This window comes from Leptosomus discolor, chromosome 4 (genome assembly GCF_034619465.1).
Source record: "Leptosomus discolor isolate bLepDis1 chromosome 4, bLepDis1.hap2, whole genome shotgun sequence".
In the NCBI taxonomy this organism is placed as follows: Eukaryota; Metazoa; Chordata; class Aves; order Leptosomiformes; family Leptosomidae; genus Leptosomus; species Leptosomus discolor.
This window is the reverse complement of record NC_141394.1, coordinates 72,343,526-72,415,614: the sequence shown is the minus strand read 5'-3', so window position 1 is coordinate 72,415,614 and position 72,089 is coordinate 72,343,526. Positions and strand designations below refer to the sequence as shown.

The 72,089-nt window shown below is 40.8% G+C and overlaps 1 protein-coding gene across 1 annotated transcript; it reads left to right on the top strand.

The window, feature by feature from the left end:
• Positions 1-40,708: 40,708 nt before the first annotated feature.
• ADRA2C (adrenoceptor alpha 2C) lies at positions 40,709-42,055 on the top strand. Its single transcript, XM_009960460.2, has one exon. It carries the CDS (start codon positions 40,718-40,720, stop codon positions 42,053-42,055), a length of 1,338 nt encoding a protein of 445 aa, XP_009958762.2. The 5' UTR covers positions 40,709-40,717.
• Positions 42,056-72,089: the final 30,034 nt, after the last annotated feature.

Here is a 72,089-nt window from a genome sequence, read left to right as displayed (position 1 = left end):
AGGTCCAGTGGGGTGCCTTTGCTAGTTGGCTCACTCACCAGCTGTGTTGTGAACCTCCAGGAACTCCAGGAACCTCCTAGACTGTTTCCTCTCCTTATTGCATTTTCCGCAGACACCTGGTATGTTGAAGTCCCCCAAGAGAACAACGGCTAGTGATTGTGAGACTTCTCCCAGCTGCTTATAGGATATTTATCTGTCTCTTCGTCATGGTTGTGTGGTCTGTAACAGACTCCCACCATGATATCTGCCTTGTTGACCTTCCTTCTGATTCTTACCCATAAACACTCAACCCTATCATCACCATCATCAAGCTCTAGAGTCGAAACATCCCTAACATAGTGGGCGACCCCACCGCCTCTCCTTCCTTGCCTATCCCTTCTGAAGAGTTTATAGCCACCCATTGTAACTCTCCAGTTGTGCAAGTCATCCCACCATGTTTCCATGATGGCAACTATATCATAGTTTTCCCGCTGCATAACAGCTTCAAGGTCCTCCTGGTTTTTGCCCATGCTGTGTACATTGGTGTAGATGCACTTCAGTTGGTCTGTTGACCCTGCCACCTTTTGAGGGGAAAAAAACCCTAATTCCAACACAACCATTTTCAGGTGCTTCTGTGGTTTGTAGCACATCAATAACCCTTGTGTCTCTGCTGCCTCATGGATCTCATCTTCTGCCTCCACCGAGACAGCGGACCAAAGGACCTTGCTAGCACACTATCCCTCAAGCACTGGCATGCCACCACCAGGCTTATCTGTAGCAAGCCTGGCTTTATCCCTTTCCCCCTTCAAATCTAGTTTAAACCTCTTGAACTTGATGTGACCATTGGACTTGATGATCTTAGAGGTCATTTCCAAAGTTATGATTCTATGATTCTGTGATGTACTACTTAAAACTCTTAAACATCATGCACTACTACATTTCAGAAGTTACCACCTGGAAGGAAAAAAAATATACTGGTCAAAGACTGGATAAACATCCTGGGTCCACAGGTAGGCAATAGTCTGTGGTCAGCTGCCAGGGTGCAGAGATAGGCTTTGATTTCAGTGGCTCACCAGTATGACTTTTGATATGCAGCATCAGAAAAACATGGCTTACAGACAAACTACCCTCATTGTTCCAGCTCCCTGGAGAAACATGCACAGAAAGCATATAATTCCCCTAGATGACCTCCTTAATGCAGGCTGGGAAATAGCTCTGGAAACACAGCACACTTTGAACGGGCTAATGCATTATTCCTTTTAGGGATGATCTCATCACCTAGCTGAAAAAAAAATGTGGCCTCAATGTTTCTGGAAATTGAAGCTGTCAGTGAAGAACAGTTGTTTGCTATGGGGATTAAAATATTACTATCCTGAGGAATGTTTACAGAAAAAGATACAAGTAGAATTCTATACATGAGCAGGACCAAGAAAGCATTGAAAATTCAAGGGAAGGCCTGGAGTGAAATGTGTTGGCCAACTTCAGTTACAAACACAGAAACGGAAACTGGTTGTTAAGCAAAATCCTGTAACACGCTAAAAATGGCATCACAATGCCCAAGAAAGCTGGTGACAGCTTCATTTGAAGTTTGGAGTAAAACCAGCAGTGGAAAGCAAATGTATTTCATCATATACATTAGCTGACACTGATGTCTGTTACTCATGGTCAGAAATAAGTGCATATGACAGATTTCTGCTTGTATACAGTTAATACGATTCAGAGTACACTTTTCACCCATATGATGCCTGAAATTGAGAACTGATGAAAATATGTTTCATTCATGATCAAACGTGCTTGCAACGTGACAGTTGAAGCAGAGTCCAGGCGAACATTTATTTCTAAAAGTGTTTAAAAAGCAAAATGAAGAAGACCAGTTAGTGCACACAAAAGATTTTATTTACCCAGCATCTGCAAGCGTAACTCAAATTTTATGTTATTCTTCAGGCAGGTGAGAGATGAGATTTTTCATTATGTCAGGCAGACAAGAGCAGTGACTCAGGTCCTCCAGACTCCTGGTGATCTTCAAATCTAAGAAAAGATGAAGGACTAGTGGAGTTTTTGCTTCCCATGGTGTTTTGAAAGACAGGATTTATCATTCATTTTGTCCATGCCTTTAAAGCAACAAGAGCCGTGCTGTACTCTAGAAAATGGTTCAAAGTGGTAAATCCTAAAGAGCAGAATATTCCTCTTACAGTTTGATACTTGATGGCTAAGGCTCAGAAAAGGGCAGGATTTTAGATTCGTGACATATGCCTACTGTAGACGTATGGTGGGTTGGCTGTGGTTAATTTTGGTAAGAATTAAACCTAAGAATCCAACAGAGGAGTGACAGAAGCTACTTCAGTGTCAAGTTCATCATCTCAAGACACAGTGCTGACAACTCTATCCTTGATAGGATTTAATCAGTCTGCTCCCATTGAATCCCTGTAACAGCACTATGCACACATATGGCATATGTTTCATCTCCTATGACTGTCTCCTAAAAAGTAAAAAGGTCATTTAAATGAAGAGGGGGTGAGGGATCATTATTCTTCTAGCAGAATGACAGATCTCACATCTCCCAATTTTTCTCATGGCAGGAGCTGCTTTCTGAGTGAGTGCTTCTGGGTGTCCCAAACAAGGGTACAGAAGTCAAAAGATGGAGCTTCTGAACCATTAAAACTGTTAACACAGGGCTATTCAATTTCATTCCACCATACCAAGAACCAGGGGTTTATTAAGAGGGTTATTTCGCACTCAGCATCCCTGCGTGTTTGTGTATACCATAGCAGTGACTGATAGCATTCTTCACATCAAGAGGATTGCTCTCAGGATCAGCTGCTTAACCTCTTTCAGGAAGGTTAGCTGATGTACCATCTCCAGCTGCTACACAGGCTAATCTCTGCCATAATCCCTGTCTCCACCACAGCCAGCCACTACTCTTTTGTGGTGTACAGCTAGTAATGCTCATACGCCTGAGCTCAGACCTTCTGTGCTTGCTGTGCATATCAAACAGAAGATGCTGGTCCCAACTGGCTAAGTAATTTTCTATGAAATTTAAGCAAGCTTTTCCCAGCCAAGTCAACAAAACTACTTGCCTGAATATCTGATCATCATCTGGAGCACCTCTACTTTCACCTGCTTAACAAATAACTGCTGGTGGTTGTAATGAGGAAATGAAGAAATGGAACTTGCCCATATCCCTATATGTAAAATAAAAGTGTACTATGACTTTACTCCTTCTGTGTTGATGCAGTAGAATTACTCAACTGTAAGGCTACAGAAAAGCTTCCAACAACTCTGGAGTGCCTGACTGGATGTTTTATGAACAAGATAAGAATCCAGTAGGTTCAATGGTTATAAAGTAGCATCTTTGATTTAGATATTCCACGTTCACTCTTATCAGCATTTTAAGGTTCCTTGGCATTTGTCTGTTGGGTTCTTTTTTAATAAGCAGAGGCTTCCTCACTTAATTTTTATATCTAGAAATAGAAATTTTTCATTAATTGCACCTGGAATGTAAAAATGTTAAAAAGAAAACACTGACAAGCAGCTCCTTCAGCACCTTTGCAGAGTCTTTCTCCATCCAGCTTTAGGAATTTGGGACAAAAAACTTGAGAGGAAATAAAATCCTATAAAGTTGATTAGGAGCAATTCCTTTTCAAAGTGAAAAAGGTGTGTAATGACAATTTAAGAGGAGCAGTGGTGGTTTCCAAGGAAACTTGACATGCACCTCTATAAACATCAATGAATCCACTTTGGTTTTGGTTTTTTTTTCCTTCTTTTTCTTTTTCCTCCCTGTTGTTGTTGACATAGTTTTTATTTCTTATTAGACTAATCCAAAGCAGGAATTCCAAACAATTTAACTCTTTTTCAAATAGAAAGTGCATTGACACAAACATGTACTGGGAGATGTTAGGCGTGTATAAAGCATGTAAGTCTTGTGATATACATTTGACTTGACTCTGAATAGAAGCATGTTGGGTGATCAGAAGGGAGTGGGTACCAAAGGCAGCAGAAGCAAACATGACTGTGACAAACACAATATAACTAAGCAGTGTTTATGCCAGGGTGCAACACATGCCGAGTAGGGAGGGTTTCTTTATGTCCATGTGCTTTGGGTTCCTCCCAGAGCAAACCAGGGAACACAGCATGATATTATCATGACCTTATCATGACAGGCAGTCAGGAAACATCTGCAACGCATATCCAGGGATAAGGACAGGACAGCAAAGTGGACCTCCTCCCTTGAACAGATACACCTGCAGAGTCTGTAACTAAGAGGAGACGGAAGGAATCTGAAAGTATAGACATCTGTATCAAATTAATTATCTTTCCAGTTTTTCCTGTCATCTGAACATCTGGTTGCAGTGATTTGTGTGACCTGTCTCACAGAGTTGACTATTGTAAGTTGCTTGTAAACAGCTGGAGCAGATAAGAATGTTTGTGTAGGCACAGCGGTCAGTGCTTGGAAGAGATAACTGCTGAGTGGTGGGTTTTGGCCCCTCTTATGTTTTTGTGTGTGTCTCTCTGGGTTGTGGAATGGGGCAGTGAGCCCCGACTTAGCAGAAGGAGCTTGCTGAGGCATGTTGATATTGTCAGAATGTAACCTCCAAATCCTCAGTCAACTCTGTGCTGAAGTTTCCACTCCCCAAAGAAAGGAGGATAGGAAAAAAGAGCAACGTACCAAACGAGAATCTGAGAAGCACAGTGAGACATTTTCCTTCAAGACGTCATTCTACACCCCATATGTTGTAGCCAGAGAGGGATCAGTAACTGTGAATGGATGGGTCATGTTTTATTTCTTCTTGAAGTCAGAAGGGACCTACAGCATGTGAAAACTGAAGAAAACAGGGACAAGCACAGTCAGTAGAGATGATCAGACAAACGACTAAGATGTTGGAAGTGTCATTAGCTTCGCAGAAAACAGACTGATCAGGAAAACAGGAGACAGACAAGGGGTAGCTTTGCATACTGTAACACTGAGAGACATGAGGGTGAGATGGCATCCACAAGGAGAGGAACAACATGAACATGGCTGTGCTGGGACTACCAAAGTGCAGAGGACACGAGGAATTCTCCATAGCACCCAGGCATTACCAGGTACTCAGGGAAACTACAGAAGTTATCTCAACAGAACAATATGGTTGAAAGCAGACAAATACGCAACGGTTGACTGCTGTTTAATGCAACCTTTAGGCACTCTAAGATTGCCTCATGGATGCACAGACTGCAGATGATTTACAAGGAACCTGGAGGGATGCTGAGTATGCAAGAACCATATCCAAGGGTCAGCTTTTGCTGTTCTCTGCGAGAAGCACTGTGTAAGGCTGTGGAAGTGAACTGCTGGGGAAAAAAATTGAGTTAAAGGATTTTTGTGGAAGACTAGTCTCTCTTTAGAAGCAAGTGAACATTTTGGGTAAACTGCGGCTCACTGCTTAAGACGGCAGACAGGGAGGATAACTAGGAAGGTATTCAATTAATAAAAGAGGAGGGGATAAATAAGAACTAATTTAGCATAAAATCAAGATGTCAAGAACAAAATTAATCAAGGCACCCAGGGATAAGTAATGTGCTAATTTCCTATACACCAATGCTAGTGACCTGTGTAATAACAGGAATTGGAATGTACTTATGAGCATAAATTCAGCCTTGCAGGGAAGAATGAAGCCTGGTGAGATCTGCATGATTGGAATGCTAAAGGCTGCTATTACTTGTTTAGTAAGGGATGAGTGGAATAAGAGGGAGGTAAAGTGTTATTCTATGTCGAAAATTATATTGTCTGTTTCGATCACTACCAGCTTGGAACCAAACATTTAATGAATCTTTACAAGCTAATACCCTAACAGATAGGACGTAGTGCCATTGACCAAAGACTTGAGGACAAGCTGATGGACTGTATAAATATTTACCTATAAAGTGCAAGCTAAAAGGTCTGTTATCATGGGAAACTTCTAGTCTGAGTGATATGCACTGACAGTCTCATTCTGCCAAATATCCTCAGATGTCTAAATTCTGCAGAAGATAATCCTTAATTCAAAAATGTTGTCTCTGTCACAAGGGGATTCTATATTTGATGCCTTCTTGACAGCTAGAGAGGAATTGATCCCAGAGTTCAAAAGCCCTGAACATTGTACTGTGGAGTTTGGCTTAGGGTATGGAGTCAGGACGATCACATTTCCTCCGCAGTCCATTGGGCTGACACAACTTACTTCTCCGTGTAGCTGGGCTGCAGTAACGCAGCTGCATGCAGTACTCGGTGTGTGAGTGGGTGTGGAGGTGGGAGGACAGTGCTTTCATAGACTTTCAACTCCCAGCTCCTCTTTCAAGGGAGATGCCACTGAGTCATGATATTTTGCTTGTCACGGAGTTCATAACTCAACAAAGCTGTGATCTACTGTCTCTCACCAAGGTCAGGCGCTGCTGATCAGCAAACTGGGGGTATCTTTTGTTCTTTGAAGCAAGGTTCCCAGAGCCCCACTGAGTTTCTCAGGTGAGAAAGTGTGGGAGCACACTGGATTCTTTGTGCATTGAGGAAGATTTTCTCAGCTCTCATAGGCACAGAGGAGGAGACTGCCTTCTGATCCAGAGCCCAGCTTCACTGAAAGACGTTAACAATGAGCTCTCACCTTACTCTATGAGCAAGAAATCATGTAGGTTACTGAACCAAGCAAAATCAAGGAGTCAAAACAAAGGGAGGTGAGACTGTAGAGTTGATACTCATTAGTAATAGTTCAAAGCAAAGAAGAGAAATCATCCAATATTCAGAAAAAAAGGTACTTATGTGACAAGTCATAAAAATGTTAATAGAGGTAAAAAGAACTTAAAAGAGGAGGAAAATAGCAGCACAGCAGGATCAAGGATCCTCCCATTTCAAAGAGCAATTTATTGATGACCAGTTGGTCAATACAGACTTATTGTGTATCCAGCAGTGGGGTGTGAGCACATTAATGGTCAGGCTAATAATGGCTAGCTCCAGCCCATTACAATGTGTATGAACAATAAATGAAATGATGGCTTTGTACTTACAAGCTGCGTACCTGATCTTGCTTTTGAGCCTCTGCAGCTGGTAAATGATGCCAGAACAAAGGTAACTTCAGTGTTACACACTTGTTCACCAGTATTTGCCTCTTTTCAAAGCAATAGCACCTGAGCCAGCTTGTTTTGGACCTTGCCAGAATATTTGACAGCAAACGCTGCGCTGTGCCCTAAAAAAAGACAACATTCAATATTAAAATGTGAACATACTACTCCAAATCACTACATAATCAGCCTTATACTACTAACCTGTTCAGAGTAAGCTCAGATAACCCGGTGTGATGCTGCATTGCTCTATGTAGGTATAACTTCAAGTGATTGTGATCATGTGTGCTCTGCACCTGTGAGCGCTGTGCCTTACAAGAGCAGTTGCACAGTGTCACAGAGCTGAGGACAGCTTTGGCCATTATTAATTGGAGGTAAAAAACCTAAACAGAAAAGCATGAATAAAGTTAAAAAAATCAGAACCCTGCCGCTGAAAATGAAATCACCCCAGCTAAAAAGTCAGACCTAGGCAGTAAAATGAGGTAATGGTAATAATAGCAATATTAATTAATGTATCATATGCATTACATGGAAAGAAAGAAGAAATGGATATTGAAGAATATAAATTAGGACATAAAACTTCAGGAACTAGTAAAGACACAAGGAAAACTATGAGGTCAGCAAAACTCCGGATAAAAAGGAGATTGCGTAAGTAAATTCGGCACAAAAAAATTTGTAAAGAGGGGAGAGGTTTTTTGAAATAGCAGATGATGTCTATAGAATTGTCTACAATACAGCAGAAAAGACAAGCTTCTTTACATGTTTCTCTTTGGGCTTTGAAGAACAGTTAATATGCTGTGATGGCAGCACATCTTCTAGTGATGGTGATGACAATAATGACGTATTTTCTATTCTGACAGTGACTCAAAGAAATGTTAAAAAGCAGATATTGAAGATAGATATTTTTAATCAGCAGGTCTGAATATCTTGCATCAGAGAGTTTTAAAATGCTGTTTGAGTAGCTCTCTGGATCCTTAACACTGATTTTCAATAAAACTTGGAACAGTAAGCTAGTTTCAGAAAACTGAAAGGAAGCCAATGTTGTAAAAAAATTTGAAAAAGGTAAAGTAGGCAATCTGGTGGGCTTATTGGGCTTTTCAGCTCCAAAGAATGGCCAAAGCAAGGATGGGTAATAAGATTATTTCTCATTGCCAAGGATTCGTTGACAATAGGTCGTGCTACTTAACTTGATATATTCTCTCAATGAGGACACAAAATTGGTTGAAAAAGTAACAGTCCTGATGCAAGCACTGAGCCTTCTACTATTTCAAACCGTATTTTCATTAGAAATTAAAATCTTACAAAACAAACAACATGAACATTAATTGGGTACTTTTCAAATCTGAAGTGGAAACTTAATGTGTGGATCTCTAAATACAATTGGTCAATGAGCATGATAGTATTTAACATTTTTATTAGCAACCCACTGAAAGGATTGACAGATGATAGAAAAGTGGGAGGGTCGTAAGCCATGAAGATGACATGCCTCACAGCAAGTCTGGTGTTAACACCCCAGGAAGTGGAACACTGGCCATGTTCACTGTAGCTGAAGAGGCCCTGGGGGTCATGGCAGATAGAGACGTGAAGGTGAGTTCAATCTATTACTGTTCTATGCTGTTTCCAAATATTTCCTCTCATTGGCAAAGAACTGAAGTGTTAACAACTAAGGGTAAATTTTAAGCTGAGAATCGCACTAGTGGGACACCATGGATGTGAAAACAAGAAAGTTCTTTTGAGAAGGATTTTTTAAACAGCAGACAGTACAGAGAAGTCACATGGGAAGGATGAAAAGATTGAAAATCATTCTTTATACTGATACAAAGAGCTCCGCTGGCTTAGATTTATGCAGAGATTAAGGGGATGACTTCATGTAGGTTTGTAAGTACTGACATGAGAACAGAAATCTCATAATAGAGTGTCCTTCAGTACAGCAGACTGAGACATAAGATGTGTTGTCTGGAAGCTAAGGTTAGACAAATCAGACCAGACAAAAAAGACGCATTAAAGCCGTTGGACCTATCTGTTGCTGAGGTATGTTCTTGATCCTCAGAAATGTTTAAATCAACACCTCACTCTACTGACTAGTTAAACATTAAATTCATGAACCATGATTTCCCCAGGAATTTCTAATGCTAATTCAATGCTCTGGACTCAGACTTCTATTTTCATAGGAGTAAAAGAAGTGAAAGATAGATGCTGGCAGGTGTTTAGGTGGATTCCTGAATTTGATGCTATTCCTTCAGGGAATTTCATTTTGGTTTTACCTGGTGTCATTTCAAAATATGTTTTTATGCACAGCTTGTTTCTAGTGAGGGAACACATGGCTGGAAGCCCATGACAGCAGAGGAGTGTCCTCAAGAGGGCAATGAGTGGCCTTTGGAAAACAGAAAGCTGAACCAAAGCCTAACTTCTTTGCACATGCATTGCAAAATTCAGGTTTTTCTAAATGTCTCTGTTGCCACCTTTTGTAAATGGTTATGCTGTAACTGTACCTCCCGGGTTTCCCATGTTCCTGTTGTGGCACTTATACACAAAAGAAGAGAGAAGGGCTGAGGGGGCTGAGCCCACCCTGAGCACACATATCTGGAGAGCTCCAATGCTGCTCCTCCTGAAGCTGAGCCATCAGGCAGCAAGTATGTACACTCAAATGGTGAACAAGCAAGAAGTGATCTGACACTGGTCCAGTGGAAAGTGCACCAGATGGGAGGCAGGGAGAGCTACACTTTTGATCTCTGGTCCTGAGTCCTGTGTTTTTCTTCTTCCACAAAGAAATCCATTCAGGAAGACTCTACACTTCTTTTCTTCCCCATTTATTAACTTTCTTAAGGATTTGGTGAAACAGTCTAGATTAGGCTACAACATAATCCAATTAGGATGCAGCCTAACCCAGTTAGAAGTCATCACGGTTAAAGAGGGAAGAAGACAAGAGGAGAGGCTGACACAACTGCCTCATGGGAAAAAAGAGTAATAAAAAAAAAATTCTAAAAAAAAAATACATCCTCAGTCAGTGTTAAGTTTTCTACCCAGGCAGAATCCTTCCAAATTCTTCCTGGAAAGTGAAAGCGAATGGAAAGTTAAAAACATGAAGATGTGTTTCCCTGATGCATGAGTAGCTTACATTAGTGTTAATAGAAATTACCCACATGCCTCATAGATTGAACAGGCTCAATATTTAAATTGACTCTGCAGGAGCTGCTAGGTACAAAGCAAGCTGCACATGAGGCTCCTGGAATACATAATACCATAGGCTAGTAAGAGCTTCCTTTATTTTCCCAGAACCCCCATGAAGCTAAGCATGTTCCTTGGAAGATGAATCTAGATAATATTGCTTATATACACAGGAGGCAAAGCTCATTTTTTTTTTAAGGATGGAGACCTTATGTAAAGCCTACTGAAGCTGAAAAACAGAAGATAAAGAAAAAAGTGTTATTTCATCTGTGAGATACCTTTTTCAGTTATGTCAGTTACTATACCAAAAAGTAGAGTAATTTTCTTTCTCTTCTAGTTCTTTGTTGTGTGGATTTTAATAGCTAGAATATAATGGAGACTTATTCAAAAGCAAGACAGCCTTTGGAGGGAGATTTCTATGTTATTATAGAGAAAAAAACCTCATGCAACAGATTTCTAGATTGGTAAAATCCGCATACATGTTTCTGTCTTAAAAACTTGTGTTTCTTCAAATTCATGTATTCTGATTGTAGAATGAAATCAGTTGCTTCCCAACAGAACTTTGTCATTTCACTCTGTTTTGGAACAGCTGTATGGAAAAAAAAATGTAAATAAGTGAAACGACATTTTAATTTTGTTGAGGTATTTAACCAATAAATGTGCGTTTCTTGATTATTGCTGAATGAATACATTCTAATTGTAATACTCCACAAAATACTAATATCATCAATGTGCTAAAGAAATAAACTCTATAGACAGACCTGCCAGCTGTGTGCTAAATACAGTCTTTTGCATGCATTTTTAGTTAGTTTTTTAAGTATTAATGAATGCAAATGCACAAATAACATTTATTTAAGTTATAGAGTGACTAAATTAGACATTTAAAACATGCTTTAATTATTTCTCTTGATCGTTAGCCCATACAAGCACTTTCACAGACTCACAAGGAAGCTATATGAGCAATTTCTGAATAAAGAGTGTGCAGCATGCTTAAATTTTAAAAATCACTATTGTAATTTCTATTATTACAACTGAATAATTGGGTCAAAATTCTGCTCACATAATCTTATTGGATTCAGGCCACAAGCTACTGTAAATACAAAGCACTTGTAATCTAACTCTCTTAATTTTCTTTGTTGAAACACTAATGGTTTATAAGATGTATCTTCATTAAAGTTGTGCTCATTTTTAAGTTTTCTCTTGTGAATGTGAAATGTAGTCTCACAGACAAATGGCACCAAAAGGCTAGGTATTTAATACTTTCCCACATCAATCTTCACTAAAAAGGTCAAACGGTTAGCATGTTCAATATCATTGTGAAATAAAACATCAGCACAGAACAGGAAAAGAACAAGTAACACTGCTCTTTGACAAGTTGAATCTTTTCATAACTGCTGGCCCTGATGTATTTCAGTCAATTTAGTTAAAGAAATGACTGAAGCAATCTTAAAGACTTTTGGGATTATTTCTGAGAACTTCTTGGGGGGGGGGAGGGTAAGATAATGTAAGACAAATATAGCTCAAGCTTTTAAAAAAATTCTGGATCTAAAATAACATTATCTGTAAGAAGCCATAGGATAATGAGGAGATGGGTAAATCATGTCAAACTGCTATAATTTTCTTTTGTGACAGCATGGCTGGTATCATGAGACAATAGCAGTAGTACTGAATCACATATGTATTGACTCATTCCTGGAATCATCTCACATGATACTCTCACATGAAACATAGGGAGACATAGGCTAGGTTATCCCCTTGTAGGGTAGATGTAGTGCTGGTTACGTACTCATTCTTGAGGAATAATTACTGAGTAGACATTCTCAGAACTAACAGACATAGCGAGTGGGATTTTGTAATGTGTTGTTCTTGATCTAGGATAGGCTTTGACGCTTAGGAATAATCAGCAGTGGCAGTACAGGATGGGATTCATTTGGTGAATAAGCAGTTCTTCAGGACAGGAGGGAAAGTCACCACTTCATATGGTGTTACACTGGGGCATTTAACTCAGAACATAGGCTGCAAGATAAATGAGGGAGCCCTTCCTCTTCAATAAGGATCAGAGCATTCATTTTTTGGCTCTGTATTTCAATATATATGTTGAGATATAGGAGAGAGTTCCCAGGAGAGCTGCAGGAACAACTGGAGTCCTAAAAAATGCAACATATGGGAGATTTCAGAGGCTTGTACAACTTGGAGACGACTGAGAGGAGACGAGACAATGATTTTCTGATTTGCATAAAGTTGCTGCCCAGAATAATGGAAGAATCTGTTCTGCAGCTCTGTGGTGAATTCTGGCAAGGAAAGTTTAGATTAAATATCATGGGAAAGTGCCCAGTAGTAAAATTAGTAAAACTCTGTGATAGGTTGCTCAGCTATAGTATTATGCAACATAGCATACATGCCTGGGTATAAGTAGGAATGGTATAGATATGGGGGGTTCTGCCTTTGGCACAGAATAGACTAGATGAACTCTGCAGGCTAATATTTCACTTTTATTTTCTATGATTTGTATGCCCAACTGAATTTGCTAATGAAAAACAGAATTTGATAACTTGGGAACAGTTAGGCTGCTGATGTACTGAAGCCATTGCCTAGCACACTGGCTAAAATTTTTCCATTATTTTTCCTACCTGTCTATATCTATTTGCAATCTCTTGATTCATCGTAAGCGTATAAACCCTCTGGGGCACGACCTGCCCTTTTTTTTTCTGCCAGTTTACTGTCTAGTGCAGTGGATTACACTACACTAACTCCAGTTATTATAACATATACAATTACCATATTGATCATCACCACTGCAGCTGTGGTGCCCACTCTGAGCTAGTGTTTTGTGCTGGTACAAAGCATAGATAGGGAAATGAACAACCCAATGACCATTGCCCTCTCCTGAGATAAGTGTGGCCAACAGACTTCCATAGGGGTTAGAAGAAGTCATCAGAGAGTGCAACCCTAACCTGTAAGAGAAAATAATTTTGGGAAGATTCCTTGGGAAACCAATTCTCAATTAATAAACCTCCAGGAAAGTACACAGTATGCTGGCTCTTAATCATTTCCACTGGTATTGTTTACCCATGGGACTGATACCAGGTAGAGAAAGCAGGTGAAAAATCTTTAAATACCAAGCCATGACAATGGAATTGGAAAGAGGATAGAAAGGAAAGGATCAAAGCAGCGCTTACTGTCGCAAGTGGCATATGGACCATGCCTGAAACCAGGCCAGTATCATTTAAAAGGATTAGAAATTTCTATCTCCATGCAGGATCTGAGAAAAGTTATTATCTGGAAGACATCTTCTGTTTTGCAGTAATACTTTGACCTAAATAAATCTGTCTGATTCTAGGATGAGCATGACAGAATGCCAGCTCTCACTGACATCAGTCTTTGAGGTTGGGTTATGAATAAATGATAACAATAATAGATTGAAGAAATTTAAACTGGAGCTAGCTGGGAAAGATACAATGTTTTAAAAGAAACGTTCAGGTTTCAACACTTTTTTACTGTTTTCCAAGAGGAAGAAATATGGCATGTTTCATAACTTCTGATCAAATGAGAAAGGTTTGTCACATAATAAGCAGAGCCCCAGGATGAGAGGACTCACCCGGAAGTTGGAGATTCAGGTCTCTCACCTGAATTCCTTCTGAGGCACTTCATGTTTCTGACAGAAGACAGTGAACATTTTCAACACTGATAGCTTGAATCAAAATTATTAAATGTGGAGCAAATAATCCATTCTGTTCGATCTTCACTGAAGGAGTATTTCTTCATCCACTGGAGCAGCATCAAAGTAATACTTTTCTACCTGAAATATGGCCTAAAATACATTTTGAAAGGCATGTATCAGTTTGTCTTTTTTCTGTCTTGCAGATAGCAGCTTTAACCTTGGATTTTATTAGAAGTTTCATTCTTCTTTTCATGCTTACTTAAGTATCTTCACTCAGGTAGATGACATCACCCCTGAATTTGATCTTATAATTATTCTACACTGGGACAATACCACTGACTTCTAGTCCTGATACAGACTGTTAAATCATGATCCAAACCAGGTATCATTTGCATTAATATGTGTATAACACATAACTCTTGAGGGGATTCAGTTCTCTTAAGACATCTATGACATAAACATCTATGTCTGTGTCATCCTAAAGTTCAATTTCTGGCCAATGGAGGGGAAATCTATCTGACCAAAATGTAGGTGTCTATTTTAGGATAAGATAAATTATATCCGAAGAGCATCTAATCCCGTCCATTGTCTGAAAGAAAAGCCCAGGACTGCTTGAAAGTCCACAGACATGTACATTTAACCAGATTAAGCCAACTTTTAAAGGCAATGGCTGAGACTAAGCTCTTATCTGGGCACATGGAAATATCTAACGAAAGCAACCCCTCAGGGGTTTGTGGCTTGGAGTCCTGATCCAGCTGGCTCCTGTACACATGCAGTCTGATGGGCAAAAAGTTTAAACAAAGCGTGGGAAAAAGACAGTATTATTACCCTTCCTGCATCCCCAAAAGATGTTAACATGCTAATACTCTGGGCTGACCATGTTCCTTTTAGCATGGGATCTCACATTACAGCTCACTCTACAACCTTGGCTACGCAGAGCATTACACACCAGCCATCCCACTGCCTCTGCAGAACAACTGAACTCTTAAGCCAGAATGACAGTCCCTGCCTTGTATCAGTCTGAGTCCCTAGCCAAGTCATTTTGCCAGCATTCACATTCTATTAAGGAACATCTCCTAATTGTTTCATTCTGGATTAAACTACCTTGGACGTATATTAATATGTACTTTGGAGTAGGTTTAATATTGAGTGATTAATTTTTCTAAACACCTATTCTGCAAACCAGCAACTTCGTTTTCCAGAAAAGTAAACACTCAATTTAGAAATCACAGCATTTGAGGGGTATTTATAATTACAATTTAGCATTTTAGCACTTCCAATAAGAAATAAGTTAGAGAGAGACTGACAATAGACTTCAGTGGAGTTCAGAAAGTCTGCTTCCTCACTGTAGGGCTCTGCACTACTCAGTACAGTCTGAATTCTGTAGATTCTTAGTGTGCCTCATTATAGGTTTGTAGTAATGCTGCAGAATAGTGCATTAAAGTGGTAAGATTAAGGAATAACCACTTGAATGCTAATGATCAAGGCCATTCAGAGTGCCGCAGTGAATGTAGACCCTGTTCGCATGTGCACAGGGATCTCATATGCAATAGATCATCATTCAGTTAGTTTTACAAAGAGGTTCCCTTTGGACTATAACCCTCCATGTGATGGCAACTAAGAGGATAGTCTTTACTGACAGAAGAAAGTGCCCAGAAGAAGTACTGAAGACTTACTGTCCTCGGAGGGAAACTGCTGGGGAACAAGAGACAGCAGCCCCTCAGTACCGAAACTCTAGTCCTCTGTATCATGTAACTACCAAAAATACTGGTCTCCAAAGCCTTTCACAACCTTCCTTCCAGTGGCATGGAAGCTTCATCAAGTCTGAGCATGATGCAACACCTTGCTTTGATTCTTGAAATACTTAATTTCATTTCAAGGCAACAGTCAGTTTTAAAGTTGATGCTATCTCTAATGATGGCTTTGATGTAATTATCAGTGCTGGATTGGCTCGAAATGCCAATTTATCCATATAGTTCTGAAGAAGTTTATGTATTTGAAAGTTTTTCTGTTTATTCCATCTGTAGCTGCTGGTCGAAAGAAAGATATTATTTCTCTCTAAAACCTTGTGTTCTTTGTATCCATAGACCTTAATTGCCATGGGGAACTTTCATCCTTGGAGACTTTCAAAACCTAGCTGGACAAGCTGATCCATCTTTGAAGACGGCTTTGGTTTGAGTAGGAGTTTGAAGTTGTATCCAGAAACTTCTTCCAACCTATATCAATCTGTGACTTTATAAGACTTAAACCTGGTAGGTTTCAAATTTGCCCTTTTTAAGTCTTTGTAATGAGGGATCTGATCAAATATTTTAGTTCCGGTATTAGCTTGATCAGTTTAAAAAAGCAGATTCTGAGAAAGCTACAAGGAAATATGAAGCTACACCAGTTGAATTGCCAAGGATACTGTGAGATTCCTTTTAACTGCCTTGGGCTTCCCAGATGGAGAACAGATTTCTAACTGGAGAAGGTTTTCTGCAGGTCTGACAGTTTTGCCCTCAATGACAAGAGCAGTTCAATAGAGAAATGCAGGGTAGTAGATACAGTCAGTCCAAAGAATATATATGAAATGCATATATACAGTAGGATATGCAACAGCATGGCTTGAAGAGGTATCTTTGTCATATATGATAATGTCTCTTCCTAACACTAGATACAGATCTGGGTATGGAAGGCAGTGCTGTAAATTATCATGGCTGTATTATATGCGTGAGTGTTTAGGGCTGGTGGATGGACAGAGAGAATTTTATCAGAGGATTGGGGCATGGCTTTAGTTTTACAGAAAAGCACATAGGCGATCTTCAACTGCAACATCTATCTGAATTTCCACAACAGAACAAAAATCCAAACCTGAGTTACATTTGAAGGAAATTTATAGTCCATTTCCAATAAGAGTTTTTTAAACTGGCAACACAACATCTTTTACACCATTTGAGCTGAAGGGGAGCTTTCATTTTCTGCAAGTATTTTAGCGTCTAATACTGTGTGCATTTATAATATCCATATCATATTTAGCATTCACTTTAATGGTTCAAATATTTCCTTAATTGAAAAACAACTCCAGTGCAGCAAGCTTAGTTGAGATTTTTGCTTTAAATCATGTTTTACTTCATCTAAAATTAATGATGACTAGCGAAGGTTTATTTATATAGTAGAGTGTAATTAAAAATGATGCACTAATTTGGGTTATTCTCTATGGCCCTAATCCTGCAAATACACATGAGACTAACTTTATGTAAAACAGTTTTTACGCTAAGTTTCACAGAAATATTCAAGCATATAAAAAGGCTCAGAAGAAGAAGTGTTTTTAAAATTAAGATATATACAGACATGTTCTAGTGCTCAGGATGTTCTGCAGCATTCATATCGCTCTTACTGAATGTCTTTACCAGCTCAGCACCAGTAAGAGTCAGTATTCTTATTTCATAGAAAGAAAACCAAACATGATGTCTCCAGCAAGGATAGAAGTTGAGATGGGGGAATCAATGGAGGAATTTTTGTTAACCAAGATTGATTGGTACCTGTGGCTTTGATTGAAAATTAATTAACAGATTGAAATTCAATCCAATGTTGCCAACCCAATCCAGAACCTTGGGAAGCCAACAAGACTTCACTCAGCTCAAGCTCCAGATGCCTCACGTGAAAAAAAAAAGAAGTCCAATGTTAGACATTTACAGAACTTGGCTCACATCTTCTTGCAGTGCAAATCAACTTGGCCTAGAATGTATTGATTGAAATATGCCTCCTGACACTCTGTGTAGGTGATGGAAGCTACAAAAATATTTACATCTGATGATATCAGCAGCTAAATAGAATCAGTTTCAAAATTTTATCCATAAACTGCAGCAGGCTTTGCTGGGGGGATGCCATCTGGTAAGGATATTAGGAATTTTTAGGTGATCAGGAATGACCTTTTTGTTAAGGCACCTCTAGCAGTCTGTATCGTATACGGAACCAGATATTGAATCCCATGCGCTGTTGACATATGAGCTCTGAGCTAGAAGGCATGAACCAGTGCCAGTCTACTGAGACTTACTGGTTGGACATGGTCAATCATAAGTTTATCTAAATGGCTTTGACCAGGAGATAGCCCCTGTAAATACTCAAGAGTCCAGGCACAATGAGTATGACTGTCTGGACCAGATCACGTAGGTGGGACTAATCATAGAATGACTTAGGTTGGAAGGGTCCCTAGAGATCATCTAATCCAACCTCCCTGCCATGTGCAGGGGCATCTCTCAACTAGACTAGGTTGCTCAAGGCCTCATCTAACCTGGCCTTGAACACCTCCAGTGAGTGGGTATCCACAGCTTCTCTGGGCAATCTATTCCAGAGTCTCACCAGCCTCGTACTGAAGAACTTCTTCCTAAAATCTAGTCTAAACCAACTCTTCTTCAGTTTAAAACCATTTCCTCTTGTCCTGTCGCTGGACACTCTTGTAAAAAGCCCCTCACCAGCCTTCCTGTAGGTTCCCTTCAGGTATTGGAAGGCAGCTACAAGGTCCTCCTGGAGTCTTCTCTTCTCCAGGATGAACAATCCCAGTGCCCTCAGCCTATCCTCATAGCAGAGATGCTCCAGCTCCTGGATCATCTTTGTGGCCCTCCTCTGGACTCATTCCAACAGATCTGCGTCCCTATTATGGTGAGGATACCAGAACTGGATGCAGTATTTGAGGTGGGGTCTCACAAGAGAAGAGTAAAGTGGGAGAAACACCTCTCCTGATCTGCTGGCCACACCCCTCTTGATGCATCCCAGGATACGGTTGGCCTTCAGGGCTGTATGAGCACGCTGCCAGCTCATGAGCCTCTCATCAATCCACACCCCCAAGTCCTTCTCTTCAGGGCTACTCTCAAGTCACTCTCTACCCAGTTTGTACTTGTACCTGGGATTGGCCTGACCCAGATGCAGGACCTTGCACTTTGACTTGTTGAACCTCATGCAGTTTGTATTGGCCCATTGCTCAAGCCTGTCAAGGTCCCTCTGGATGGCCTCCCTTCCCTCAAGTGAGTCCACCATGCCACACAGCTTAGTGTCATCGGCAAACTTGCTGAGGGTGCGCTCAATGCCACCGTCCATGTCACCAACAAAGACGTTAAACAGCACTGGGCCCAGAACAGAGCCCTGAGGAACCCCACTTGTCACTGGTCACCACCTGGACTTGGAGCCATTGATCACAACTCTTTGAGTGCAAACTTCTAGCCAGTTACTTATCAAACAAGTGGTCCACCCGTCAAGTCCATGTCTCCTTCTTAGAGACAAGGATGTCATGTGGGACTGTGTTAAATGCCTTGCACAAGTCTAGGTAGATGACATCAGTTGCCCTACCCATATCTACCAGAGCTGTAACTCTGTCATAGAAGGCCACCAAATTAGCCAGGCACGATTTGCCCTTAGTGAAGCCATGTTGGCTGTCACCAATCACCTCATTATTTTTTATGCGCCTTAGTACAGATTCCAGGAGGATCTGTTCCATGATTTTACCTGGCACAGAGGTGAGGCTGACTGGCCTGTAGTTCCCTGGGTTTCCTTTGCTTCCCTTTTTAAAAATGGGGGTTATGTTTCCCTTTTTCCAATCTATGAGAACTTCGCCAGACTGTCACGACTTCTCAAATATGATGGCTAGTGGCCTAGCAACTTCAGTCGCCAGTTCCTTCAGGACCCATGGATGTATCTTATCAGGTCTCATAGACTTGTGCACCTTCAGGTTCTCTAGGTGTTCCTGGACCTGATTTGCTCCTGCCCTGGGTGGTTCTTCACCCTCCCAGGCCCAGACAGTGCCCTCTGTGACTTGGGTGGTGTGGCTCAAGTGGTTACCAGTGAAGACCGAAGAAAAAAAGTCATTGAGTACTTCAGCCTTCTCCTTATCCTCAGTAACCAGCTCACCCGTATCCCTCCAGAGAGGACCCACAGTCTCCCTCATTTTTCTTTTTTTCTCCAATACACCTGTAGAATCCTTTTTTGTTATTTTTAATGTCCCTGGCCACATTTGATTCCATCTGGGCTTTAGCTTTTCTAACCTGGTTTCTGGTTTCATGAATAGTCACTTCATAATCATCCCAGGTTACCTGTCCTTGCTTCCACCCTTTGTGTATTTCCCTTTTTTGTTTGATTTTGGCCAGGAGTTCCTTGTTCATCCATATAGGTCCCGTGGCATTTTTGACTGATTTCTTCTTTGTAGGGATGCAGTGCCTTTGAGCTTGGAGAAGATGATCCTTGAAAGTCAACCAGCTTTCCTGGGCTCCCAATCCCTCCAGGACTTTGTCCCATGGCATGCTACCAAGGAGGTTCCTGACAAGGGCAAAGTTGGCTCTTTTGAAGTCGCGGGTTTCAAGCTTGCTGAGAGCCCCCTTCTTTGATGCCCTTAGGATCTTAAACTCCACTATCTCATGGGCACTGCAGCCAAGGCTGCCCATAAGCTTGACATTGCCCACCAGCCCCTCCCTGTTGGTGAGGACAAGGTCTAGCATGGCACCTCTCCTCGTTGGTTCCTCTGTCACTTGGAGGAGAAAGTTATCATCAATGCATTCCAGGAATCTCCTGGATTGCTTATGTCTTGCTGTGTTCTCTCTCCAACTGATATCAGGGTGGTTAAAGTCCCCCATGAGAGGACTAGGGCTTGTGAACAAGCAGCAATTCCCATCTGTCTATGAAAGACCTCGTCCACTTGGTCCTCCTGTTCAGGTGGTCTGTAGAAGACCCTCACTGTAATGACTCCTTCCCTTCCTTTCACCCTGGCCCATAGGCACTCACTCTTGTCTTCACTCGCCAGGTGGAGCTCCATGCATTCTAGCTGTTCATTGACATAGAGGGCAACAGCCCCTCCTCGCCTTCCCTGCCTGTCCTTCCTGAAGAGCTTATACCCTTCTAACGTAACACACCAATCACAGGAGTCCACATCTCTGTGATGCAGATCAGATAATAATATATCCTCACCAGCTGCCCAGATCTACCAGTCTGTCCTGGAGGTTTGGGGGTTTGCATGTCAATTCCCTCCCTGGTTTTTGGTACAAACATGATGATGAGAGGGACCTGTTTTAGCATTAAAAAATGCATCTGATAATAACTTTTAAAATTATGCTTATAAAGTCATACACTAAAAAGGAGACATGACTGATTCCCTTCTTAACTTAAAGAAAAAGACTTGCCCAACATATTCTTTTCATTTACAACACAGTTAATAATGTCTGAGCAAACGTTTCTGCAGGCCTTATTCTGGACCACTAAGCATGAATAAAAGCCACAGTGCTTTTGCTAAATAAGCAGACTAATACAGCGTCAGTATAGTTAATGCATCATTTGTCATAGTCACAAAGATGGAAAATACTTTCACACATTTGTTTTTATTTGGGAACTGTGTACTTTCAGAAGCCATACTCAGCAGGAAAGCTAAGATTATTAGAGCACGTTAAGCAATCTTTGGAATCTAGATAAAATATGAGAGCTGTCTCTATCACACGTTATGATCAGGAAACTCAACTCCTTGTGGCTATTTTCGAATACATCTGTGCACCTTCATCAGTCTTACTCTGAAAGTATTATATTATTCTTCAAGATTTCTGAGCTTTGGTTTGTGTATCAGTTAGGTCTAGAATCTCATTCATTTTGTATACACGTTATTCTGATCGATGGCGAATTCTGCACTAGCAACACACTCAAAAAAAGTATTGTGTGTTTATTAGAGATGGTCAGCTCCCTGGCAGGCACAAATATTAGTGTCAGAAGACAAAAAAAAATGATACGAATTTTCAGAAAAGCCCAAGCACATTGAGCTACACATACAAAAACACATTACTTACTTGAAACAGTGAACAGGTCAGTAATAATAGTGCTTAAAACACAATCAGAAATTCAGTTAAATCATAAAGAGGTTTCCATCAATTTCTGTGAGATTTTCATAAAGCTTCAGGGTATTATAGCTGCAAACTAAGCAATAGATATTTAACCAGCATCTTCTTCATGGACATAAAATTACAGCTGCTTCCTTAAAGTAAAGAAACTTCCCCTTTATTTACTGCTTGAGGAGACTGAGGATGCTGCAGTAGCCCAGTGCATGTGGTTCGAGCTATGCAGCTGCCTGCTGTGCTTGTCTCCTGCTTGCATTTCAGCATTGCTCAGCACATCTATTTGGAGCAGAATTAAAGTGTTCATTCTCAAAGTGAACCTGGAGGAGCGCAGAGGGAATGAAAGGGCCAGCAGCTTTCCACTCCGAGCAGTGACTGGGCTGCCTGCTGCTGGCTTTTTCCTATTTCCTCCTCTAACTTCTATATTAAAGTTATTTGATTTTAACTTCACAAAGAGTTGGGGGTGTGATGTGTGGGTGTCCATTTGTGATGGAGCAAGTTGCAGATAAGTCCATTTCCAGATGGACTTCACTTCAGAACATTGTTTTTCCTTTTTCATCCATTTCTCCTCCTCTCAATTTCTTTCAGTAGGGTTTTTCTTTCCAGTCTTGCAATCTACCAGACTACCTCTAGTTCACGGCTAAAAACCAAAACACTGTATTTTTCCTTCTTAGCATCTTTTCCCACGTTCACTGCTCTGCCCTTCAGATGATGGGTTCAGAGGAAATTCCGCAATCCAAAACAGTTATTTTTATTTTTTGGAAGATCTGTCCTGTTGTTTACATACCTCATTGCAATTCCTGTCTGCCTTGTGGGCTGCCTATACTGGACATACAACAACATACCACTAATTCCTTGGATCTTGCAGAAAGGTTTGCTTGCTTAGGCTTCTTTGTTGCATCTGAATTCATTTATCAAAGCCAAATGCTAACCCAGAGATTAACATTTGTTAAGAACTTCCTGGGCCTGACTAGTAAAATGATTAAGGAAAAGAAAAGTTGTTTTATGATGCTATAGAAAATGCAAATCTTAATTTTAGCAGATCTAAGATCTAAAGCTGAAATGAAATAACATTTTAAATGGCTAAATTGAATGAACCAAAAAATGCACCATCCGGAAAACATTCCATCTGACTCCCAATTGACATCTTAACTAAATCATTTTGGTAAACAAATAAGAAACAGCATTGAAAAGAGACAGATTGAAAGGGAATGAAAATGTCTGTATGAAAGCTGAATCCCATAGTTTTATGAGTTACAGCTGATATCAGAGAAAAGCATAATTAGTAAGTAAATCTCTCATACTCATCAAATGACTGGAAGGTCTTTAATGCTGGCAAAACAACTACTGATCTTCCCCAATCAACTTCCACATTGCCAGAGAAGGGTGATATTTTTCATCTTTGCGCTATTATGCAGCTATTTCATCGCCACTTTGTTTTCACTTTTCTAATACATTGACGAAGAAACTACTCTACAAATATTGTGATTTTAGAATCCTTTGTAGTCAAAGAAACAAAAAGAAGGCCCACTTTGACATCCCAGTGAAATGAACTGTGATTGCAACAAATTCTTAAAAAATCTTACTGACTGTCCTCATTTCCCAGTGCCCAGCACAATGTCATTACACAAGCCATGGATAGCAATGCCCCATTACAGCAAGGTCTTCCACTGCATTTGGTGTGTTTGATCATCTGGTCTGTGTTCATGAAATCAACTTAATTTATTTCCCACTGGCTAAAGCAACTTTCTGTAACATTCCAAGTTTTGTTTCATTATTTGAAAAATTAAGTGCTACTGACTACAGGCTGGCATGTAACCTGGTTACACTTGTAACTGCCTTTCTCTTGAAAATAGCAACATCTTTCGATGTTGCTCCTGAGATTCCATATCATTTATAACATCTTACATAAGTTTTTCTCAGAAGTGAAAAGTGACCATTCTCCCAGTCCCTAAACTGTTCATCTCTGCCCTGACAACTCATATTCCTTTTATTTGTATGTAAAAAAGACAATGGCTGATGAAGAGAGTGGATAATGGTAGTTGTCTGGCATGACAGCTTGAGCTATGTATCTCTGGTTTTCACCTGGGATAGTGTGTACCATTTAGGGATTTTTCTTTCCTAAAATTAATGGACGTACTTGAGTCACTTCATATCCATTTCTTTCTAGCACATCTGAAAACATTTTAGAGCAAAAGAAAGCTGTGGTTTCTGGGGTTTGTCATAAGTCTAAGATTGCAAAGGTCTGATCCAGGGGTACAGAAATGGAAAAGTTTCTCACTGACTTCAATAGTCATGCCTACAGCAACATGGCCCAGTGGAAGCCCCCTAAAAACTTTTGTCAAGCAGCACATTGTTTTCCCTCTGAGGAAAACCTCAGTCAGATCTTCTGGGAACAGAGACCAGCCCTGAATCCCTATGGAAAAAGAGAGAGTCATGGATGCGCATGCCCCACAGTGCAAGTGCATCCTACACCTATACCTACCCTACACCATGGCTGCCAGAGCTGGCATCATTCTACCCTGCAGCTGGCCCCTGCAGGTGTGAGGCTCATTCCTGGTGGGAATTGCAGCAAATGTTGCTAATAAAGCATTGGAGTTAAACTGTGCAGTGATTCAGTGGGAAAGAGTGCAGGAGGAATAAAGAACAGTTCTTCAATGGGAAGGGACTGGCTGCTCCCTCCATCACCAAGCCAGATGCAATATATTCTGTTCTCAACTGTTTTAGTACCCTAATAGATCAAATCTATCAACCTTTGCTTTTACTGGAGCTCTTCACTAGAATTATTATCTTTAATTGTATGTTTAATGCTTGACCACTGAGAAGGATGAAGATCAAGTTCGCTATCTCTCACTACCTTCCTCAATGAATCTCATAAAAATTTTTGCCGTCTTCATGCTTTAAAAATTACTTAATAAATCTTTGTAGACTGAGGAATGGTAAAAGCTCTAGCTCTCTTTTAGGCAGAAAAAACCTACACGTATGAGGCTAAATAATTTAGTTTAATGTCTCACTTCTCACTAAATAACATTAGCACACTCTTCAGAAAAATGCTGGGATGAAAATAAACTGAGACATATTAAAATATTAAATACAATTTGCCTGATATATTTATTCATTTTTATGTCTTTCACATGACTAAATGAAAGTACTTTCAGGGGAGAATCTGGTTGACAGTAACACAGAGAAGTGGTAACAAAGACACCTGTGTCAACACTCTTTCTACTTTGAGTTGATGGTCAACAGATGTAGTGCAAATACATAGTTCTTCCAACTTCTCCTATGTATGGCAAAACCAGTTTTTAATATAAGATATTGAGATGACAATGTACTGAGGAAGTCGGAATTTTTTGCAATGGCTTCTGCAGATTGCAAGGTTGACTTAAGTATGCATTGCTAGAGGATTGTTATTAAAAAATCAAATATTTACCCAAAAATTACCATAACTTACATTTAGGTTTAGTTAATATCCCTCCATTTTAGGTGCCAAGACAAAATCATGGTATTTTCCAGTGTAATACCTGCTGAAATAGACATGATTTACAAGATGATTAATATGCATGGTCTCATTTTAATGATTTTAAATTGTTTTAACTACTAAAATTTTTTTGAAGGGTTTTTTGGATAGATTTTTGTAAACAAAATAAAGTAGAAAATCCCTCTTCAGTTTTTCAGGCACTTTCAATCAGAATCAGGAAACTGCTGTATTTTATTTCTACATATTTCTTCACTGATGATACCATTCGCCCTTCTTCCTTTAAGTGCATGTGCAGTCACACATTCACATCCAATCGCATACAGCCCAGGTTTTGAGTTTGGGGTGTTTTTTTCTTCTTTGGAAAGGAAAGGAGGGTGGGAATTCAGTGCTGTTAAAGCCCATTTCCTCCTCTGCCTGGCCAGGGGGGTGAGGGGGGTGGGGGCACAGTTCCAGCCCACTGCTCCTCCCTCTACAGGAGGAGCAAATCTTTCTGACTAACATTTGGGTAGGCCAAAGTGGAAGAAGTTCAGATGCCACTTCTTAAATTAAGGATCATGGCATTAAAAAAAAAAAAACAAAACAAAACAAAACATAAAAAGTCTTTGAGGCAGGGAACAGAACTCAAAATAGCACCTTATTCTCCAGATGACAGGAAACAAAATGGTTGCTAGTCTGAATACCTAAGACAAAAAACCAAGCCTCTTCTATAGAATCAACAGCATACCTTGAAAGCTCAAAGCATAGCTAGAAATAAATTGATAGAACAATCATTGATTCTAACTAATGGCATCCATATACAAACCCATCATTTATAGGTAATTAGAGTTAGACAAATATTTCTGATAGAAAATCAACAATACTATTGTGTTTTGCAGGAAAATATTGATTTGCATATCTTTTTCTGAAGGAAATCATTAAAATAAAGAATCTTTATATGACTAAAACACAAATGTTAGACTATTCCAAGAAGATACATAAATTCTAGACTTGAGGCTTGATTTATCTGCCTAAATTTTGGCAACATAGGCCTAAACATAGTGCTGGTGCAGTACCTGAAGGTTAAGCAGGATTTGCTATGCCATCTCCATTGGTACTAGACATCTAGGTTTAGACAACTGAACAAAGCCCTTTTGTCTGGTGTCATTTGAGGACGACGCCTACAACTGAAAAATCTCAAAATATCCAGTAAGATCAATGTTCAAAATTTTAACTCAACTGTAGAAAATAAGTACTTTCCATCAGCAAGGTGTCTCCTTTTTTACTATAGTCAGCTGAGACCCACAATATCGTAAGATTACAGATTAATCATAACCATATTCTTTGAGTAAGATACTTGGACAGTAAGGACCAGACTAAATACATATGTTTACAGTAGGAAAATCTCTCTTCTTATTATCAAACATTCTGTAAAGACATTACATTATTCCATCTGCATCTACTTGTCCTGGCTGTGATGTTTTTTCTTTCTCTTGAAGAAGTAAACTGTCCAGATTATTTTAAAGCTATGTTTCTTCTTAATGACTCCAAGTTTAAAAATCTTTTCCAGTAATGCAACCATCAAGTGGTTTACTGCAGATTGCAGGAGACATTAAAATGTCAATATTTAAACACTGCAGGAATAGGAATTTTGAATGAAAGTGACTCATAAGGATTGCTACTTTCTATCTTCAAAGTATTTTTAAATTATTTCACTTAATTCAGGGGAGTTGTTCTTTTTATCCTTCATTTTTAAAATGAATGCAGGAGATGCATAAAAAGGATATTTTTTTTTTTTACTCCAAGAAACACCAGAGTTCCAGGAACAGCTTATTTGTGCTTATTTATACCTATTACCAGTTTTAAGATGCTTTATTTTGTGATAACTCGCAGCTTCATGTAAAAGAGGTTGACAAATATAGGATTCCTCTATGACATTGGTTAGATCTATTCACATTAGAAATGCATTGCTTTTTTCATTGGTCAATATTCGTTCTCCTGAAACTTCAGATTTTGTTATTTCATGAATTCTACAAAGATCATAGTTTTCACATCCAGGAGTACCGTAAACCCATAAAACAAATGTTTGCCTCACCTTTTGTTACAGGGATCAAATACTGAAGATATTTGAATATCATTCTGTCCTCTTCAGGGTACTGAAATCATAAAGTAAAGTACAGCCTGCTGACATTTTCACTGTTTTGTTCATTCAGCACCCTCCTTGTGACTTTCAAAATAAGACAGAGTGGGACACATTCAATTAAAATTCACTGCCAGCTTCTTGAACCATGCATACTAATATACTTAACTGGCTTACAATGGCTATTCTAAAATATTTCTTCCTGTTCCTTTTAGCGGTGCTTATAGACCTTTACATATTGGTCACCAATGACAAGCATTTGAGATACACTACTTTAAGACAGTATACCAATAAAAAAGATATATTAGAAATAAAAGGAGATATGGCAACAAAAATGTCAATCTGACTCTTGCTTTTAACAGTGAATGTAAAACATGGGTAAGTGTTGTTCATTTCAGTAGCAATCAATTCATAAATATATAGACATGGATCATTAGCATTTGCAAACAAACATTGCATCTTTTCCAAGAGCAGAGAATCTCAAGTGCAGTGAATGATGCTTTTCATATTCCAGTTCAATACATTTTCTGTATTTCTTTTCTATTTGCTTTCAAAATAAATTAGGACAGCAATACTATTAATATTGTTCTTCAAAATATTTTCGATAAAGGTGCATGCCCAGTCACATAATCTGGTATTTTAGTCTGCTCTTGAAATTGTTCCTTTAAGTCTCAAAGCTAGAAAAGAAGTTAACAATACAGGATATATTTTATCAGTAACTGATTGTTTACAAGACTTTTTTAACAGGAAGACACAACAGAGGCCCCTTCTTTTTCATATACGTATGGCCCATTATTCTTGGCAGTCACTGATACTATTATTGGCAAGCCTGAATTAAAAATGTCTTCTGTTGTAACCTGCAACCATTAAGGGACAGTCTCCAACATTGGACAAGTTAGTGCACACCCCATCATTCTGTTCTCTTATGAGAATTATAAAACAAAGTTCAGCCAGCTGACTTTTCCACCGTTCTGCCTCTTCAGTGCTCTCCTTGTGCATTTTAAAGTAAGTGTCTCACATTCCTCCAAAATTCGGTTGTATTCCCTCAGCCTTGTGTTTCCACATGGTTAGATTCCTCTGGAGGCTTTCTTCTTATTTAGTCAATAGTAAATTGGGTGGTATTTAGGTCTTCCAAATACAGCCTTGATTACCGACCTCTAGCATTATACTAAGGAGAAACGTTTGCTGCTTTGTTGTTCAGTAATGCTTTCTGCCTAGGGAGCAAAAGCTTGGACTTTCACCCTTCAAAGAAGAAAAAGAGGCACTACCTTCTCTGGACACTGAAGCCCCAGGCTGAGTTCCCACTGTGCAGCAGTATACTGGGGGCTCTGCTGCTGCTTAGGGATCAGGGAACTGCCCTAAGTATACTCCCCAGCTGATCCGACACAAAGCAGGGCGCCATGGCCCTGCTACGCCTCCTGTCTTGGAAGGGACGCGTGGTGTGTCTATACACGCCTTGGGGAGCAGGAACTGGGTGAGAGCAGAGGCACATCAGACAGCACACCAGAATGGCCATGGGTGTTTTCAGCAGAAAGTCACCATGGGCAACGTTACTGACCAGTTCGTTACGATGTGGAAGCACACAAAGGGCTTTTCTCTCCTGTCACTTGTTGTAGTATAAACCTGGACGAATCCTGTGGAATGTAGTCAATTTAGGCTGACATTAACCCGGAAAGAATGTCTATATCTAGCCTCTTTAGGTATACTGAGAGACAGGGCTTTGTTGTTGTAATTACATTTTTTAAAGATGTGAGTTGCATAAATCTCATCATCATTTCCTCTGTCTATAATGGCTGTAATCTGCAGTTCAAGAAGATTCCTAATTAATATTAATTCCCACCCTGCGCACAGTGTGTTTTGGCAAGTAATTAGGTCTGAAGGGATGGCCAAACACACTGATCTTCAAATTTTGAACAATTTAATTATAGGCTTGCTTTCTGTGTGGAGCTGCATAAGCTATGAGTTTAGTAGAGAGCATCAGTGCGGTCCTGTTACTGAGGCTGTCTCTGGAGCGAACAGCAGAGAGTTCTCTGCAGGAGGGAAGGCAGGCTGCTCAGGCCTTCTGCCCAAAACCATTTGATTTAAATGAAAGCTAAACTATCAGGTTATGTGAGTGACTGTTTACCTGGAGGCTGCTCTGTCAGACTGCTGAGTCTGCTGCAAATGCTTTCCTGAAAGAAGCTGGCTAACAACTGAAAGCACAAAGTAGCCATGCAAAAGAAGGAATACTTTAAATTTTAAATGAGTTCATCAACAAAGAAGCCACCTTTGTCACAGATTTACAGAGTAATACTGCATGACTCTGTACATGAGAAATCACCTTCTACTCTTTTAGAAATCCAGCCCTTTCTTAGTTATTTTAAAATTTATTTCTTAGTATTTTTTACTCATTAAGCTAAATTGGCTAATGTTGAGGCCACCTTTAAGGACACGTTACTATTCTAGATAAGTAGGGAACCTCTCCTGTCCCAACCTGTCATTCTCTAGATGTCTCTTTGATGCCAGGTAGTGAGACCTTCTCATGGTATTGGGAGTTCAGAACCTTTTACATACTCCCTTAAAAAATGTTCTAAAGAAATGCTGAAAATCACCATCAATAAAATAGCTGTTATATGTCTCACTCCATTTTTCAGACACAGAAGAGAATCCAAACGGCCTCTGCCCAGTCAAAGGTGTCAAAATAAAGTGACCACTGTACCGGAAGGACTAAGTTTGCTAACTTGTCAGTGACTAAATTGATGGAGAATGGTAACACAGGCAAACAGTTAAATGTGTAAGTAACAAACGCTATATAAAAGATTAAAAGATTTAATATGTTTTCACAGGTGCTTCAGAAAGGCCTTACTTGCAAATGCTTTACTTAGAACCTAACTGTAATTGTGGTGGATATGAGCCAAGATTTGCAACTGCTGGAATTGCTTAATATAAATAGCATGAACCAGAACAACTCACTGGGGTGCTCATGATTAAAGATCAAGAGAGAAAAGAAAAAAACAGAAAAAGAAAAATCTATGATTTTTATCCTCGCAGGATACTCCAGGCACTGTCAGGCATGCTTGCCTACTTTGCTATGCAAAGTATTTACACACTTAAATAATCTAACTGTTGAAGAATAACTGATCTTGAATAGCTGCAACAAGAATGTGTATCTATCTGACCCCCACTGACACTCCGAGTCCTTACACTTGACCCTGGTATGCTGCAATGTCATTACTTATGGCTGTGTCTTCCCCTGAGAGCTCAGGAGTGCTCCTACATGGAGGCGAGCTCTAGGAGGTCAATGTTGAGACAGGTATGTCTCATGTGTCCCTCTGCAATGGACACCAAAATGTGTCTGAACAGCAACGTGAATCTGTTTAAGAAGAGGAACAGTTGACAAATGTGGCACGTATTTACTCTGTTTGTAATAACAGTGCACGTGTGTGGGTATTTAATGTTTATGCTGGTACACCTTAAGTAAGGTGCCTTTTCTGCACTGAGCTCTGAACCGAGCATTCGTGATTCGCAAGTACTGATGCCAATTCAAGAGTCTGAGCGAAATTTGATACTGCATAGTATTAATAAAACTTCTTCAGCATGAATTTTCTCTTTGCACACCCCAAAGTTAATTTGTATGGCTTCTGTGTTTTTATTTTCAAGACTGAAAGACTGTTAGATTTAGCTGAATCTTATACAGCTATTGGCAAGCAAGTGGAATACAAATAAGGGAATGTTAAACATTGTGCTAAACCGGTTTTCATTTTCCATAGCTGCAGTAACTGAAATGATCAAGAACTGGTAACAGATACCATAGGTTTCTGACTGATTATGGTCTTCCTACTGCTAATCAATGATTTCAATGAGTTATACATTTTTGATCTCCTGAACTTTCTGTGAACTCGAAATCAACATTTCCTTTGCATGACAGATAAATACCAGGCTACAGTACTTGCTGCTACTCCTGCTGTGCATCTTTTGTGAGTTAAACTATTCTTATTTGAAACAGCCTATGGTCAGCACATTCAGTAGATAATTTGTTCCTAAAGGTACACTGCAATTTTTGACATGTTTTACCTAATGTTTTTGATGATGGCCATTAGCCTAGATACAAACGTAGAGTATAAACTACTACACACTGCAGATGTTGAAAAAATTGATAAAATCAGAAAAAGCACAGCATGTAAGTCCATACTCCTCAGATGTTTTGTGAAGAGGGGATGAAAGTAGCAGTTTCACCTCTCCCTCCCTCCTTTCCTCTCTCCTTCCCTTGCTTCCTCTCTCCAGCTCTTCCTTGCTTCATCTTTCTTACTGGCAACCATGTGTAAGTATGAGTTACATGAATTAAGAATTAATTTTATGACACATTTTATGCTTTGCAAGGTGCTTCTAATGAGCCATTTTCACTTAAAAACTTTGCTGATGCTTAGTTATTTATTGATATTTATTGATTTACCCTTTCTACATATTAGGCCTCATTCATCAAAACACAGAAGGACATGCATAATTTTAATTACATGCTTGAGTTCAAATCCAAAATAGACAGTAAAATGTCAAACACATCTCTTTGACCCGCAGGTGATTCTCCAGTGGATTGCATAAAGAGTACCAAGAGATACTGCTATAGCAGTGAGGTAATGCCTGCTCAAAGTCACTACTCCCAACTTATTCCCAATTTTGGGCTCCTTTCTGGACTAGACAACTTGTAATACAGGCTGCAAACAGTCTCAGGTCATCAAAAAAGTGAAATATTACAACACAGACAGAGTATCAGAATCCTTGGCAATATTGTAAGTGCATGTGTGAAAATCACTAGCATATAATATCAAGCTGGAACAAATGAATATGATAAGGGAAAGAGTAATATTCTTCACAGAGCTTTTACTGGCCCTGGCCAGCAAGGTCCAGTGTGACATCAGTAATGTGTTGGCTTCAGATACAGATACAGTGGATCAGTCAAGGCTCACTTGACAATAGTGAAAAGGCTTCTTGATTGAATTGTCCTTTTTAGTGGAGGGACACTATTCCCTCAAAATTAAACACACGAAGAAGTGCTGGAAACTCCTCTGACAGCATTACTAGAAATCAGGCAGCTCTTTTCTGTATATGATGAAATTAACAAACACCGGGGGCATGTGAATATCAATTATACATGACCACCATAAAAATGGAAAAAAAAAACAACAACAGGAAAATATTGGAAGAAAGATAGCTCTGAAAGGAAGGATGAATACATAAGGAACAATTTTCTATTGTAACATTCAAATAAATTTCAGATACGACAGAAACTGCATTTGACATTATACAAAAAGAATGGAAAGCCATTTGTAAATTTTATATTAATACAGCAGAGATTGTTCTTTATTAAAACTAGGAAAGAAGACCAGATTAGCAACGTCACATGGGATGCTATTACAGAAAAATAAAGGCAGGATAAGTTAAATCAACTCAATACATTAAGGTCAGAAAAGTAAACAAAGAAAAAAAGGAATATAAGAATAAAGATAAAGCAGTAAAAAGATCAGCCAAAAAAGGATAAAAGAGGTTCTGTTGATAGACAGGCACTGAAAGCAGAAACAGCAGCACTGAAGGGAGACATGAGAACATTTTACCAAACTGTTTAAAGACTTACTGGCAATTTTAAGCCACAACAAGGAAAATGCAGTAAGGAGTAATGACTGGAAAAAAGGAACTTCACCTTATTTTAGAGGAACAAAAGAACAGAAAGACAGAACACCTCGCAAACACTGCAAGAAAAAACACCTTATTTTCCTAGTGAAAGATGGCAGAACTTGTTGCCTGCCTTGAAGAAATCAAATCTACATGAGCTTAAAGTAGCCTCTGCAAGACAGAAGAATGCTACATTAATAAATACAATTCAAATCACTACAGCATAGACATGAGGAAATGAAAAGGACAGCATGATATTTGGACATGTCCCTAAGGGTTCATGTGAAGCAGAAATAATATGATCCGCTCTTGTTCCCACAGAAAGTCTTCAGTGTAATCAACTACACTGCTTTGAAGTTGCCACTCATAGCAGGCACAGAAACATGGCAACATTTGCTCTGATTGATCTTGTGCAGACAAGATCTTCCTCCTGCAAAGCATCACAGAACAATGTACAAGACGGTAGATGCCTCTTCTCCTGCATGGGATTTGATTTAATGATGGATTATTGTGGCAAGTAGCATCACCATCGGATGGCGATTCAGGATAGTAAGCAGAACTATGCTGTTAAGGAGATGAAGCTGGGAGGTGATGAACCTTGGTGACAAAGCCTGCATCTTCTTCTCCCCCACCCTTGCTAAAATCCATTGGAACGGATTCTGTTACTTGATCATTACTGTGGAAACGGATATTTCAACATAAATGAAGAGGGCAGAGATGTAAGGGTTTGTAGCCAAAATCTGTCTCCTAACTAAATCCGTTGAAAACATGTCACGAAAAAGGCTGTCTTACACTTATGCCAAAAAGGCCCTACAATTAATAAATTAGAGATAGGCAATGTCACAGATGATCAATTATCTACACAGAATTTTCTCTATTTAGAAGCTGAAGCTTTTATAAACTTGCATAACCTCATTCAGAATGCAAATAAATGTATCTTGATATAAGTTCAAAACAATAAAGCAAGTACTTCCCATACATATTACTGTGCAGAAGTCTTGCATGATTAAAAACCCATTGAAATCAGGGGGAAGAGTCCTCAAATACAGTGCAGAGTCCTAGAAAAACAATGCACTCATCCTGTGCAAATGGCACAGCTATCAGTACAGGTGTCTGTGAAGGCTATTTAAAGTACCGACTTAATAAATAAGAAATGAAGAAGCCTTAAAATGAGTACAGATAATGGAAACAGTACAAATAGGAAAAAGGAAGAGAGGGGACATAGATCTATTTTTCATGACTCTCCAGTAATAAGGAGAATCAAACAAATACTTCTGCAGTAGCCTCAGGTTTGAGTCCAAAGGGCTGAATCAATGGCACTCTGCAACACAGTTATGGTTGAGCCCATCCTGGTACAAAAGCAAAAAAGACTTAGAGAGAAACAAGCCAGACAGGCTATAGAGGACTAACATTATTTGTTAGTCTGTTTTATGGTCTTACCAACAATAATGACACTTTTTAGTAAGAGCATGAAAAAGGGTTACGAATATATGAGAGAAGAAAAATTGCATTAGGGAGCTGAACCAATACATTTATTCATTCAGTTTTAGCTTAAGCATAATACTAACTTCAGCATGGAAATTAAGTTTTATTTCCACATCCAGGAATAAAATAACAAATAAACTGGTTTTGATTTGGTCTGGATCCCTTAACTGTCAACAAAATATTCTCTCATACGGAAGGATGAGTTTCAAAGAGACTAATGTCAATCAAAATTTTCTCCTTCTCTGGACGTTGTACTAAATAGATAAAAACTGAAAAAGATGGTCAAGTGCAAACATTGGGTTCTTTTAAAAAAAGTAGTGGCTTCTGAAAACCATTTAGATTCCCATATTTCTGATGAAGTATTTCAAATATTTGGAAAAAAGTAAAAATTCCTGTAGTATTTTTTCTCCAAACATTCATTCCCATTTTATGGAAGGCTTTAAATAAACCTTTAGGATTTAAAGTGTCCTTGTGATTAATTTTTGAGGAAGAACGAACATAACTGGTCCAAATTACATTTTCAAACAAAAGGTCAGCTGATGCCTAGATTTACAAAAAGTCCACTTTTCATATGTCAAAGGAAAAATGAACAGGTGCTGTCATGCAGATCACAATGGAAAAATGTTGACACTCAGGGCTTTTGAAAATTTGGCTCCATTTGTGGATGCTAAAAGTTTACCCTGACTTCTTTCAGGAATTTACAGGTTAATGCCCATTTAATGCTATGGAATTTCACAATCTTTCCCTTGATAACAACATTCAAGTTTTGAAGGACCTGAACTCCCCTCCAAAGTAAGTGTTGGTTTCCTTATATTTAGTTCCTTTCTTTCGAAATCCAGGACAGGCTACTTCTTCTTCACCTCTCATCCCATTTTGCTATCCCATGGTTTGTACTGCAACTTATCTCTTTAACTACTTACAGACTTTTCAGCTAACCCATTCTTTTTGATCACGGCATCCGGAGCAGATTTATAACACAAATTGTGTCTCAGAAAGCATATAGATGTACAGAATGTTTTGTCAGCAGACAGTTTCTCATGCAGTTGATAAGGCTGCATAATTTTGCCTATTGATGTAAAGCTTAGTTTGAGAGATGAGAGAGCACTTCCAGATGTTTAGTAAATCAGGCTGTCCTATAAACCTTTTTGTTTATCTAAGACACATTTTCAAAGTCACAAGGGGGAAGTAAGGAACCCAGTTCCCACTGAAAATCAAGTATCACCCCCTTTATTAAGAAAGCTGACATATTTCCTCTAAAAATGTTAATGTTCTTCTTCTGTGGAGGGAGGGATTATCTAAAATAAAATGCAATGAAAAGCATTTAATAGCATGGTTATAATCGTGATGACCGAAAGATATAAAGTCTAACGAGGTTTGTAGGAGGAGGTAGCATTTTGCACTAACTCATCTGATACATTTGGGAGGATAAAGCAGACAAGCCTTCTGGCACACAAGATTTTCTTCAGATCTCGAACAGAGAGGCAAAACACATTTGGAAGTGCAAACCAGCTAGAACTCTTTTTTCGCCTAAATCTATGCATGTGCACTTCTGATAGCACTATTCAAAGCGAATGTTCTTATGCAACCTAACAGCAGCCTAAAGGTTTGGGTGTCAGCAGGAACCTTTCCACCAGCTTCAGTGGCTGGGTTGATGTCACCTTTGGTAATTGTCCCTGAGTTTGGACTTGAGTGCTTGAGGCCACCACTGGCCAGTTTCCCAGTGACAGCTTTCGGATTTCCCCAGACTTAAACCCAGGCGCAGGTGGTGGGTCTCTTTGGACAACACAGTCTTCTGGTAGCTCAAACTGAACTAAAGGTCAGTCTGATTTGATAATCCGAGTAAAAACCAACCAGAATTAGAGACAGCAAGCAATAACAAACAGTTCTGCTCCTGTGGGATCTTCCCAGTCTGCTGCGAGGGGGGGTTTGTAGTGAGTTGCTGGATGAGCAAACCAGAGCAGCGGTGACAGTGTACAGCGGGTGGATGTGTACAGTGTAATACCCGCTGGATTACCTCAGGAAGACTGGGTTTGGATCAGCTTAAGCCAGGTCCAGTTTGTTGCCTAGAAGAGCCTCATTCAGCCTCTAAACTGCCTTTTTTTTTTTTTTCCCATGAGAGCCTGTTAACGCCTACCAAGCATGAGCTCAATGAAGGCCAATGGTTAGGAGCTGACAACTACTGGAAAGCCAGTTTTGAGAGCAAACATAATGTACATGCAGGATTTTGGAAGGAAAAAAATCAGCAAGGTGTCTACCTATCTTGTCAAGTTTGTATAAACCTTAACCTTTGTGTTTTATACCAAAGCACTGATTTCCAAAAGCACAACTACATTTGATTTATCCGCTGTCATTCACCCTGCTCCCACCTTTGTCTTTCATTAGACCAAGCAGATTTTCATGAAGGTAGATTTTTTGTATCTATGCTGATGCTTTGTTCACCTCTCCTTACATGACCTGGGGTGACATATGACTATTTAGGCAAACTGGATCTCAGTTACATACATGAAAACCCAAACGTCACTTCCTTGGCTTCAGTGGAGTTATATTTTTTCAGCATCACAGTACAACTTTAGGGCTAGAGAATCCACAACTAAACAGGGATATTTTGCTCCCAATTTATTTTTAATTTTTTCCATATCCCAGTTGGCATTTCCTTACTAGAAATGCCAAATAATAGCTCAGACATTTGTTTGCCTCATTCCTTTTGTTATGAAACTTCTGCAGCCTTATTTTGAGCAAAGTCTTGAAAAGCTTCAACTCCTTTAATCTGAAGCCCCAAATCATTAGCTGAAAGTTTATTTCAAGTTCCAGTTCATAAAACTTCAAGACATACTCGGTCAGTCTGACTTTGTAATTACCCCAGTAAGGGAATTGAATATCGCAGGGCTTATATACCCTTGTTTTGACAGTTAGTTCCCGAATCCCAAATGTTCATGTGATTTTGCAGGTTGTATTTACTGTATTTTAAACCCAGATGGAATCAGTTGGATCATACATTCTAGCTTTCTGCCTAACGCCAGTCACATCAAAGGTTAGTTTAAATTCCTGCACTTGTCCTCTCAGTTCATAGATAACGTTATGAAATTTTCAAATATGAAGAACTGACCACAAATATTTGGAAGCTGCTTCAGTGGTTATTTGGGTTTCATGTTAAAAATGTGTCATTTACTTCCTGTTTGAACTTAACTAACGTCAACCTCTGTTCATTTAATCTTCCTGTGGCTTTGCAAGGTTTTTTAAAGAGCCCTCCTTATCAGATTGCTTGTCTATTTAGGAGGACCAGAGGAGGCTTTAGTTTTCTATTTCATTTTGCCCTGTATCTTACACTTTGGTTGTTCAGGTGATTGCTGCTTCTGCATTTCATTCTTACTACAGTTTGTCACCTGACAAAGTTTAGTTTCAACATTATGTCCTTTCTCTTTTAGATGAAGTCACAACGTGTTAATTAGTTTTCAAATGAAAACACAAACAAACAAACAAACATACAAACCCAAACTTCAGAGTAAATTGCTTACAAAATAGATTAATTAGATCATAATCTCCAGAGGAATTTTCCTTCCTATCAGAACTAAGCATATTCACTTCCAACCCTTCATATCCCAGCCTGTGTACCTATGCAAAGAGACAGAGAACAGAGGAGCCACGCTGGCTGCACCAAAAAGGTAACCAGAATCGGAGCAACCCTTATCACTCCCCAAAGCCCCAGGCTGTTCTGTTTCAGCTTGCGGACCATTACAATATCAAGCATTTTATTATTTTAAATGTTATGGAGTGAAAGAGACATTCTCTTGGGTCTACGTGCCTTCACTACTCAGTTTTGTGTGACAAATATGATCCTGGCAGTAGTAAGCAGAATGCATGTACCAGACTGCGACTCTCCCAAGACCTAGGGACGCTGCAGTTCTGGGTCCAGATGGGGCACAGGAGGAAGGCGTAAACCAGCTGCTCAGACTGGGAATGCCCATAGGCAAAACATCAGGTGCCTCTCTTTAGAAGTCGGCAGGATGATGATGAAGGAGTTTAAGCAGCTCCAAAACTAGGTACTAGCCATGGAAAGCAGTCAGGCTGTGGTTTTCAGCTCCACTGTGCCCCGCAAGTTCTGCTGTAGGTATCTACCTCTTTTACTGGATCTTTTACAGCATCACAATGAGAAAAAGCACCCATCCCACGCAAGCCAGAAACGTCGCCACACAGCATAAAAGGAATACATTGCTCTGGATTAAAAGTGAATTAACCGGCTGTGGATTAATTTGTGTTCTGTCTCAGATGAAATGAACACAGCTAATCCTGTGGTTAGGGTTACGCTGCTGTTACCAGTATTATATAAGCACAGGTTCTTTGCAGCGTGGCACAAGAAAAGCAAGCGCAGCAGCAGAGAGGCCAGTGGGACAGTCCTTGCTTTGAAGAACTTGTGATCCAAGATCCAGGCACCAGGATGAGCTCCCAGGACAGGCATGCTGCATATATGGCTGTTCTCTTTACTTTACTAATCCCACAGTGTCCCACAGGCAATCTCCAGAGGAGGACCTGGGGGCTGACGATTGTAAGAAGAGCAGGTGGAGGAAGCAGCTTGGGAAGAGAGAACATATTCTCCAGTGTAGGGCAGTGGCTTTTCTCAGGACCACGTACCACCACAGACCAGAGCTACACTGAACTACCTTCTTCTACCCTCTGTTGGGCAGGTTCAGCTAAAGAAAGAGGCATTAAAGTGGCCCTGACTTAATTTTTATTGTCAGTTCTCAAATTTTCCTTCCAAAGGAAGGTAATGTAAGTCACAGAGCTGTCAGCAAGGGAAGTCTGAAGACATGTCCCTCAGGCCCCTCACAGCAGGCATGTCAGACAGGTGGGGATGAGGCAAGCCCACTCCCCATCTGCCTGCTCTGCTGGGACGGAGGGGAGTGAGCCGGCCATACTCCTGCTGCACCGCTACCTCTGGGTACTGATCGAATCGACCTCTCATCGATCTTCCAGGGAAAGTCTGAAAGGCCAAACAGTGGAAACAGTACTCTACGTTTCCTCAGTGCTTGCTTTCCCGTATTATCGAGGTTTCTCTGCTTTCACGACTAAAGCCAAACACCCCTAAGAGTTTTCCCCCTGCTTGCCTCCCAGCCCAGCACTCGCCGGGTGCAGCCTCGCACCAGATTCCAGCGGAGAAGCATGTGGCAGAGGAGCGGGCTTGATCCGGGCCAGCGCTTACACTAAACCCGTGCTTACACACCGTCGTACATCCCCACAACCAGCCGACAGCTCCCCCTCTTCGCGCTCCCCTCAGGGCGGCGCGGCCCCGCCGGCCGGTAACGGCTGCCCGCCTCGTGCGGGCGGGCAAGGCCGCCCCCTAGCGCACGAGGCCGGCGCCGCAGGCGGCGACCGCCCCGCCGCCGCGCTCGCGGGAGGTGAACTCGGCGCCGCTTCTCATGGCACCGGCAACTTCTGCCCGCCGGGGCGGCCTCCGCGAGGGCCGTTTCCCCTCAGAGCTGCGCCGCGGCGAGGAGAAACACCTGCCCGGCCGCCGAGCGGGACCGGAGGCTGCGTCGGGCGGCGCGGAGCGCCGCGGCACCGCGCTGCCGCCCCTCCCGGAGGGCGCCGCCGCTCGGCGCGGGACAGCGCCGCCGCGGGGAGGAGAGGGCAGCCCGGCCCCGCGGCTCCCGGCGGGGGAGAACCGGTGGCGGCAGCGGCGGCAGTCGGGGCGTCTTTCCCCCTCGCTGGGGTGTTCCGCTGAGGCGGGCGCGGCGGCTTCACCTGGCGGGACTGAGCATGCGCGCGGCGGCGGGGCACGCCGCCGATTGGGAGCGCGATGCAAGACTAGGACGGAGCCGCCGGGCAGCCGCGACTTCGCCGAGAGCGCGCTGCCGCGCCGCCGGAGCGGGGGCGCCGGGAGCCGCTCTCCGTGGGATTTGATGCCGCCGCCGCCGCCGCCGCCTCGGACCCTGCTCCCTGCGAGGATCCAGCTCCCGCCGGCGGCTCCCGTTACCCGGGCGGTGTCTCCTCCGGAGCCGCGGGCTACCTTGAGCCGGGCATGACCGGGCGGGCAGCGGGGGCCAGCCGTGACCCGCTGCCCCCTCGCCGGGTGCCGTGCGGAGGCAGCGCTGCCGCGCTCCCTGCCGCGGCGGGGCGGTGCTGCCCGGCCCTGCCCTGAGGGGCCGGGGGGCAGAGGCGGGCGGCGGGGCGGCCGTTGGAGCGTTGGCGGGGGGCGATGAGGGCGGCGGGGCGGCGGCGGCGGGGCGGCGGGGCGGGGCGGGGGCTCCGCGGGGCTCTCTAGGACGCCGGCGCCCCGCACACCCACCATGGATCTGCTGCTGGTGGTGAACACGAGCCTGGGCTCCCCCAACGAGTCCCTGGCGCTGCCCCCCTCCTCGCCGTCCTCCTCGGCCCTCCTGCAGCCGCCCTCCCCCTACTCTCCGGCGGCCGTGGCCAGCCTGGCGGCAGTGGTGGGCTTCCTCATCGTCTTCACCATCGTGGGCAACGTGCTGGTGGTGATCGCCGTGCTCACCAGCCGGGCGCTGAGAGCCCCCCAGAACCTCTTCCTGGTGTCCCTGGCCAGCGCGGACATCCTGGTGGCTACCCTGGTCATGCCTTTCTCTTTAGCCAACGAGCTCATGAATTACTGGTACTTCGGCAAGGCTTGGTGTAACATTTACCTGGCGCTGGACGTGCTCTTCTGCACCTCCTCCATCGTCCACCTGTGTGCCATCAGCCTCGACAGGTATTGGTCGGTCACACAGGCGGTGGAGTACAACCTCAAACGGACCCCCCGGCGGATCAAGGCCATCATCCTCACTGTCTGGCTCATTTCAGCTGTCATCTCCTTCCCGCCATTGATCTCCATGTACCGGGACCCTGAAGGAGATGTCTTTCCCCAGTGCAAGCTCAATGATGAGACATGGTACATCCTTTCTTCATGCATTGGCTCTTTCTTTGCTCCCTGCCTCATCATGGTGTTGGTCTATATCCGCATCTACCGCGTGGCCAAGCTAAGGACCAGGACCCTCTCTGAGAAGCGTACGATGCCAGAGGGGTCCTCCCAGACGGAGAACGGCTTGAGCCGCGCTGCTGGCGGCTGCACGTCCCTGAGGATGCAGCTGGGAGAGAATGGACATTATTCAGTGCACCACTGGCGCAAAGCCTCTGAGCTGGAGGACATTGAGCTGGAGGAGAGCAGCACCTCAGAGAGTAGACGGAGGCGGAGCCGGGAGGAGCATCCCCGCAAAAGCAGCAAGAGCCAGTCCTTCTCCTACTCATATTCCTCCAAGCACTCTAGTAGCCGTCTGTCCCGCTCTAGCAATCGCTCCATGCAGTTCTTCTCATATCGCCGTCGCCGGAAGCGTAGCAGCATCTGCCGTAAGAAAGTCACCCAGGCCCGGGAGAAACGCTTCACTTTTGTGCTGGCCGTGGTCATGGGGGTCTTTGTAGTTTGCTGGTTCCCTTTCTTCTTCAGCTACAGCCTTTACGGTATTTGCCGGGAGGCATGTGAGGTCCCCGAGACTCTCTTCAAGTTCTTCTTCTGGATTGGGTATTGCAATAGCTCCCTCAACCCAGTCATCTACACCATCTTCAACCAGGACTTCCGCAGGTCCTTTAAACACATTCTCTTCAAGAAGAAGAAGAAGAACTTCCGGCATTGAGCTGGAGGGATGGATTTGCCTTGAGCAGGAGTAGAGTTAAAAGTGAAGGAGAAGGCTCTATGCTGAAAAGGAAGGGAGGGCAGAGAACATGGGGTTTGGGCTTAGAGAGAAGGAAGAGGGCTCGCCCCTTCGATGGAGCAGAGTGATGCCGTCGGGTATGGGGATGGTCTTGGGGAGGCTGAGGGCATTCACCGTGGTACAGAGTGGCAACATGGTGCTGGAGTGCAGGTGGGTAACCAGGGAGGGCAGTTAGTGTCTTTGAACCCTGACGGAGGGCATAGGGAGTCCACAGAGGAAAATAGGCTAAGACACTGAGTTTGCGAGGCAGTGAGCTTTTATGGGCTCTGGAATTTTGTGGGAAAATAAGCAGAGACATCAAGAGGAAAGGATTAAGTGGCAGTGGTGGCAGAGATTTGAGTATTTATAAATACAGCAGCTGGGGCCTGCGGTGGGCTCGTCTCAGTAAAGAATTGGCTTTTGCTGCTTACATGGGGAAAGAAAGTGCAAAGTACCAGGCACTGACAGTCTTTTGAGTTATGAAAGTATTTAAATGTTTGCCAAAAAAAACAACCTACACAACAATCCAAACTCTTTTATAAATAAACCTTTGTACTGTTAAAACCTTCTGAATTATGATTTTACACAGGGCTTAAGTCAATCAGAAAGCATGGGGTTTTCTTTTTCTTTGGAGGGGTCTTTGCATATAGAGCTGGATGGGAAATGTTCTTCCTACCTTTCCATAATTTTTGATTTGTCAGTGGGACAAACCCAGGAGTCTTGCATGTTTTCATGAAATATGAAAAAAAGCACATGCACTCCGTGATCTTATTTCCCCCCGTTGAGTCGCCAGGCAGTAAATTCCTGCTCCAACCCTCTCAATCAGTAGCCTAAGCACCTCGGTGTCCTGGAGCGGGCAGGTTGTCTGGACACAAGGGTTCTGTCTTAAACCAACTTCCATTGGGGAAAAAAAAAACATTTTGGTGAACTCAACTCACCTTTTCAGAGTTAAAAGAAAAAAATTAAATTGCCAACCAGCTCAATTTGCAAGTGCCCTGGGGAACTTTGCCCCCCTCTTTTTAGAACCCCCTCAGAAGGCTTATCTCAGGGGCTGGATGCGTGCTGCTCTCGTTCTCAGACAGGCAGTTGGAGGCAGTCTGCTATGCAGATTTTCAGAGGAAGAGCAATCACCACACCACTAAGGTCTTTAAATCCTTTGTATTTACAGTCTTAGAACAACTAAATCCTTTATATTTACTTTTTTAATGAGAAGCGTACATTGCAGATTGTCGGTGTATGTGAACAAATCTCGAAGGTGCAGCTGTTCTAAACCTTTAATATTAATGTTGCTTTCTTTCCCTTTTCCTGTTTGCATTTCTAGTTTATGATTTCAGAGGATTTTGTTGGGGGGAGGGGAGGGAAGAAGGGAGAAGAGTTTGAACAGTTATCAAAGCAGACTGTGCTTCCCATGGGCTTATAAAATGTCATAAACTGTAATGAAGAGAATGAGAGACAGGGACTGGTGTCTGTACGTTCACCACTGAATGCACACCCAGTATAAGGCTCAGCTGAGCATTTACACCCCTTCTCCAGCTGTCCTGCTGCAAGGTGTGTATTCTGTCTGCGGGGTAAATACTGCTCCATTTTATGGGTATCACTCCTTCCATAGGCAGCAGGATTTGGCATCTGCCTCAAATGAACCTTTCCATAATAAACAGCTCTTTGAAAAATAGAATGAAATCAATCTCATACGGCAGGCTTCTTGAAACAGCTAAACTGATTCTATACCTGAGAATCATTAGATATCCCCTTCCTTACTCCCTCTGTTCTGTCTGACAGGTAGCCTCTTTTCTCTTGAAATCTCTGTAGCATAAGAAGAAGTGATAGAACAGTTCCTTTGTTTCATCAGTTTTTCATAATAATCATTGGGTTCCCTTAACCCTAGAAAAGGAGGTTGTCAGCGGCTAAGATTCTGGTGTTAATTCAATAGACAATTTAACTTCAGGGCCAACTCAAGTGGGAGTTCTGCTGAAGTAAGAATTAGACGATTGCACCAAATGCATTAGAAGTTTGCTTGATTTCACCAAAGAAACAACTGAGACATTTTCAAAGTCCTAAGTCCGTAACTTATTGGATCCTTTCTTGAAAAATGGCTTGGAGTTGTGAAAAGATTTGAGCTTATTTTAAACATCTGCACTTAAAGAAAGGATGTTAAGACTTATTTTCAAGACTATCCCATTGTAAAAAATGGTTTGGTACAAATACGTACCTGAGACAGATAAATAAGAGAAAAAAATAGCAACAGAGAGGAGGAAATTACAAGCCATTTTCTCTTTTGCAAAATGGAGAATTTTTTTTAAAGTTACATCAAGAAGAGCTGAAATAAGCTCATATTATTTGTAGGTAATGATGTAGCTTAAAAGTTCAGGTTTCTTTAATCTGAAGAAACTATATAATTGCCAGACCAACCAAAGCAACATATGGTACATAGCTACTACCTCTGAGCTACTGGACAGCTTCATTAGAGATACCCATTTCTACCAAGAGGAAGGTCTGCTTTTGTCACTTCGTGCTCATTTAGAGTGGTTTCCCAGTCGGCAGACACACAGCAGTTTCACTGTTGCACTGCTTTTGAAATGAGATTTGTTGCCTGTAAACGAAATCCTTCCCCTTCATTTTTCTTTGTAGAATTTGAGGAGTCTATGGAAATGAAATTTAATTGACAGTCAGATTTTAGTGGATGTGAAGTGTATATGGAATGACTGATGTGCCTTAAAAGTAGTTTCTTTGCTATAAAATTATTCTGTGGTCATTATAAACATAAAGGAAATAATGCTTCTGTTTTTGTTTTGCATTTCCAATTGTCTAAAAGGGATTGATGCAGATACTGAACATCTATGTGCAGCAGCATACCTAAAACCAGGGCATTTTCTGTGGTTTTAACTTTTTTCTCATCACAGTTACTCATCTGACTCAATGCCTCAAAAGGATCTTATTTCTTCTGAGCTAGATAAAAAGTAATATCAATAAAGATGTGCAGTATACACCCCTTTTAAGTGCATTTTCCTCTAAATTAGTGAATACAGAGGATTTCTATAAAATTGTTTTTAATGTAACTACTGAATATTCTTCAAGGAAGTAAAATGGGGCTGATTTATTTTTTTAATTACAGTGTTCTCTTATTACTTGTAATAGCCGAAGACTGGAATTTGTTTGTAACATACTATGTGGTGTTAACTTTTCATAAAAAGTTGTTAGCTGTGCTACTCACACTGTGGTTGTGCTTCTGCTGTAAGTTGGCTAATAGCATATACAGGAAAAAAATAATCAATGCAGCTTTTGCTTAAGAAAAAGGGGGAAGATATTTTATGTTTCAAATGTGTCCAGTTTTGTCTTTGATCACATCTGATGAGCTGGTTGAAACACTCACTCTACTGTTGTGGAAGAACAAAATGTTGCAATGAAGCCATACTGATTTTAACAACAGGCACCTGATCTTTAACTCTTCATTTGCTCATTTCACCATGAAGAAAATTTTCTGTCAGTCTAAAGTGAGAAGTTAATGTTTTATTTTCAAAACCAATTTTCTGAACAGTGCCACTATTGGTTGGTTATTGAAATATCAAACAGCGTAACTTATCTAGGATGGGAACTCAGTGCTGCCATCCTTCAGCCCTCTTCTGTGGAAGTTTCGCATGATCGAGAACTGCAAGGCTTGAGGCAGATGGAAGGGGCCTTATATATAGGAGATTTGACAGGATTACAGCTTTAAATCAATGTCTAAAATAAGAATCAGGCCCTTGTTGTTCTGTGTGATCCCTGTTCAGAAGGGTCATGTTGCTCCAAAACCACTGGCAATTTCTGGGAAGTAGACCTGGGATGAAAGACTACATGCAAGCAGCCTTGCCCTCATTGAGCTGTATCACCCTTTGTGAGTAATCCCAGAAAACTTCAGCAGAGTTTACTTGTCAATGAGGGCGCTACTCAGTGTGGGCAAGGGTGTTAGAAGCCTCCTTAGACATTACCTCTTTTTCAGTAAATGCACCTGAGGAATGGAAGCAAACATCTGTGGATAAATGTACAAGAACTGAAAGAAAGCCATCCTCTCAGCTTAACTTTGTTCAAACCCACAGAAGGTGTGGGTCAAGGGGTTTCTGACTATATAAGCAGGGCAACAAATCCCACTGTATATTTTCAGTATAAGCTGTGTAAAAAGCATTGTCTGATTGCCTGTGTTTTTCAGAGAAGAAAGCTGTTGGTCGCTTTCTTGCTCTGTGGAAATTGGTATTGGTTAGAACACTAAGGATTTTGTAGGAAATGTCAGTAATGACATGCATTTCAGAAGAATGTTCTAACCTTAAACTATGACTACAGTGAAGAAGGAGGGAATACCTACAAGCTCTGCAAAATGAAGGCCAGATGCTATCTGTGAGTTTGTTTTCATGGTTGCTCATTGTGACTGTGTTGTTGAGCAGAAGGCAACTAGATGCTTCAGAGAAAAAGCTCTGATTTGGAGGGGGGATGGTGCATGAGGAAGTGACTATCCACAACACTGGAGGAATTAATATTTACTTGCCTTCTTTGCACTGTAGACAAGTACAGAGGAGGAATTTGCCTTTTTCATTGCACAACAGCAAATGTTAATTTGCTTTCTAGATCTGTGGGTCAACTAGACCGTATAAAAGATGACACAGGAGAAGGTAGGGATAGGGGATTGCTCGCTTCAGTGTTCAACACCACGCTTAAGTTTGTCCTTTGTCCTTGAAATTAAGTCAAAAATACAGTTTGGCACTTGGGCCCAAAAAGTCTTGTAGCATCAGTAATGCTACACTGAATATAATCTAGTTTTAGCAAAAAGCATCAGTTTGTATTATACACCCTGCACATCTCTGTTTCAGGACAGAAATGGGAGAGTCTGCCACTTAAGGCATGTGAGAAAGGAGTAATCAGCTGTTTAAAGGGTCATGGGTGTATTGTGAAATTTCTCTAGATCCCATTCTGATAACTGAGCTGGTTTAAATGTTTCAGCTTCACAGTCACTTTAAACTCCTAAGAAAGACTTAGGGAGGTACGTTACATGGAAACAGTAGAAATACTGCTTCTCAAGGAAGCATATTGCTCTGAGAGTCAGTGTTCAAACAGTTATACCAGATGCCCAGTCCTCCAGTGAGTGGATAACTCTCCTGCTGGTTGTAGTGGGAAAGTATCTTCTGGGGGTATCTTCAACTCACAGTGACTATCATGCTTGGTCTCAATTTAGGTGATACTACAGTTGGTACATTGCCTTTGTTTGAAGTGGCCCTTAGAGTACGACAGAAGACATTTCAAGTAGTTTCTCTCTCCTCTGGCACATGTCCTTCACTACGCTATGCCAAACATTTTTCAATTCAACTGCACAATAGTTGATAAGATAGGGAAAGATTGCCTGTATCTTACAGAAAAAAAAAAAAAAAAAAAGGAAAGAGGCATGGAAAATATTAGGAATTGAAACTTGGTGTCTTAGTCCTAACCTAACATCTTACCAGGATACCAGTCTTCCTCCCCTCCACCCTCTTTTTTTTCTTTTGAAAAACAAATACATGCAAAGTTGCAGAAGCTTATTTCTAATAGACTACACTGATGATACTATTTACACTAGAAAAAAGAGCTTTTCTGTCAATAAATAGCATTCTGCTGTAAAGCAATTTTCTTTACTTCTTTGAAAAATCTAATGAAAAGTAAAGCAGCACTTAATTCGATTTGTCTATATGTAACTCTCTTAACAAAAATGCTTTATTAAAGGTCCTGAATGTAAAGTACACAAATCAAATATAGCTGCCTGCTTCATCAAAATCAATTAGTTGTGTTTCAGCATTTTTACGAACAGCAGTTATTCATTTTGTATGATTCTCTTTCCTGATAGCTGTCTGCTGGCAGAGAAAGCTGTACACCCTGTTGACAACAGGAAAAAAAATGAAGATTCGTATTTCCCTCCATTAACTCTGTTAAGTCTCCTCTAATAAATTAAAAAGCAGGCTACTAGGAGTAGGTCTTTTGGTGTGATGTCTAGTAAGTGACATGAGGCAGAGAAATAATAATCTGACTGGTTCTGAGATGTACAGCACACTTAATAGGGAGGCTAACCCCAGGCTGCAGGGACATGCTTCTCTTGTTTTTGTTCTCTATGCCTTTGACCCAACATTTCAAATTATTTCCTCTGTAGCGGAACACTTTCAGCACAGCATCCTTTTCAACTTAGTCTGTTGGAGTAAGAAATTAATACTGAGGTCTCCCACTTCCTCACTGAGTGCTTTCACCAATAGACTATTTATAAAGGTGATGCAGCTAAAATGTCTTTCCTTTAGGCACATAAATGTTTTATTTGATCTAGCTTTTTATCTCTCAGCAGACTAACACTCTCATTCCACAAGGACATTCTCTATCTGGAAAGCAAACACATGTCAAATACTGGGAAGAATATGAGAAATCCTAAAAAACCCCAGCCACTTTGGCTAAATTTTAAAAGAAAAGGTCACAGCTGAACTGAGGAAAAGGAAAAGACTTAATCTTGTCTGTGGTGGGGGTGCCCTATCTGAGACCACCTACTCAGACGTGCCTGTCATCCAATTTTGCTGCAGTGTGTGGAGCTGTTCAGCTGGGGCCCTCGCAGCTTTACCGAGAGGAGCAATTTCAAGTGTCCAGCAAAGGTTAGAGTATGAAAATATGTGTCTATTGAATCACTCCACATTATAGTAGACTCTCTCACTTGGTCTTTCTGTTCCCTTTTTGCATTCTTTAAATCAGTCCCCACTTGCAATTTGAGTACAATACACAGCACATGCTTGCTGTGCCTTTACCTTGTATGCCTCAGTGCCTGATCTACAAAGGGTAGGCAGCGCTTCCCCTCCTCGCGGGTATGCTGGGAGGATTCCCCAGAAGAGTACCTGAGGTACGTGAGGTGCTTCAAGGCAGTGTTGCGCTATATGTAAGTACCTCCAGTGGAGTAACAGGAGTGATACTAAAAGTTCATGACTCACTCCAAGCCATACTGTTTTATCATCAATAAATGCTTCTGTGCAGAGTTTTGAAGTGTCTATAAATGTGCATTAACTAAGTTTGGCACTGATTTGTTTACATCAGCAGCAATTTCTGTTGGTGATTAAAGGGAGACTTTTCGTCAATCCATCAGACCACTACTTTTGATTTGCCACGTGGTACATCAGAGGAACATGATGCACTGTTTTAACGACACAAGTAGCAATAGAAGTGATTAAAGATTCCTCTATGGCATGTTTTTCTGTTAGAAAAATGCCAGTTTAATGAAATCACAGAATCACAGAATGTTAGGGGTTGGAAGGGACCTCTGATCTTTCCTTAAAATATGTGTCTGTTTTGCTCCATATATACTGGAAACCAGGAGATCTTTAATCAGCTTCTGCTGGCCTGACTGCTTACTGGCTTGTCTGGCTGGCTTCTGGGCAGGCTGAAGGATAAGGTGCCAGAAAGCCGAGACTTCCAGGCTCCTGGATCCTGGGCAGCTCAGGCCCCTGGGCTTATGGGTACTCATCTCTGAGCTCCATTATCACAGTATCTAAATGCTTCATAACCTTTCTTATACTTAGTCTGTCAATGTCTTTATGTGTTAAGGAGTGACTACCATGCCCTTTTTGCTGATGAGAAGCCAAAAGATTGATGGCATTTAGATAGGTAAATCTTAACAAGCTTCTACTTTATGTGGATCCTTCCAGTTGCAAATCCACTACTGATTCTCAGATCCCTGCTAAACTCCAGTGTATAAAGTTCTGCCGGTGTTTTAAAGCTCTGCTTCTGGCTCTGTGAATGCTGCATGTCCACAGAACTTGCACATAAATTCTATCAGGATACACAAACTAAATGTTTCTCCACTTTGCTTGTCTCCACCTGTTAGATAGGTCATGCAGTTTGGGTTTTGTAGAATAAGAAAAAAGTAAGGCACTGCCTCCAGTTTGTGAGGAGGCACTGGCATTGCTAGCATTCTTTTAAGGACTGTGTTTGTGTCTTTAGTCACCAATGTTGGATTCACACTCCCTTTTCTAGATGCCTGTTTTTTCCATTTATTGGACATGTACCCCAAAGGGGTGGAGTTCTGTACTGCTGGCAAAGTACAGAAATTAGAAGTACTACTACAAAAAAAATAAAATGACTCAAGATCCCCAAAAGCCACTCACTGAAATAGCCAATCTCATTTCTGGGTCAAGGCTCAAATTCAGGCAGAAAACCAGATACAAACCCAGGGATCTTTCATACCTCCCATTTCTTTTAGTGCCTGCCAAGTTTCTCATGATACAATGTGGCTCACTAGATCATTTCTGCACTTTGAAGGTGATCTCCCTTGAGATTACTGAACCTATGTCTTCAATAATACAGAAAAATAAATGGTATACATTCAAGAAATAACATACATGATTCCAACGTTAGGCATGATGGACTCCCTAACTGGCAATATGCTCTTAGGAAGAAACATTTTGGGCTATTGAGCAACTCTGTATGTATTTTTCAGGCAAAGTGATGACCATAAAGGGCACTTGAATGTCAGGTGTATGTTTCATACAGAGGCTTCCTAACACCTTCAGAAGTGCCAGTCAATGTCTGTCAAACTCATACTTGTCCTAAATAAGGGAACTGATTGTCCCCAAATATGGTATTAAAGGAAAAAGTAGGTAGAAGTAATTTTAAAAAGTAGTCATGCATAGTAAATGTGGAAGGAGAAGGAACCTGTCTGTTCCTGGAGAATAAATTCAGCAGCAGTTCATTCTTACCTAATTCTGCCATCCCCAGCTTGGGATAGCTGATAGTCCCATAGGTTGAGGCTGCCCTCAGATTACAATGTTTTCAATAAGTGTCATAACTTTTTTGTGTGTTAATTAGATTTTTGTTGTGGTAACAGTTACTATTAATTAATGACAGAAATTACTTTTTTTTCTCCCTCCCTTTCTTTCAGAGAAGAAACAAACAAACAGAAAAGATATCTTACAGGACTACAAGAATAGCTGTTCCTTTTCTATTTTGGTAATGAAAAAATAAACATTAGGGAGAAACTTATTGAAAGGAATCATTAGGACTTTTGGATGGAAATTAACCATTTCATTCTCTGTTTAATCAAGCAATATTCAGTTAACTCAATGCACTTTCTTATCCCTGAGCTTATATATGTCATGTAATAAAATATCTCGGTTGCCCAGTGTGGTGGGTTGACCCTGTCTGGACACCATGTTCCCACCAAAGCTGCTCTACCACTCCCCTTCTCAGCTGGACAGGGGAGAGAAAATACAACAGGCTCGTGGATCAAATAAGGACAGGGAGATCACTCACCAACTGCTGCCATGGCAAAACTGACTCAGCTTGGGGAAAAATGTATTTTATTACTAATCAATTCAAAGAAGAGCAATGAGAAATAAAACCAAATCTTAAAACACCTTCCTCCCACTCTCCCTTCTTCCCAGACTTAACTTTGTTCCCGATTTCTCTCCCTCCTCCCCCCGCCCCGGCCCCGAGTAGTGCAAGGGATGGGGAATGGGGGTTGCAGTCAGTTCTTCACACGTCTCTGCTGCTTGTTCCTCCTCAGGGGAGGACTCCTCACACGATTCCCCTGCTCCAGTGTGGGATCCCTCTCACGGCAGACAGTCCTCCATGACTTCTCCAGCCTGAGTCCTTCCCACAGCCTACAGTTCTCCATGAACTGCTCCAGCGTGGGTCTCCTCCATGGGGTGCAGTCCTTCAGGAACCGACTGCTCCAGCGTGAGCCCCCTCACGGGGTCTCTGGCAGCAAACCTGCTCCAGCGTGGGCTTCTCTCTCTCCACGGGCCACAGGTCCTGCCAGGAGCCTGCTCCGGTGCAGGCTTCCCACGGTGTCACAGCCTCCTTCAGGCATCCACCTACTCCAATGTGGGGTTCTCCACGGGGTGTAGGCTCCACTGTTAACTTCCATGGGCTGTGGGGGGACAGCCTGCCTCACCAGGGTCTTCACCATAGGTTGCAGGGGAATCTCTGCTCTGGTGCCTGGAGCATCTTCTCTCCCTCCTTCTTCACTGATCTGGGTGTCTGCAGAGTTGTTTCTCTCACATATTCTCACTCCTCTCTTCAGCTGCAATTGCTCCTCCGCAGTAACTTTTTCCCTTTCTTAAATATGTCATCCCAGAGGTGCTACCACCATCGCTGATCAGCTCAGCCTTGGCCTGCAGCAGGTCCATCTTGGAGCCAGCTGGCACTGGTTGTATCAGACATAGGGGAAGCTTCTAGTAGCTTCTCACAGAAGCCACCTCTGTAACCCCCCTGCTACCAAAACCTTGCCACACAAACCCATTAACACCCAGAAGGGCTGTGCTCTCTGTCCTTAGATGTTTTCAAGACCTGAATGAATAATTCCAAGTAACCTGGTTTGGCCTCATAGCTGACCCTGCTTTGAGCAGGGGACTGGACTAGAGACATCCTGAGGTCCCTTCCAACCTGAATTAGCCTGTGATTCTAAGACCCATTTCCTCCTAATAATGAAAAAAAAGGAAGTCTTAATAATTGGGTAGCATCAAAATAATAGTCTATAGAGATGCACATATATTGCTATAGGTGGGCAAACTTTGCTCATCTCTTCCTTAGGCCATTTGGATCTCTAGATCTCTAAAACTTTTCTATCCGTGCAAATTCTGTCTAACAAACACATAACTGGGTCCAGGGCACAAACCTTTTGTTTGTTTAGAATTAATTTAGTAACTAGAGATGCCTACAGCATGTTCCCTTCTCCTGCCAACTCCGCCGCCCGCCCAGCCCTTAACACAGTAGAGGCACATACACATACAAATATTGTATAGGCATATTCTTTAGAACTCCAGCCAAAATATTGCTTTCGATTTTTTTTTTCCCAAGTAAAACAAACTGTGTTTATGTCCAGCAAGTCCAATGTGTCTTTGTGATCTACTGACTCTGAAGTGGTGAAGAATATAGATCATAAAGCACCAACTCATGATTTATACCATAGCTGTCATGAGCAGGATAAAAATAACAAGTAAATGATTGTGTTTCCATACACAGCTGAAGACTTCAGTTAAAGCCTGAGCAATGGGAGTCTCTGACCATGACACATGTTGCTTCGTTCCTCATTCATTTTTTTCATGGAAGGTGCCTGACCATTCTGTAGAAGTGGCATTTCAGAGGATCAGGCGATAGCTGGTGAATTCATGAATAAGTTGTCACAGCTGGAATTGCAAATCCTTTTCTTCCCTTCAAAATATCAGTATGTTTCTCTGCAGTTACGATGCAGATGCTATTGTAGGGCATGGCGATACAATCGTATATTCCAATGGCAATACAGTTGTATATGTCACTTATAAGGTGTTATTTGGTTGGCACCAAATATTCCACAGTGCTAGAAAATGCTCTTAACATCTGGTTATAATCCTTGGTGTAGCTTGCACAACTAGAACATAAAGTATCTTTTTCCTCTCTGTGTCCACTCAAGAAAGAAACAAAATTCCTGGGGCCAAATCTTCAGTAAGGTGTGAGCAGAGCTGATCTGTGTCTGCTTGCTGCAGGCTCTGGTCTGCGGACACAGCTGAGGCAGCTGAAGCCCAGGTGGGTGAAGGAGTGGTGAATCAACAGCATCATGAAGCCACGGGCTACATGTGTTCCTTACTAAACTTGTTTGTGTACTGTTTAATTATGGAATCCAATCCTTTCTTTCTGCCCACCTCCACTGTCTTTTACGAAGCTCCAGAGGTGCTTGGTACTGTTCGCACTCCCACTCGACTTCAGAAAGTTCAGAAAACTCTTTGAGGCCCTCTTCTTTCATTACAGGGACTTTAAAAACACTTTAAAATGTCAGCAGTTTTTTTTTAGCTTTTGATACTACTTGGAAGGAGTAAAAGTGCTAGTTCTCGGCCCAAAACTTTTAAAATTCTGTTTTATAAGAAGTTAAGAGCAAACAGAGACATTATTGAAGCCTAGACAAGGATTCATATCTAGTTCCTTTGCTGGCCTCTAGCCCAGTGTGCTATGTGCTTTGAACCTGACATTTCAATCTCCTGTCTCTGTTTAATTACAGGATATGCACAATATTACTTCATTCATAAATGTTTTTGAAATTTATGAATTAAAAAAAAAATGCTACCGAAGTCCTAGATCATTTATAGAATAAAAACTTGTGGATAGTCACTGGGGTACTACTTATTAAGGAGTTCATCTGTCCTCTGGTTTTGCTTTAAATTACTTGAAATTTGAGGGTTGCAATATGCATCACCAATATCTACTTTTATATCTAATTTTTGTAGTTTTCCCAAACTCTTGTACATTGAAGTAGCTTTAAAAACTTTGAGTTTGCTATTTTATATATCTACAGAGTATATTACAGAACCAACGATTTATCAGTGAATGTCAATCTCTTCTCCCAAATAACAAGCAATAGGATGAAAGAAAATGGCCTCAAGTTGCACCGGGGGAGGTTTAGATTGGACATTAGGAAAAATTTCTTCACCAAAAGGGTTGTGAAGCACCGGAACAGGCTGCCCAGGGAAGTGGTTGAGTCACCATGGTATTTAAAGCATATGTAGATGTGGCACTTGGGAACATGGTTTAGTGGTGGACTTGGCAGTGTTAGGTTGATGGCTGGACTCGATGCTCTTAAAGGTCTTTTCCAACGTAAATGATTCTATGATTCTGTGATTATAGTGAAACACCAGAACAATTTTTAGAGGAAAACTTTTGCCTTATATTTTCCTGCTTATCTTAAGTTCATATTATTCACAAATATTCAGTGCAAAACCCCTCCCTGTCTGTGGTACAGCACTGGGAAGGAAGTATTTATCTCTGTGGGAGCTGTGATTGTGGGAATAGCGCTTGCATTGAGACTTTGATGTTTCTGAGCCAGTACCTGGTTTGGGATTTCTTATGTGCAGGTTCAATGCCTAGAAGCATGATTCCTGCTCAGGATACAAATAATGACAAATTGTCTGAATGTGGAAAAAACTCTGGAATTATAAATGTCAATGTTTTGTCTACATATATCCAGAATTCTGCACTCACGAGGCTTCTAAATCAGTGTGTTCTGTTTCTGTTCTTTGAAGTTCTTTTTATAACTATTTCCCAACCAATTGCACATTCTACAATGAGAACTACATATGTCCCAAGATTAAAATATCAGAAACAAGCCATTTTTAAACCTTCAACACTCAAAGCAAATGACAAAAGCTTTTTTTATATGCCAGCTGAATATTAAACTCAAACAATTATATAAATAATTTCGTTGTGGAAAAACACAGTACAGATTAGGATAACTATGTATTTTTATTTAGTCTTTTTAAAGCTATAAATTACCCCCTTAGATTGATTTAACATATATGTAAATTTTTCAAGTGCTTTTAAAAGTTTTTTTTATCTTAAAGTTCCATTTTTATTCTTTTTTAAGGAGCAATCACACACAGACACACACACACACGTATTCAGGTAAATAGTCTCATGAAAAGCCTCAGGGTTCCTTGGCAAGAATGTAATTGGCTGTGCACTGGCTCTTTAACTGAATTGCCTTCCTTAATAATGGAATATTGGTTTTATTGGCCCCTGACTGCTCCCCTTTAATACGCATTAATTATCTTTTTACTTTCTTTAATGTCCCTTTCTCTTTTTCATCCTTCATGTTTCTTGTTTCCTCCCTGTTCCACAATGCTCCTGCAAAAGTGCAGCTGGTGCAAGAAAATAAAGCAGCAAAATGACTGTAAGCTGGCATTTACAGACTCCTATTTATTTCATACAGAAGACTCCTGCACTGCAATTGAATTAACTGATGTTAGAGATCAGAAACAGAAGCAGGCTCACTCTTATCATTCACAACTGCCCCTCCCGGTTGCACTGCCTTCTTGTAATCATTTAGATCCAGAGACCTATAATACTGAAAAATAATTCTTTCTTTGAGTAAGTGTATCTGGGGATGAATTTGAGTAATACATAAGAAAGAGCACAGAGGATACCAGTTCTGCAGTGTGCACCAGCTACAGATGGTTACTAGTCCATCAACACCAGGCCTAGGAGAAACTAACCCATGAAATGGGCATCATTTCATCAGTGATGAAATGTTCCAGTGCAGATTGTTTGGGTTTTCTGGTAGCCTTTAGAAAAGCTTCAGTTCTGTGCTGGAAACCAGTATGTGACATTTCAACCCTCAAATTAATTGAGAAAACCAGTGCTTAGGTCAACTGACCTATTAAAACCATAACTATGGTCTTGATGGAGTGATGGTTGCAATATATATTGTCCAGTAGAAACAAATACATTCAGCCTATGTGACCACAAAATACAATTCTTATATTACTTGTTCTTCCAAAATCAGGTGGAGAAATACTGAAGAATTTATAGCTCCAGACTTCTCTTGCTGTAGCATGGCCTCATGGTATTGATTAGTAAATCATATCATTCATTCATGAACTGGAAATATGCTGCCACAGAGCATTTATTTTGCATGGACCAACAACTCATAGTTCCTCTAGACACAATCCATCATTATACTTGAACTTGGATTCTGGGGCTCAAAGGGGGGAAAGGGAAGGAGCTCTTCCCTTATAAAGGCAGAGTTTATTTTTACACATCTACTAATGTATTCAACACCCGTAATAGCTGATGCCTCCTCTGCAGGAGAACTGTATGACAAAGCTGATAGAGGGTTTTGCTGGAAAAGAGTGCACAGACCTTTGTGACAGGTAGCAGCAGATTTCAATGACACCAAAAAATCTTGCAAAGGACAGGATCTGAACTGAGTGGGCTGCCCAGTTGAATCAAACTACACCTCTGAGCCAGTGTAGCTGCTGACACTCTCTAGCGAGACCAAGCAAGAAAATCCCTTGGGATGGGAGAGAAGCATCTACTGAAACACCTGGATATTGTGAGCAGGTTTGAGAGGTGGGTGGAAATGTTACTAGAAGGACCATCTGACCAGTGGATGGAAAGGAAAGAAACAAGCTACCACTAAAGTCACTGAAGACAGGAGTCCTTCACTGCTGTTTGTGTAGGGATTCTTATGCTCTTCTCCCCAAGTTATGATGTGTTTACTCTCCTAGTAATGGTTTGTTTACATATCTCTGTAATGTTAGCAAATGGGGAAGATTTTTCTTTATGTCACCCCACGGGTTATATTCAGTTTTCAAAGGCGTTTTAATGAAAAAAAAAAAGCTTATTAACAAAAATGAAACCCTTTTTTTGTACCACTGGCTACCTAGCAGGAGAATTGGAGCTAGTTTTCAATATTATTTTCCCATTCTGTTAATGTTTTTTCACAGAGTTTTAATATTTCCTATTTTTTTTCAAATGGAAAACACCAATATTGGGAAAAAAATCTACCAAACCATAAGACTTAAAGCCCTCTTTTCTATATTTTTATTCCTCTACACCTGTCTTCCTACTTTTACTTTTTTTCCTATTTTGCTACAGAATATGGAGAAAAGTAAAACTCCATACTGCAAAAAATAAACAATTTCAGATTTTTTTTCTTGAAAAAGTTCTTAAAATCCAAACAAGACAAACAGTAGGAAGACTGGAATGAAAAATTCCAATGACTAATAAGTTGCTTGTTGGAAAAGATTTTTGTATGAGATAATCAGGGTTTCAAAACTAATGTTTTCTATTTGAGCTTAGAGGTGGCAATGTGAGTCCATGACAGGCATATCTCTGCCTTTGGTTTTATTCTCTACTGAGTAAATTTTGTAATGCATTTGTCAGAAGCTGGATTTCACCAGTGTTAACTAAACAAGCCACAATGCTCCGAGGGGAAGACTACCCAAACACGTGGCTACAACTCAGAAGTTGCTGGCTCAGACGATGAGCATTGGTTGTTTCCAGAAAGAGCTGCTCCTTTAGCATGGCAAAAACTCAAGCTTAGAATTCAGCTATCTCCGGTCTGGACTAAAGAGAGTAACTTTAGGCAATGGCTTTTGAAAATCTTAGTTCCTTGCATCTGATCCCGAGCAAAGAGAACTACATTAAATCTCTTTTCTTGGATTATAACCAATTTCTGTTGTTATGGTTTAGAAGCTTTTGAAAATAATTTCAGGGAATCTTTTGTTGTCCTAAAACAATACCTTTTAGTATTCAGTTTCCACCATCAACAGTCTTTGTTTTCCTAATATTTTCTATCAATAAAACATTTACTATCATTCAGTCAGTGTAAACTCTGTTCAGGCTCATCTACTGCACATTTCTTGATGAAAAATTTGTGACAGTTCTAAAGCCAGCTGATCAGCCAGCTGATTTCTTGATTGTATGCATGGGTGAAAGTATTTTACTAAAAAGGAGATATGAAAAATAAGTAGATCATTACTGAAGCAGAAATTGCTTTATATTTTTGTCTTCTAAAATGCAGCTGAGAGGATCATTATTAAGAAGACAATGTCATTTTTCTAAAGAATTTGTGGCAGTAACAACTAGTGAGGCATTTTTTTATTAGCTTCAAGAGGGAATGCCTGTTACATAATACTACAGCAATCATTTCAGGGCACAAAATTCAGAGCTAGATGATGAGAAGAAAATATTCAAGAGGGCACAGATTCAGAAATTTGGGTTAGAAAGTTTTACAGAATTGGCATTTTTAGATTTCCTGTGTTCTGCATAGTGAATAATAAAGAGTATTATTGCTCAGATAGAGTAGGTATATACATTTACTACATGATGCAAATACTTTCATCTTGCCCTGATAGGTATGAAAACTGTTTCTCGGTGTATAGAAATGAGATTTCAAGCTGTAATAATAATATATTAGATTCTGGGGGGAAGTCCAAAATAAAGAACAGGCAAGTTTTGTTCTCAGGGCAGGATGTGTAGAACAGTTTCCATTCTGGTATTGAGGTGGAAAATTTAAATTTCATTTACAATGGTGAATGCATGTTTCAAGCTAAGCTAATTGAATTTCATCTACTTGCCTGCCAGTAGTCAGGATACTTTTATTTCTTTTTGTTTTGTCCTGTCCCCAGTAGGCTTCACTTATTGGCACAGATGGATTCTGATACCAAAGGCAATTTCCAGTTGGCTTTAGGACAGCTGTTATTTAATTGTTCCCTTTAACTGTCTTCTCTCTGTCACCAGAAGATTCTGAAAATTTGTATTTAAAAAAGGCAGTGGGGCAAATTCTCTGCTGGGATATTTCTATGGAGCTACACTAGTAACAATTTTCACCTACTAAATTACACTCTCACTGCAGTATCTTAAATTTCTCTGTATCTTTTTGTGATAGCCTGTAAAACCTTTATGAAAATAACCAACATCAATACCCTGATCAAACCCCGATAGCAACCTAGCAATCCGCAGCATCCATCGCTTCGCCCCTAAGCTACGGAGGAGATCTACTGGAAAGGGACTCGTGGCCTTGGGTCGCAAAGCAAAGCTTTTTGAAGGAGACAGGCTCCCTAGACTGACTGAAGAAGGACACATTGCTTTGCAGCTCCTTGTGTCATCGTTGAGCACAATAAGAGGGCAGGTACCGGGAGGGACCCTGCAGCATCCTTCAGCTTACCAGCCAGACAATTGTATTCAGAGACGGTTGCTCAGCAACATCAGCTGTCTGTGAAAAGGGATAAAATCACATAAAAATGGTGAACTGGGACACTGGATGTCAGTGGCACCTCAGGAATCTCCATACCATGTTCTGCAGCATGGGGAAAACATGTCCTTGATCATAATTCACAGGCTGAACCACTCTGGGGACATTGCTCCTTATGTTGGGACACATTGTACTTATGCTGGTAGGAACAGGTGTGGTGTCAACTATGTCATTGTGAAAAACATTGTTTGAGTAGCTGGTGGCAATGAAAGAAGAGACAGTTTGTAATAATACCTGCTTTCCTCATCAGAGAGGTTCTGGAGATAATTTTTTAACATTTCACAAATAGTACAAGGATATATTGAGGACAAAATTAGCCCCTTCCCAACTAATGGATCAAAATATGCTTTAGCTTTCTGAGGGTCGAGAGGGCATGAAGAGGGTTCAGAGTAGATTTAGCCATATCCTGTAGAATATGACTACAAAATTTCTTTCTGTAGCTTAGTTATTAAAGAATTGTTGATTGACAGATGAGCAGTGTGTGCATTTGTGCTTCAGAGCACTACGGTGTGTAAATAGGTGAGCAGTACCCTGAAATATTGTTGCATTCAGCTGGAAAGCTGCAGGGATAATTGGTCTTGACCCAAAAGGAAATGGAAACTAGAACAGGAGAGATAATTTGGGGATATCTTACTAACAAAAGGAAAAGAAGGTCATTTCTCTGAATATTTTTTAGCACACTTACAGCAACCTAAATCTGACAAGCCATCAGAAGTGCCAGAGACAAAGATATTTGCATTTCTAAACACACCAAATGCTTAGAAGCTAAATTCCTTTTCTGTAAGATCATGAGACCTTTCTAAACAAAGCCAGTGCCAAGAGCTGCCTGTAGGAAACATCTCCATTAAAAGCTCTATTCTGAACCTTTTTGCATCAGAGCTTTATTTATGTCATGTGCTCTTGCATGCATGTTTCCTACTAGCTCAGGAGTGCATAATCAATTCTGCATAAGATGTATTCCCAGCCCACTAAGCAAGACTCAATTAAGGATAGACTTCTGGTGTATTTAAAATGGTCCTGAAGTAACATTTATTTTTATGCTGACATATATGTCATCTTAGTAAATCCTTCAGTCACACTCTAGATGTAAGACTGTAATCAAAATAATCCTATGGACAAATAAATGCACAAATTTAAACTTTAAAACAGGAAACTTTTGTATGGTGCAATGGTGACCCTCATGGATATAGTCAGATGGCATCGTTCATTTACAGCTAGCTGTCGGAAGGGACTTGGGCACCACAGTGCTCAAATTTCTGCCCTGCGCTAAACTCTGGTGTAATTAATAAACTCTCAAATTAAGCCATTTTCTCCCCTGTACATTATATGAGGGCAGAAAACTCATGTAATGAGAGTGGGAGAGTATGAATGAATGTCTGCAAAAAATGCGTGCTAAGCACATTGCTGCTGGAAAAATCTTGGTGGGATGGGTGAGGAGATAATTTCTCAGGGTGTCAGGCAGCTAACTGAGCTTCAGATGTGTACCTCTCCTTCCTTGGTATTTACAGGAACACCATGAGGTAAATTTAGGGTAGAAATTGTGCTTTCTTTCCCTGTTACTCAAGTTCTCTGCCAAAGAAGTTTGAACCTTCTTTCTCATTGCTTTCCTTAACCACAATTCTGATGAGTAATCTGACAGGGGAGAGCCACTCTCATTCACAGGTGGAAACTCTTCCTCCATACAGAGAGGAATTTAAATATCATTTTGCCCAGAGTAAAGGGTAACCCAGGACCTTAAGACTTAGAGCATCCATGAAAAGAAAGGGAAGACCTGAGCTTCAGTCCTATATTCTCTAATGCTCAGTTTGAAGCAGGAAGAAAATCACAATTTCTGTGCCTCAGCAAATATGTAATTATATTTGGCAGGGAACAGTTTTGACAAAACTGAGTAACAGGCATGCAGGCATACACAGGCACAGAGCTTATAGCAAGGCTGTGGGGCCAGGCAGCAAGTTGAATTGAGGGCTAGAAGAGAAATCTTCCACATCCCTGAAGAGCGGATGGGAAAAGGAAGGTATTAGTATATTCCCATATGCTTTTGTGTGAGTAATGGCTGTGGCCCCTGTTCTGGCTGGATTGAATTTGTCATCAACGCAGAATGAGGAATCACCACTTTGTGAGTCCCAGCAAACCGCCCCTGTGGCTCAGCCCAGGTTGTGGCAGAGAAAAAAAGAGAAATGCAGATGCTCAGGGAACTTTCACATGGAAGTCTTGCAAGGAGGATAAGCGAAAAATCTCACAATACATTAATTCCTGCATATTTTAGGCGAGATCACACAAAGGCACGTCTGCTGAGGGACCTCAGCCTCACGCTGCTTTCAGGTCTTGTAGGCACAGGAGATGAAACCTGACATCTGCAAATGCTTATGGCAGAGTCTTCACATGCAAAGCTTTTTTGTCCAAGCAGACTGCAAGCACAGGAATTCACCAGCAGTCTGATGGCATGTCCAAGAGGCCCTTTATGAAGGATTTGTTCCACTACTGCTTTAATAAATATTCCCTATGTATCACAGGGAATATTAACCTCTAATACCAGTTCCTTCCCTGTAGTTTGCTCTCCACCTCGAGAACAGGAGTAGCTGTGTACATCAAAAGAAACCTTATTAAATAATAATAATTTTTTTAAAATTTCATTCTTTATAGTCTTACTCTTACTGTTTCCATCCACTGTCTGAGCTAATGAAGTAAGGAAATTAAATATTCTTTGGTTTTGATATTGCTAGTGAATTATGCAGACAGATCATTTTCCAATCTTAAATCTAAATAATTCAGTTGCCATAGGATCAAAGTATGTGTTACGCTGCCCTCAGTTTTCCACACATTGATTCATCCTTATTCCCCTTAGCACATTTTCCCTTTGATTTGATAACACTCTTAAAAGCAGTTGGCGGTGAGTGTGGTCAGTATCCAGCTTGCTCATTATCACGCTTATTGTTCTAAGCCTTATGTTCTCCTCCTCCTCCTCTTGTAATCATTTATAGTTGAGAAGTAAAACCTTACCTTGTGTGTACATCTGTGTAAGCATTCAGGAGAAAGTCAAATCTCGTACTGTAGCATACAAAAGCAAATATTGCAAATTGGCTTAATCTTTGTTGTTCTAAACTAAAATCCATGAAGTAAAATACAGTAACATAAAAATCAAATGGAGTCACTGGCGATGCTTATACTCAGCTTCCTCTGATATATCATAGCAGCTGCATTCAGCTAGAAAAATTAGACTTCTCAGAGTAAGGGTCTGGTTATTGGCTGTAGAGGACCAGTGGAGCTAAACACCTGATGAACTTAGTCAAGGACCTTTTATTCACCATTGCACCTTTCACAAGCCATTATTCTACAGGAGCCTACAGAGTTGCCCCTTGTTAACAGGGGTGTGAGTCAGGGCCCAGCAATGTTCTCCAGTTATTTGCTAGCAGAGAGGAAAGTATTCCTCATGTCATTTTATAATTCTATTTTTTAGAGGCTGTACTTTTACAGACAGTCCCACATGGAGGGACACACTCAGATGCCTGACAGGTCTTTTTTAATAATGTATTACAAAAGCCTCTTTGTGCCAAAATCTTTCAGGCAGTTACCCTAATCACCTTACTCTATCCTTATGTGTGTGAATATATGCCTTTAAATCTCTTTCTATCCTCTTTTCCTTAGCAAAGAATTATTTTATATTTGTATCATACCTAACAATGAAGTCCCAATTATACAGAAGCCTCTTGTTTCTATCACATTAAACATAAATAGCAATAAAAATAGAGTCTTTCCTATGACTAGATCACTCAGGTCTAAACAGAAGGTACTTGAATAAACTTATTTTTGGCTACCATAATGCAGATTTTAATGCTTTTCCAAGTTTACTTTTTTTTTTTTTTTGCTTCTGGCTACAAAAATTATCATTGTTACACAGAAGGTTTCTAATCCACATTTGTGCAGAATCTTGCAATTCTCCAATTCAGCTTATGGTGTGCTTGAAATTCTTCTGGAAGAAAGAAAAGTGAGACAAAAGTCTTATCAGAACAAAATATATTAGGTGTTACAAGTCATTGCTCTATTTACAGCTCTATTTTCAGCTCCCACACCTGTTTTTGTTTGATTCACAAAATTGGTTTGAAAATTGCCAGATTTACTTGGGAAAAAAGTTCTCAGGTTTCCTTGATTATACACACCAGTTGGTTTTGCCACTGAATTGTCTCACTTGGTTTGTCAGTTGGTTAAGAAAGATAATGTTCTGCAGTCATCTGAAAGAAAATCCCATTATAAGAAAACTAGGGGGCCTGGGGCTCGGACACATCACTAGCATTGCCACAACAGATGTACCGAGATGGAAATTCTGAGTGTTGTAATGCTTTTTTTGGGAATTGTAACACTGAAATTGAAATCCTGGAGGTAGGCACAAAAGTCCTTTAAGAGGGACTGAAAAAATGGGGAGATTGCTGAGGAGAAGGGAAAAAGAGAAACTCACAGCTCCACCTGCAAGTTGGTATCACAGCACCAGGTATCATCACAAGTACTTCCGTCTAACAAGCAGCCCTCAAAGTCTGACAGACTGTAGAATGTTTCCTGCTTTAGATCCATGTAAAGCAATAACCTTTCTCACCTCAAAAGTCACATAGCCAATCCAGGACATATGAATGCCCAGAACTGAATTGCTTGTCAAAGACAGTGCTGTCCTTTTGTTGAACAGGCTTTGGTTTGGAGGTTTAATTTTTTGGTTTTTTTCTCTGAAATATTTAATTGAATTTACATGAGTCTTTGTACTTTAAGATTAAACACATAGTAAAACATAAAACCAAAGACAAAAACTTCAAAGAATTTTTTAGGCCATATCTCTGGACTAGTGCAGAATAGCTGCTCCTGCATCAGCCTGCCTCGCCGGTGGTTGCCCAGCCTCTTCTTGAAAGCCCTCAATGACACATTGTCCTGAGTTGGGCTCTTGCCTCCCTATCAGTTACAAAGTTTTTCCTAACATCCAGCCAGAATCTTCTGTCTTCCAAATTAAACCAATTTCTCTTTGTTCCTCTCAGCAGGCATGTCAAAAAATTGATCTCTATTCTCTTTTTGTTCAAACAACCAGGACAGGTAAACATTTCACGTAAACACACATGCTCATCTAAGAAATCTCTCTGAATCATTGTTTCTCTTTTTGATGGGAAGTTGGCCTGTTGCCAGCTGATAATTTTGAGACCTTGCAAGAGTTACAATCTAGTCTAATTTGTAAATAAGTTTTCAAAGTTAGAAAATAACAACACCAAAACAAACAAAAAAACCCCAAGCCCAACCTGGGTATTCCGCACCAGGCACCTGCTCTTCTGCATCCTTGGAACACAACCTGTGATGACATAAATGATGAAATGAAGTCACACACTGCTGCAGCTATTTCACCCTAAAATATGCCCCACATTGTACATTTGCTGGGTAAAGCCTGTACAATGCAGCCTTGGATCTCTCTACAGCATCTCCTGCATCTCTTTAACCCCTTGCTCACTAGGTCATCCCAGGGGTTAAGGTCAATGCCACCATGTGAAAGAAAAAAAAACAGAAGTGGGTGAGCTGGGATGCCATGGTTTGTTCAAGTCACTGCACAGGAGGATAGAACAAATGTTTGGAGGCATCTGATAGAGTTTCTTATTCTTTTTGTTGAGCCTCTGAATATGTGCACTGAGGCAGATGATCTGTGAGTAAAAGTGATTCACACTGAAATGGCATCTGATTACAAAATTCCAAGAACCACAAGGAGATTCTGCTTTGCATTGTGTTTTAATTCTCATAATGTAAACTTCTCTTTCAAATAATTAAGTACTTCTTTTTTAGTGGCTAAGTTCTGAAATTATCAGATCCTTCCCCATGTTCAACCTTATACATCACAGCTTAAAGAGCCTAATATACGCAGGACCGAGGAATCTCTGGGTTTTCATGCAAATCTCTCCACTAGCATAATCTGCTCTTTCTTCCAAGACTACGGATGTCACGCGGTGTGTGGATGGCTGCTTCCACATGCAGCTCTACAGGTGATGGAAGACAGCCAGGTAGAGGACAGCCGTGCCAAGGGAGAGCACACACATGCTGTATAAGAAGCCCCGGGAGTCACGATGGCTTGAGACGAGGCGGTAACACATTCTTTCTATTTTTTTACTTAGTCACAGTATACATAGCAATAATCCTTCATTTCTTGATCAGGACTCATTCAGTTCTTTGTAAAGCAGCTGCAAACCTGGAACGAATTTGTATTGGGTGTCCACAGCAAGGTGTTGGCACTGGCGAGCTACAAGGATGGCCTCTGTGAGAAGAGACCAAGGGGCTTCCTTGTGCCAGACATGCTCAGCTCCAGCCAGCTCCAACGGGCCCACCACAGGACACAGCTGAGCCCATTAGCCAAGCTGGTGGTGCCTCTGGGAAAACATATTTAAGAAAGGGCAAGATGCCACACAGTGGAGAGAGGAGAGGAAAAAAGTGTAAGAAGCAGCCCTGCAAGCACCAAGGACAGTGAAGAAGGAGGGGGAGGAGGTGCTTCAGGCACTGGAGCAGAGACTCCTCTGCAGCCCATGGAGAGACCATGGTGGTGCCAGTTGTCCCCCTGCAGCCCATGGAGGACCACATCAGAGCAGGTATCCACACTGCAGCCCACGGAGGACCCAACACCAGAGCAGGTGGATATGCCCTGAACTAAGCTGTTGCCTGTGGAGAACCTACTCTTGGAGCAAAGGAAAAGCATGAGCAGGAAGGAGTAGCAGAGAGGAACTGTTATGGACTGACCCGAAGTCCCCATTACCCATCTCCCTGTGCTGCTCAAAGCAGAGGAATTAGAGGAGTTGGGACTGAAGGAATGAAGCTGACCATTGGAAAAAGGAGGGATGGGGGAAAGTTGTTTTACCTTTGGTTTTGTTTCTTACTATCCAGATCTATTTAAATTAATTTTTCCAGAGCCAGGTCTATTTTGCCCGTGATGGTAATTGGTGAGTGATTTCTCTGTTTTTATCTTGACCTATGAGCTTTCTTGTGCGATGTTCCCCCTCTTCCCTGTTGAGAAGGGAGAAAGAGAGAGCAGATGGGTGGGTGTCTGGCAGCTGGCCAAAGCAAACCAACCACAGAATCATTGCACTCAGTGCTTATAAAAGATTATTTTTAAATATACTTGAAGCTGGAATGAACTACAGGAGTCACTATGTCTTTTTGATTCTCAAGACTGATTCACCAGTCTTGGTGCATGCTATTTCATTTTAGGTATATTTGTGCATGCTATTCATTTTAGATATATTTTTACTTACCATCACTTCTACAACCAGCTTCTGAATTTCAAGGCATTTTATCTTTGAAGAGCAGACACCCCTCTTCTGATCTGTAGTAGATTTTTTCCCTTTGATCATATTACAGGTAGGCTTGGTAATACCACCTATTTGAGGTTTCCCAACATCTTGGATTATAAATTCCTGGTTTCAGTTGCTTATGACATTGCTAACCTTCAGCTTTTAGAATACATGATTTCTATAGTGCATGTATACTGAAATATTTTTAGAAATTACAAACAAATGCGTTTTAGTCATCTCTGAAAAAGAAGTCATGGAAAAATGTTATTTTGTCCCCCACAAAAAATGTAATCATTCGGAAGCAAGAGTCCTGAAAATGGTTTACTAAGGATCAAAGACAAGTGGTTCTGCATTGGCACTACCCTCAGCCTTTCTGAATTAACTCTTCCTTGTTGATGCACTCATTCCCCAACCTCATATATGACTTCTAGGGGAAGTAATAGCTCCTTGTGACTGAATGGAAACCAGGAGCTCTCTGTTCACATCTTGGAACTTTGTCAGAACCGTTATCTTTTAAAATTATAACTGTATCTCCATTCCCTGCATTAATTTTAAAACAGGTATTTCCTCTTCCCCGTCTTTTATCTGACCTGCCAATTATATACATATTAGGGCTGAAACACCATCTGTGTATACGTCGAATGTTTATTCCACTAAGGCTGTGTCATAAATTTATAACTTTTGATGTTGTCATAAAAATATAATCTTTATTTTTTGAAAATTTATCAAGACCTGGAAAGTCTGGGTAGCAGAAGAAAGTAGTATGAAAGGAGGCGCACTGGACTTTATCTGAGCTGCACCAAGAAATCTATGCAGGTGACATGAAGTGGTTGTCCTGGTTTGGCTGGGATAGAATCACAGCCCAGCTGTGCTAGGCAGGCTCAAGTCAGCCAGGGCAGCTGACCTGGGTTAACTACAGGTGTAGCCCATACCATAATGTCACGGTCATTATAAAGGGGGAACGTTTGCTAAGAATAGTGAGCTTCTGTGGGGTTCTTGTTGAGGTTCTGCTTGCTCTTCCTCTGGCTTTTCCTGAGGACTGCTCTCTGGTCAATTGTGATGACTGGGTAGTCATTTGGCTAAGTATAACTCTGTTTATCTCTATTGGTATTGGTGGTGTTTCATTAAATCTGTTGTACTTCTGCCCATGGGTCTGCTCTCCTTTTTCCCTTTCTTCTCCCTGGCTGGTGAGGGGTCATCAGGTGATAGGGTAACGGTTACAGCTTAGCCCTGGGTACAGGCTAAATGTAGACAAATGGTAGTTATCACTAGTATGGGTTTATCTCTTCTTCCACTGTAATAGTATGTAATACTGATGCAGTAGGGACACCTTTCCATTTCTCACTGTATTGTTAAATCAGTAAGTTCAAACTGTCATGTGTTTACATGGTACATGTTCTAGCATGGCAAATACACAACTACAAATTACCGTACTTACTCATTTTCCTTGGTACTGGGATTACTGGATATCTGAAGGATAAAGTCACCACAATTAATACACAGGTTTAATCATATCAGTTATTTCTAACCTTAAACCATATCCACTTTGCTTAATATAAGCTTATTTATAGGCTCTTGGACATTACCATAGGGGTGTGATAATGAAGAAAAGCTACCCCAAGTTCTGGTAATTGTTTTCTTGGCTTAAATATTCAGTGCAATGTTTATCCATGCCACTATGTTTTAGTATTGAAGCATACTAGTGCTTTTACCTGGTTTCCTGAGGTGAATGTAGTGATAGATACACTGTTGGAATGGTGACTAAATAAGACCAGTCTGTATGGCCTTCTTATCTAGGGTCAAGAGTTCAAAGAAAAGGCAATGGGAAAGAGCTAGGAAAGTGTTATAAGAATGATCTGAGTTCTGAAAAACCTTAACATGAGGACATAATGAATAACAGTCTATTTAGCCTATTCAAAAGACTAAGTTCACAGTAAAGTACTATCTAATTGTGGAGGAATTGTGCAGAGCAGAGAGATTCAAATTTTAGAGGCTGAAGCTTGATGTACTTGAATATACAAATTTTAAGCAAGGATAACTGGCTGTTGGAACAACCTATTAAGGGATGTGATAGCTCCTCTAATCAAGTTAGAGTGCTTTTTTAAAAGATAGATTATAGCTTAGTGTTACAGCCTTGGTGCAGAAATGATTGGTGAAGGTCTTTGGTCTGTGGTGTGCAGTAGAGTCAAACTAGATTATCATAATGGCCTTTACTGTCTGTAGTAATCTATGCATATAAGATTTCATCATGGCTAAGGGCAGATGTAGGTGGCATAAGCATGTAACTCCTGCTTTAGAGCCTTTGTGTCAGAGACTTCTCCCTGCATTCTCCCTTATTCCCATGGGAGCAGTGAGAATGGTGTTCTTCACATTATAGGTGTAAGAAGAAACAAAGCAATCAAAAACAAAACCCAACTTCCTTTTATAAATGTCTTGGAGCATTTCATAAAAGAAGTTAAAAATATAAAAATTGGAACTATTTAAACTAGTTAGACAGCAGTGCTGAGTGCACAGAAATTAGGCTGTCCTTAGGGAGGTTTCAGTATGTTCCTCGATCCCAGTTCAGCTACAACTTTCTGTAATTCATCTGAGGAGCAATCTTTTAAGTCATCTAAGGTAAAGAAGGAATCTTAAAGAACTCGCCTACTACATTCATCAGCCTAAAGGAAAAAATCATCATGAACCATCTTGACACAAAATCTGATCTAAATGCTCTAGCAAGGGAGATTCCAGATTATTGCATTGTTCAAAACACGCAATAAGTTTTTTTCTAACATAGATGGCCTTTGCATCAGACTTTATTATTTTTTTAAGTCATTAGTATCTCATAAACAAAATTATGCTTCCAATACTAATTACACTAAATCCATATAAAACAGCAATGAAACCAAGGTAAGAGCATATACACCTAAAGAAGGTGGAGGCAAAGAAGAAATATCATGAAGGATTTTTTTTTGTGGCAATTTGTAATGGTTGACCCCATGGCCATCTATGAAATTCAGATTCTAATTTCTGTCCTCTCTACGTGATAGGAAAGTTTTTAAAGTTCACTTTCTGTTGCATGTGTCATAGATGTAAATACACTGAAATTGGGGTGGGGGGGGGGGGGGGGGTGGGGGGCGGGAAGGCAGGTTGAGAAATAGATCTGGCTTTGGGATGAGTTTGTCCAGTATTTTTAAAGCTTTCAAAAAAGGAAAGGGGCTGGCCTTTCTGAGCAGGAGGATATGACCATATTGAACTGCGTATGTAAAAGATTAGCTGTGTCCATTGCTTAGAAAAAGGGTCAGAAATAAAATCAATTGCTTCTGGAAACAAAGATGTAAATATTTCCTATCATGTCTTTCTTGTGACCTTTTATGTCAAACACAACTGCAGGAGGCTGCTAAGAGCTAGTTTCACTTAAGCTTTCACAGTTGTTTACCAAGATGACAGCTCAAAGGTAAAAAAAGTGTATTGTCAGATAAACAAGCAGTGGCTTCTGTATGACAAAATGGCACTACATATTTTCTGTTAAAGACAGAGGAATGCAAGCATGTATGTAGAGGAGAAATCCAAACTTGTGTAGCACTGATGTTGTGAAAAGAGGAAGGTGCAGTGCATAAAGAGCATCTTTTCTCCACCTCAGAAACTGCAATGAAGAAACAAGAAGAGATTGCAGCAAGTGTTACAAGGGGACTGCTGCTGGGCATGAGCAGCAGGAATGAAAGGGAGCAGTGGTTTGATCACAAGGTACCTGATGAATATTCTTTCATACGTTTTCTCATCATCCTTTTTTATATCCTCTATAAATTTGTCATCTACTAGGCAGTATCTGCTGGTATCTGAAGGTAGGTGCTGGTCTCTTCTCACAGGTAATTAATGATAGAACAAGAGGGAACAGATTCAAGCTGCACCAGGGTAGCTTTAGGTTTGGCATTAGGAAAAAAATTTTCACTGAAAGCGTTGTCAGACATTGGAATAGGCTTCCCAGGGAGGTGGTTGAGTCACCATCCCTTAATGTGTTTAAAGGTCGTTTAGATGCAGTGCTTAAAGATACGGTTTAGGGGTGTACATGGTAGAGTAGCGTTGATGGTTGGACTCTATCTCAAAGATCTTTTCCAACCTGAATGATTCTATGATTCTATCTGCTTTCTGGTTTAGGTCTTACCCTGATTATGTAAAGGGGCAATTTTCTTTCTACAAGGCCAGACTTCTCTCACTGCTACATAGCCAAGGTTTAGATCCCTAATAACAGGTATAAGCCCATTGAACCAGAATCTCACCCATACAACTGTCACACTAAGAAATTCATTCTGATACTCAAGGCTTGGAAAATTATTCAAATGGTCTTAAGCACATGTGAAATTGAAACTGGAAGGTTTTACACAGCAAGGCTGGAAACCTGACAGTCTCTTTCACAGAAGTGTCTGAAATCAGATAGCAGATTATAGGCTTTTGTGAATCATAAGGAGAAAGAGATGAGACTGGTCAGCAAGAGATTGAGTGCCTAACCTACCAAGGATGATTAATGAGGTCCTCTCAGTATTTAAAAGCACTAGGTAAAAGTCTCTGTGATGCTTTTAACAGTTCTGAAAGATCAAAATCTTAGGAAAGCCAGAGTGTAATTCAAAATTAAACTTCCCATTTCTGTCAGCTTATGGGTTTCTATTACTGTAATTTCATTCATCCTGTGGATCTAGCAATGAGTAACAGTGAGATGATTTAGTTCAGATCCCATTTGAAATCTTCAAATAATGAAAATATTTGGTCTTTGGGGGAGGGTCAGGAAGATGTCAAGCAATTTGCCTTCTGTGGTTCTAATAATTATTGTCACCTTTAAAACTCAGGTACTGGGTGAGATGTTATAGTTGGATCATTTGACTTCAGGAGATAGGAGATACTAAGGGTGTCTTAGTTTAAATGGAACTTCACTGTATGGTCAAGCATAAAGAGGCACTGAAAGCACCCCTGGGAAGGTACTGCTTATGTTTGTGTTCTAATGGAATCAAGTGAAGCTTTCAGTCCTCACTGGAGGAGGCTGACCTTGCTTTCAAATAATTTATGGACTGTAATTTATGATTATTTCCACCAACTTGGTAACACACTTAACCAAAGTCTAAGAAATTGCACTTTCCTATTGATTGTGACTTTCTTTTTGTGAAGTCAGATTGACTTTAGC

Bases quoted from the DNA above. Each gene is read 5' to 3' on its own strand.
- ADRA2C (XM_009960460.2), top strand. From the start codon at position 40,718: ATGGATCTGCTGCTGGTGGTGAACACGAGCCTGGGCTCCCCCAACGAG.